The 60171-nt window shown below is 41.2% G+C and overlaps 2 protein-coding genes across 4 annotated transcripts; one reads left to right on the forward strand and one right to left on the reverse strand.

Annotated features, from left to right (window-relative positions):
* The first annotated feature begins 20275 nt into the window (after nt 1–20275).
* On the forward strand, nt 20276–34428 carry LOC136541464 (valine--tRNA ligase, chloroplastic/mitochondrial 2-like). Of its 2 annotated transcripts, XM_066533361.1 has the most exons (28): nt 20276–20566; nt 20661–20745; nt 21373–21499; nt 22326–22409; nt 22506–22600; nt 22979–23070; nt 23954–24007; nt 25759–25811; nt 25991–26058; nt 26318–26393; nt 26521–26604; nt 27271–27419; nt 27885–28002; nt 28090–28206; nt 28354–28574; nt 29902–29991; nt 30100–30211; nt 30958–31068; nt 31155–31292; nt 31389–31439; nt 31511–31623; nt 32394–32507; nt 32562–32595; nt 32690–32794; nt 32886–32987; nt 33476–33548; nt 33627–33793; nt 33889–34428. In XM_066533361.1, the coding sequence occupies exons 1-28, from the start codon at nt 20422–20424 to the stop codon at nt 34009–34011; spliced, it is 2901 nt and encodes a 966-aa protein (XP_066389458.1). In that variant the 5' UTR covers nt 20276–20421; the 3' UTR covers nt 34012–34428. The 2 variants fall into 2 exon arrangements, with proteins under 2 accessions (XP_066389458.1, XP_066389457.1); XM_066533360.1 differs by lacking the exons at nt 32886–32987; nt 33476–33548; nt 33627–33793; nt 33889–34428 and having other exon boundaries at nt 32394–32595; nt 32704–32790.
* Nucleotides 34429–35109: 681 nt separating this feature from the next.
* Nucleotides 35110–49511, reverse strand: LOC136541465 (ubiquitin C-terminal hydrolase 12-like). Of its 2 annotated transcripts, XM_066533362.1 has the most exons (32): nt 49280–49511; nt 48892–48970; nt 47985–48132; nt 47726–47883; nt 47349–47614; nt 47046–47264; nt 46837–46945; nt 46638–46753; nt 45668–45766; nt 43621–43730; nt 42994–43068; nt 42818–42896; nt 42593–42739; nt 42439–42519; nt 42223–42342; nt 41584–41706; nt 40966–41043; nt 40499–40587; nt 40295–40403; nt 40074–40142; nt 39877–39987; nt 39216–39271; nt 38951–39128; nt 38766–38867; nt 38612–38683; nt 38453–38518; nt 38050–38115; nt 37873–37956; nt 36684–36800; nt 35872–35946; nt 35677–35760; nt 35110–35578 (listed from the first exon to the last, which is right to left on the reverse strand). In XM_066533362.1, the coding sequence occupies exons 1-32, from the start codon at nt 49304–49306 to the stop codon at nt 35537–35539; spliced, it is 3354 nt and encodes a 1117-aa protein (XP_066389459.1). In that variant the 5' UTR covers nt 49307–49511; the 3' UTR covers nt 35110–35536. The 2 variants fall into 2 exon arrangements, with proteins under 2 accessions (XP_066389459.1, XP_066389460.1); XM_066533363.1 differs by lacking the exon at nt 48892–48970 and having other exon boundaries at nt 49280–49509.
* Between the last annotated feature and the right edge of the window lie 10660 nt (nt 49512–60171).

Consider the following 60171-nt stretch of genomic DNA (forward strand, 5'->3'; position numbering starts at 1 on the left):
TGTTCACATACTCTATCACAGTCACGTTTCCTTGCTTCTGCTCTAGAAACTTGGACATTTTTTGTTCAGCAAACTAATAGGAATATAGTACTGACAGAAAGCTATGGTAAGCTCCCACCAAGTCACATGGTGGTCCACATGATGCATGGCATTGAAAGTGTCCCACCAAGCACTAGCAGATCCCAGAAGCTACTGTGTGGCAAAGCGCACCTTCTGCTCATCAATCACATTGAGCAGCTGAAATTTCTACTCTAGAATATGAAGCCAATGCTCCACGTCTAGAGGCTCAGCAGTCAGCGTGAATGTGGATGGGTGTGTCCCCAAAAAGTCCTGATAGGAGCAGGGCCTCTCAGGACCGCGAGCACCACCCCTGTTCCCGCCATTGCCACCGGGGCCTCCACAAGCGAAGCCACCAATAGCCTATGCCAGCATCTCCAGGGCATAGGCCGACTCATGACGAGCAGCCATCATCTTGGCATGGGTCATCGGAGGTGGTGGTGGCGGCGGAGGAGGAGGAGGAGGACCAAGGAATGGGGCCTCATGGCTCTCCCTGTTGGCATTGCCATGATCATCGCCACAACCATTTTTGCCCTGGTCTTCACCAAGACCACGGCCAGTCCTAGCACTGGTGCTCCCGCGACCAGACCTCAGGTTCATCTGTAAATAGATAAGAACCCACCATTAGAGACAAGGCCTCCCTATTTAGAAACAAAAGATTAAAGAGAGATGATAAGACCCAATAAATAGTTACTAGCGAGACTTTTCCTTAAGAGTTAAAGCATTTTCTTTATTATCCTATCAATTCACTACCCAAAAATTATACGTGGGGAGTTTAGTTTAAGCAAGATTTTCTTTTTATGATGCATGGATCGACCTATTCGTTCGCTCAGGCCGAAATATAGCGGCATTCATATATAAGGTCGTGTTTGGCATGGCTCCCAGGGGCTCCAGCTCCTCAAAATCACTGCAGCGACACTATAGCATGGAGCCATTTTGGATTTTAAGGTAAAAATGAACTGAGAAGAGGAGAAGCCAGTGGAGCCACGATTTGGAGCTTCTCTGGCTCCTCACTACAGTACACCTACAGTGCATGAGTCGGAGCCCCTAAGAGCTGTGCCAAACACGCTCTAAATTTTGGCATAGCGCACACTCACTTTCCGTAAGCTAAACGATTCTTACGCAGCGTAAGTTAGTGTACCTGCAGAAGATTGATTAGATAAAACTAGTGTCACTATCCTAGATAGACCATATTACTAGGGCTTATACTTATTTACATAATTTATCGCATCCTACTTTTTGCAAAGCTTTTGTTGGTCAAATTTTTAGGTTTTGAAAAGAGTTTTTAAACTCGTAGACTTATTATTGGCTCTGATACCACCTGTGGTAGAACCACCCAAAATAACACGCTTTTGGAGACGCTCGTCTTCCACTAGACACTAAATACCTCAAAAATGAGCTACATCTGATAGTTCCATCGAGCACACCCCAAGGGAGAACTTGAAACAATCCACGTTTTACCTCTAGAATCTAATAATGAATACGAGCTTACAATACTTAGTCTATTTCATACAACAAGAGTTCTTGGAAATTATTTATTACAATACCATAGTTAAGAGTGCGATAGTTAAATAGCAGAATAAAAATAAACATCTAGCGGAAACGATATAAGGATCCATCTGTGCCCACCAGAAAAATCCTCCACACAAGAGCTACTCCTCAAGCTGCACCTACAATAGGGGTAAAATAAACCCTGAGTACACAATGTACTCGTAAAACTTACCCGACTAGTGGGAATAGTTTCCCAACTCCAAGGAGTATAATAGGCAATATGGGTTTGCTATTTTGTTTTTGTTTGCGAAAAGTATTACTAGGAGTACGTCCTGAATTTTGGAGATACTCAGAGCAAAAGAGTTTGGTCAGAGATGGATTGATTGGGTGCAGGCAATTCTAGACTCTGGGACTTCCTCAGTTTTGCTGAATGGTTCCCCTAGAAAGGTGTTTCATTGTAGGAGAGGGGTAAGCCAAGGGGGGCCCTATCCCCATTGCTCTTTGTATTAGCAGCTGACCTCTTATAGTCTATATGATAAATAAAGCAAAGCTCCAAGGACTGCTCAATTTGCCAATTCCTCTGAGATACACTAATGATTTCCCAAGAATTCAATATGTCGATGACACACTTATAGTAATGGAAGCTTGCAGTCGGTAGCTTTGGACACTTAAAGCACTGTTGCACACTTTTGGGGAGTCCACTAGTCTAAAAGTAAACTACAGCAAGTCAATTATGGTGCCCATCAACACTAGTCAGGACAAACTGGTCCATCTAGCAAGAACTTTCAATTGTACCACTAGAAGTTTTCCTTTCACTTACCTAGGGTTACCATTGAGTCTCGCAAAACCAAAGGTGATTGACTTCTCACCCTTGGTTAGCAGATGTGAGAGGAGATTAGCTACAACTTCTATTTTTTTGAATCAAGCAGGTAGACTTGAAGTCACAAATTCAATCTTTTCAGCTTTGCCAACCTTTTGCATGAGTACCTTCCTTCTTCATCAAACTATTATTGATCAAATAGACAAGTTTAGAATGTTATGCTTATGGAGAGGAGCTGATGTGAATGCTAAGCAAAAACCAAAGGATGCCTAGTCAATGGTTTGCAGGGAAAAAAATGAAGGGGGGCTTGGAGTTATTGACATCAAGACTGTGGCGGAATTGCCCAAAATAACACGCTTTTGGAGGCGCTTGTCTTCCACTAGACACTAAGCACCTCGAAAATGAGCTACATCGGTCAGTTTCATCAAGCACACCCTAAGGGAGAACTCGAAATAATACATGTTTTACATCCAGAATCCAATAATGAGTACGAGCTTACAATACTTAGTCTATTTCATACAACAAGAGTTCTTGGAAATTATTTATTACAATACCGGAGTTCAGAGTGCGATAATTAAACAACGGAATGAAAATAAACATCTAGCGGAAACGATACAAGGATCCATTTGTGCCCACTAGAAGAATCCTCCACATAAGAGCTACTCCTCAAGCTACACCTGCAACAGGGGTAAAATAAACCGTGAGTACATAATATACTCGCAAGACTTACCTGACTAGTGAGAATAGATTCCTGACTCTCAAGGATATGATAGGCAATATGGGTTTGTTGTTTTCTTTTTGTTTACGAAAAGCATTACTAATAGTTCATCCTTACGGTCAAGTTTTATTAGCAGTCATGATTACTTCATTAGCTAACCATTCTAGGTAAGCACATGTTCTACTTTCAAGCGAGGATTGAGCAATCAGAACCATTTCACTATCTTTCATCTTCCAGTTCCTACTACGGTGCTAGACCATAGCCAAATCGTACTGTCTCATGAAAACAGCGATTTATGAACCATTGTATCCCAGCTGGGTACTCCAAAACACATGCCCCGTTTATACCCCAGGCACAAACAAGACCAACCCATTCCACTCCTGTCACAGGATCCAGGTCCCCATCCAAACTTAGACTCCAAGCCCCCACACTTGAGACCCGATCTCAGTATGGTGCTTAGACCTCCACCTTTCCCCACCTCCAATTAGTCAGTCCGAAAAGAGTTAAAACCCACGATAAGAGCGTAACGAGCTTTCCCGCTCCCATAAGCAAGTATGTGCTCAGGATAATAAGTCTGTGACCTGACCACCATCCACAGCAATGGACGGTCCTTAATAGACACAAACAGGGAAAACAGTGTAACCAAGCTAAGCCCCATTGGCCATGGGACACAACCTGTTACACCCACCAATACCCATACCATATCCCTGCCTTGTCTCCATTTTTCCTTTCATCATTTTATCATGAGAGTAATTATAATAATCACCTATTATGAGTAACGGTAGGTTACTCACGCTAACGAAAACCTAAGCATAGCAGCTACTCGAACCTATACTAGTAGGACTCATAGGACAGTTATATTTATGCATGTGGTTTTCATAAAATTCCTATAACATAAATGCACATCACATATATATATTCAGTGATTATAAAAAATAAGGGTTATGCACCGAGGCTTGCCTTGGGCAGGCGCGGTGTCAGCTAAGTCAGTCAGTGGCGGTTCTAGGACCTCCTTCTGCATGAGAATCTCCTCCTCGTACTTCTTGACGATCTCCTCGAACTTGTGATCACCGGTGGTCACGATCTCCGCCAACTCGTTCTCTACATGCATGCGATGATGATGCAACACTTAGCATTTAAACAATAGCAACTCCTAAACTAAGAATACGCATACTAAGCTACTAAGCTAGCCCTAATGACTAAGATACTAAGCTAACTATCATCTTCATCAAGCAAAGTGTTGGGTTCAATTAACAAACACCTAGCTTTACAAATGAAGAATATATCTTTATTTCTACTTACGATTTAATGTATATTGAAACAAAGAGCATTTAACTACACTAATGCTTAGTCTATTCTAAAGCTACAAAAATTACAGTGAGCACATAATAATACAATAAAGCTACTATAAAAATTTTAAGACTAAAGCTATCACCAATCTACCACAAAAATTCCTACAATATTTAACCTAATAATATCAAGCACTCTCAAATAATTTAATAGCTCCTAGTATCAACATGTATATATATGAACTAAACATACTAACAGATATAGCACAATTTTAGGAACCCAACAAAATTTGTTTCACAATTTTTGGACACCTACATGATTTTATATGATTTATCAAAGATCAGCTTAAAAATTAAATTAGAAAACTATTTCCAATTCCTTATGAAAAAGAAAAATGAATTCTCCAACGTGGCCCACACGCTCGGCCCACACGACGCAGCGCGCGCGTAGGCGTGAGCGTGTGGTGGCCCATGGTGTGGCCCACGCGAGGCCAGCCCACGCGGAGACGGCCCGCGCTGGGGAATCCCGTGAGTGCTGACGTTTTTGCAAAATAGACCTCGCACTTCTCCTGAATTACATCTAAGTACTAATACTATTTCCCCCTCTCTCAAACCTTCTCACTTAACCCCCTAACTTTTCCCTAATTCACCCGTGCGCACCCAGGGCAACTCAGTGCATGGTGGCGCGGTGAGGGCGGCACTAAGCGCCTACGTCGGCCACCTAGGACCTGCATAGGCCCACCTAACGGGTCGATCACCATCTCTGACCTGAGCGGCTATGCTAAGTGGCGGCGAGGGGTGACACGACCGGCTAGGGGAGGCTGCAGCGGCGTGCGGCCATCCACGGCGGCGGCACCACTATTTTGGTGAGCGGGGCTAGCTACAAGCCCAATTGGTTAGTGCGTGAGCATCAGGAGGCTACCATGGACTAGGCCGAGATGACGGTTGGGGCGAAGGAGGGCTGGCCATGTGCGGCCGAGCCGTGCAGCGGTGCACCGTGGTGGCATAGTCGCGTCAGTGATGATGGGGAGATGGTAGCAGTTTAGCTAAGGCGCATAGGGTGAAGAGGGAGGCGAGGCAAAGATGTTGGTGCAAGTGAATTGGCTTGGGATGGGCGGTCGAAGGGTTGCCCACATCCATGGGTGGACATGGCCTTATCGGCATGGCAGCGGGAGAAACTCCAAATTGAAGCTTGGTCGTGCTTGCTTCAAAGTTGGGTGGGGTCGGGAAGCGAGAGGACGTGATGGTGAAGACGTGGATGCGCTGAATTGAATGGAGGTGATCATTTCCTGGGTAAATTGGATGGCGTGGCTCATGGCGATGGTAGAGGGAGAAAGAGAGAAAGAGAGAGAGATGGGCACGGCAGGTGGACTCGGCTTGTCCTCGCCTTGGCAGGATGTGGTCGATGTGGATGTGGAGGCACACGCACAGATGCTATGGACAAGCACGCGCGTCCCTGACCAGCATGGCCCATGCGACCGCAATGTCTTAAATGACAAGGCGATGGCGAGCTTGGCCATGTGCGCGCGGCAGTGGTGGCCTCGAACTGGGCCAGCAGCATCATAGAGGGTACAGCGGATAGGCACGGACGCGACAACGATGCGATAGTAGCGGCAGCATCGTGGCGTGAGGCGGGTTGGTAGTGCAGTGAGGCAGTAGTGCGCAAACGCGGCGATAAGGTGATAGCATCGGTGGTGGCTTTATCATAGCGCGGGGCGAACGGCAGTAGCTCTGCGTGGTGGGGCCAGTGGCAGCCGACCATAGCCAGGCCAGAGGCAGCCACGGCCGACCACGCATGGTAGCATGCGCACGCACGACCAGTACGGTGATGTCGAGCGCCTGAGCATGGTGACCGCGCCCACATGGCCAACCAGCCCAAGACCGTGTCGTGCATGAATTTTAAAGCACACAAAACAACTAAATGATTGCTTCAGGAGCCAAACCATCTTCACAATGCTCAAGATGGCATATGAGACTACCAAATCGAACTATAACCCTACACCACCACTTAACCCAATCTCTCAAAATAATTTGCTAAACATAGCAATGTCTAGCTGTTGACAAACTTGGAAAATTTCTAAGTTTTTGAGCTAAACTTGATTTCAATTTGCAATTTTTAGGCTAGTAGAAATACTAGCTAGTAATATTATTTTTCAACAGCAAGTATTTCACTGTCATCTACAAAGTTTGTACTTCAAACTTTATTTAAGTATCACACACATGTTCTATAGTATTTTCGCTCAATAAAAATTAGTTTTAAACCCTACTTGATATACATGAACCATTGAATCAACTTTCGTTTAACATTTTTATTAGTCATTTTAAGTTACAAGAAATTTATCTACACATTCTATCACATGCATTAACACATAAACATGATGCTCATGACATGTTTTAGTAAATGATTTAGGGTGTAACACCGAGGGTGTTATAGTTGTTTACTTCATCATCACTAGAGTCTATGTCGGATTCATCACTAGAGGGAGGAGAGGGTTTAGGCTTGGATTTAGGTTTTACCTTTTCTCCTTTGCCCATGAGACAAAAGAGTGTAGACCTCTCTTCATCATCGGTCAAGTTGGTGAAGAGCTTTGGTGAAGAAGAATGCTTCTTGATAGCAATTGTTGCAACTTTCTTTGTTTCTTCTTCACTTGAGCTATCATCATTTGAATCCCATTCATGACCAATATGAGCTTGACCCAAATAGTTCTTCTTTTTGTGTTGGATCTTGCCATCTTTCTTGTAGTGCTTTTTCTTCTTGTCTTTCTTGTCCTCTTTATTCTCATAAGGACAATCGGCAATGAAACACTCCGTGCTTCCACAATTATAGCATTTTCTCTTTTGCTTGTTGGGAAATCTCTTCACAAACTTGTACCCTTCTCTTTTCAACCCCTTCTTGTACTTCCTCATGAACAAAGCAACATCACCAATCTCACCGGAAGACACTTCATCATCTTCATCACGACTTGAGTAACTTGATGAATCAACCGTCTCAACCTTGCTTGATCTTCATCTTGGTGGCTTGTTGAGGTGAAGGCCTTGTTTGATTTGTTTTCCTTGAGAGCTACCTCCTTGACCTTGAAGTTCTCCATCTTTGCTTCTAGCTCTCCAAACTTCTTCCTTTGTTGTATCTCCATCTCCATGAGCTCATGAGTGAGTATTCTTCCAAGGACATCACTAGGGTGAACTCTTCAAACCTCTTCTTCTCTCTAATTAATGTCACAAGAGTTGGGTTTCTTGGTGCAAATGCTTCCAACATCACTTTTACAACATGATGATCATCTAAGTCATCCCCACCCAAGCCTCTAATCTTTCCAACTATCACCATCAATATATCAAACATCTCTTGAGGGCCTTCTCCATCCTTGATAACAAACCTATTGAGTTGAGCCATCAATAGATCAATCTTGGACTTCTTTACCTTACTAACTCCTTCATGTGCAAGGTGAAGGATGTCCCAAATCTCCTTAGGAATCTCCAAACCAATCACTTTGTTGTACTCTTTTGGGCTTAATGCACTTAGAAGAGCACTAATAGCTTGATCATTGCGATGTATCATGCGGATCTCTCTTGGTGTGGGATTTTTGGGATCAACGGGGTCTTCAAAACCTACACACACAATATTCCACATCTCCGGATGGAGTCCAATAAGATAAGCCTTCATCATATGCTTCCACTTGGCAAAGTTAGTCCCATCAAATTGGGGTAACTTGCCCGCAGGTATGTTGGTGTGAGTGTTAGTAGGCAAATTTATGAAATCATAATTAAAGGATACACTCGAATATGATCTCTTGGTGTTAGACTTGAATGTCCTCTTTGGTAGCCTTTGAGCATAGTACTCATCATCATCATCTCTATTCTCCGACTCACTGCTTGGTTGTGGACTTGATTGCACCTTTCTTCTTGCTTTGTGTTTCTTCTTCTCCTTGTTCTTGTTCTTGTTCCTTTGCTTGTCTCCCTTAGAGGATCCCTTAGCACCAAGCTTAAGCTTTGGAAGTCGCTCAAGCGCTGCTGTGGGATCATCCTCAAGAGCTTTGAGTTCCTCTTCACTAGGAACATCCTCAAAGCAGTCCTCTCCATCTTCCTCCGGTACCCTTTCTCTAGGACTTGCAATTTCCTCACACGGTTAAGTGCTATCACGAGAAAACTAGCTCTGATACCAATTGAAAGGATCTAGCAAGTGGCCTAGAGGGGGTGAATAGGCCTTTTTCTAAAATTTAATCAACTTATGAAAACAGTCAGAACATGGAACCTCTGGGTTTGAGCGCGGAGGTTTCGGGGCATGGAGGTTTAGGGACTGAGCGTGGAACCTCCGAGGGATCAGAGTATGAAATCGATCTATTATGGAATTTAATGAATGAAAAATAGATCGAATACCAACCTTCATAGGGAGTATGTTGAGCTATCCAAAAGTCGGTTGCACCTAGAAGATGAGGAATTCATAGATCGGATGCAAACCCTAAAAATCAATCCAAATCACAAGTAATAGCAACAACAACAGCAATCACAGTGAACATAAGGATTTATCCCATGGTTCAACTCGACACAAAGGCTTGTCTACATCCACGTTGTTGAGGTTAGCCACAAAGGCTATGGAGTCTCTTTCAACTCTCTCCTCTTCTCCAACCTATCACTAAGGCAATAGGTTAGAGGGTTCCACTAAGTCACAAAAGGGTAATACAAACTTTCCGGTGCTCAACCATAGTGGATTCGAAGCTACCGGGCGACCGCTAGCTGTCTAAGAGCCAAGCTCCAAGAGTAACGAACACACCAAGTGGCTAGGGCTTCACCAAGTGCACAAGAACGGAGGAGAAGGATCTTCTCGAGCTTTCTCACACTCTCTAGAGCCAAATCCCTCAAGGAATCACAAATATTTGAGCAAGGGAGTTGGGAGCATTGAGCTTTGAGAGAGAAAGAGCTTCTGTTGCGAGTACAAGTGGATGAGGAAGAAGATAACCGTTGGGGACTAAGGGGTATGGTATAAATACCACCCACGTCACCCACAAAATGATCGGGTTTGTTAGACCCCGGAGCCTCCGCGTTAGGACGCAGAGGTTCCGCGCAGGCTAGAGCAGATAAGAATTCAGCTCGGCTGGCCATTTTGTGGCTAGGATTATTTGAGATGTAGATGTAGTTTTGAGCACTTAGTTCCACCCAGCACACCATTAGTATCCCCCTTGATAGTACGGCTTGTCCTATGACTTAGTTTCAAAATATAAAATGAATTAAACTAGCTCTTGGAGCCATGGCAAGCCATCCATTTGAGTTGGGGGTCTCCTCCTTTGTTTTTTTGCATCCACAATTAAAGATATGCTGTCAAACACTTGTCAAAGCCATTAGTCCTTTAATTATGTGGTCAACATCACCAAAACCCACTTAGAGCTTGATTGCACTTACAATGTGCAATCCCTAAAATCGTCTCAAGGTGTTATTGAGGTTCTTGAACTCTTAAAATGTACTTTTAGGTTCATGAACTTGTCTTTGTGTTTTATCTAGATCCTAAACTTTCAAAATACTTATTTTAGATCTCTGAGCTTGACTTATTGTGTAATCTAGGTCCTTGAACTTGTCATTGTAAGTCACTTAGGTCCAAAAAAACTCGATATAATTTACATCACAACACATGCCATAATGGTTGGATGCACACCTCATTCTTAATCCCCTGTAGGAACTTAATGGCATAGCAATCATTCTTAACCCACTAACTTTGGCCTTGTCATCACCATTGCTGATGATGTCATGGCCTTTGATGTGGATGAAGCCATGGGTTAGGGATAACGAGTTGATGGCACATGATATCACATTAGCTTGAAAGTGGAGGGAGTGAGTATGGAAATGGAGTTAGAGAAAAGCTAAAGCATGGAGATGGAACACTAGAGACGAACATGTGAATTGGCTGGAGCTCATTTGGACCTATATTAATGAAAATTTTGGAACCTTAAAAATAAATTTTTGAAAGTTCTACACAAAGAAATGTATTTGAGTGACATCACGAGATAAGTTCAAGAACCGCTCCTACATTTTACTCTGTAATTTAAGCCAAACAAAAGGCACGAAAACAAACAAAAAGCGTGTGTCTCCGTCTCCATGGAGTCAAGAATACCCTTCGAGTCATGGTAGCATTTTTGTTTGGTAACGATATTCCACGTTCCCCGAGCGGGGAAGGAAAGCCACAAGACGACACAGGTGCACCATAGGGTGTGTTTGGTTGATGGGATATCTAGGGATGGTATGTGGATATTCCTAGATGAGGATTGTTTGGTTCTATGGATGAGCTAAGCATGGATATCTAGAACATGGTATATTCTTGTTAGATCCTATATACTGCGGCCACAAGAAAACGAGCGAACGAGGTTATCCATGGTCGGTGCGAACACGCGGGAAACAAGCGTGGGAGCACACACAGATATTTCTCACCTCCCATCTTTATCTTCACCATCACCGCTCTCCTCCAGACTCCACTCTCCACTCCTGCTCTCTACACAAGGAGGTGCTCCTCGCCTTGCCACATGTCGCACGCTCCACGCTGCACATCTTCGCCGCCGGTCACACGAGCAGCAACAGGGAGCAGTGGATGGGGTCCAGCACCACCACACATGGGCATCTCCGCCGCTCGCACAGTAGTAGCAGGTCCCGGTGACACACCTCTTCTGCTGGTCCGGGCGGCCATGGCACACCTCCCTCTCACAGCAGCAGCAGGGAGCAGGTCCTGACAACACCTCCTTTGCTTCGTCTTGCATAGCAGGGAGCAAGCAGGTGTGAAATATTCCCCTCCCTAATCCTTTGGTAAAAAGAAATTTAGTTAATCTGAGAATAGAAAATAGGATTGATAGTTGATTCAAGTGATGATGCATTCTTGCTTTTGGATATCCATAGATCTGGACTATAAATATTGTCCTTTTACGTTCAGATTTGATCTTTCCTTCATTTTAGCTGATGGACAAGGGAACCAAGATCTTGATTTATGTAGCTGCAACTCATATGTTGCTTTCCATGATGGCAATTGTTGTTAGCTCTATGAAAAGAAAAAGGAGTGAACGCAGACAGTACATTAGCTATGGTTCAATGGAAGAAAGAGATAGAATGAGAATTGATTATCTGAACAATAAAATTTAGAAGAATGACACAACCTGTGTTAACATGCTTAGGCTTAGAAGAGAGTCATTCTTCTGTTTTTGTCAACTGTTTAGAGATCGTGGCTTACTTGAAGACACTATACATATGTGTGTTGAACAACAAGTAGCAATGTTTTTTAATACAGTGGGACACAACCTTAGAAATAGATTAGTGGCCACTAATTTTGATAGATCTGGTGAAACTGTTAGTCGTTATTTTCACTTGGTCCTTCACGCGGTGGGTGAGTTAAGAGCAGAATATATAAGGCCACCTTCACTGGAGACCCAAACCAAAATAACATATGGTGGGATCCCTACTTTAAGGTGTGAATTTCATCCCTCAGTGAATTTTAGTTTGGTAATTTTTGTTGTCCTCTTTGTTTCATGTGTTGTATTGCTTAAAAAATAGGATTGCATTGGAGCTATCGATGGCACACATTTACGAGCTTCTGTTTCTAAGGATATGGAGCATTCCTTTCGTGGTAGGAAGGCCCATTATACCCAAAATGTAATGGTAGCCGTAGATTTTGATCTTTGGTTTACATATGTTTTGGCGGGTTGGGAGGGGACTGCACATGATGCTCTTGTGTTGAGAGATGCTTTAGAACGAGAAAATGACCTTCGCGTACCTGAAGGTATTCAACCCATAATTTTTGACCCTCAATTTGACATGCCATATTTTGTTAGTAGCACTATCACCCACATTTTCCTCTTATGTTAGGTAAATTCTATCTTGTTGATGCGGGATATGGAGCCAAATCTGGTTTTTTTACCAACTTTTCGGGCTGTGAGGTATCACTTGAATCAGTGGGGGAACAATCCTGTGTAAAATGAGAAGGAATTATTTAACCTTAGACACTCGGCTCTTCGTGTGACGATAGAACGAGCATTTGGGTTCCTCAAGAGGAGATTCAAAATACTTGATGATGTCACCCCATTCTTTCCATTTTGAACACAAGTAGATATTGTGGTGGCTTGCTGCATTATGCACAACTGGGTTCTACAAGATGGGCTTGATGATTTTATCATACAAGAGACAAATTACATACCAAACCATAACTATGTTGATTCATCAAGTGGGCACGCTAGTGAGCATCAATATATGATTAATTTTAGGTAAGGAATTGCCAATGCTATGTGGCAAGACCACCAAAATTATTGATAAGAATAATTTGTATTATTTATGTTTTGCTGAATTTTCATTATATTGTAATAAAGACATGTGTGGCTTGTTGAATTTTCACTTTATTGTAATAAGGACATATGTATGGCTTGCTAAATTTTCCTTTACTATAACGAAGACATGTGTACGGATTGCTATTTTTTTCGTGCTAGACATATGCATATGGCTTGCTATTTTTTTCATGCTGGACATATGTATGGCTTGCTATTTTTTTTTGCAAACTGATGTTTAAATTTGAATGACATTGTGCTAGGGAAATGGAATTTGAGGCTACTAGGAGCAGGCTGAGGGTGGTGGTCATGTCACTTGGCCTTCTGCAATGTCTTCTTTCGTGCTTACTTACCTTGCCAATGTTGTGACTAATGGCAAAACATCATCAGGTTTCAAAAAGACCCATTTGAACTCTTATGCCAAAGCTTTGAATGACCATTTTAAGTGCAAGAGGACTGAGGAGCAGATTAGTAACAATCTTAGAACAAAGAAGATGAAGTATGTGAGGATCAACAAACTCAAGAGTTTAAGTGGTGCTCTTTGGGATGATGTCAACTATATCATTTCTCTTGATCATGAGCATTATACAAGCTATATTTCAGTACCTTTGCTGTCATAATTTTTATTTCAATATTGTCTTTCAATTTTCATTCTAGTTGGTCTAATAGTTTGTTCATGTATTGCAAGGATCATAAATCTGATGTGGAATTCTTCAACAAGCCTGTTGAGCGCTATGGTGAGATGGCCACTATCTTTGGTGCTACTGTTGCCGCAGGGAAGCATGCAAAGGGATCAAATGAGCCTCTAGCTACTGGAATTGGTGAAAATGAACAAGGTGAAGATGGTGGGGATGGTGAAACCGTTGCTGCTGCTGCTGCTGATGGAGCGATGTCTTCAGTTACCAGGCCTAACAAAAGAGCAAAGACAGTTGAAATGGAGAGGGAAGTTGATAGAATAATACAGGCAATGAAAGAAGTTGAGGAAAGAATTGCTTGTGTATAGAGAAGGGTGGAATGCCCGAAGAACTTCCTGAAGGTCTGTATTATGCTATTTGTAGTCTTTCAGGCTTGGATGACACCCATTTGTCATTTTACCATGAGCATCTTATTGACCAAAGCTAGAGCCTTTTGTTCTTTATGGTTATCTCATAAGCTGAACTGGGCTGCAAAGTTATTACCGAGCACTTCCCTAGAAACTGAAGATATGGCTATTATGTCTTGTTGCACATGAGCTCTTTTGTTAGTACCCTATAGACAATGCACTGCGGGTTAATCTATATATTTGTAGCAAACGTGCTTGTAACCTATCAAACATTGCACTCTTGGGTTATTATATATTTTATATGTAATGTGAGGAAGTTCTAAAACCTACTAATTATCTACATGTGTAATTTCTGTTCGGACAATGCATGTGCTTATCAAGATGTCATGTGTTTTGTACATGTCTTGCAGCTGTTGTGCATGTTTGAAAGGGTAATCACTAGTTTGGATAGATAATGATTGCAACTCCCTTGTTCATCTAATAAATAAAAAAATAGCTCATTTTGTTCAACACATATCCATCAAATCAAACAAAAATAACTTTGTCGTCCACCAACCCCGAATTTTTTACTATTTGGCCCTTTTTTCGAAAGTTTCTCTCAAATAGACCCCTGGTGGAAACAATTCTAGAAATGGACCCTTGGCTCGGCGCCAGAGTGACTAGCGCCGAGGTCCTGGGCACGAGAAATTGGCCTGCTAGGGGCTCGGCGCCAGAGTGACTGGCGCCGAGCCACCTGCATTTAACCCATCCTGCACTTCTTCCCCGAGCATTCTTCCTCTTATTTCTCCTCGGGTTTTTTCTCGCCACTTCACCCTACCTCACGAATCGACATATTGGACCTTAAAAACCTTGATTTGATCCATAGATCTTCAAGAGCAAGGTATACTCGCTCACCTCCTTGTTTTTCTCGCATCGATTCGGTACATATTAGTTGGATTTTTGAACCTAAGAATCGTCATCACTTAGGGTTTCATTGTATCCCTCAATATATGTATTATACAACCGTAGGTTTATTTCAAGGCATGGAAAAAGGTAGCAAACCAAGCCGCATGTAGTTATGTTATGGGTTTATTGTTGTGGATGAAATGAGAAACCCTAGGTTTAGGGTATAATTTTAAAAGCTTTTGGTTCTTAGAACGAAATTGATTGTATTGTAGTTATGGTTCTCATTGATATTTTGTTGTGCTGTTTTTATTTATGTTTGTTAAATTACATCCTATTTGTTAGATGCAAGAAATGTTTTGGGAGGAGTTTTGGTGAAAACGGGGTCGTCCTCGAGAATTATACCCCGACGCGTCTAGCAAAGATGCCTCCGTTCCTCCTGACCTTCCTGTCCCTAACTGTGACTGTGGTTTCCCGGCCCATGTTTTTCAATCGAAACATCCGGACACAGCCGCGCGTTGCTTCTACACATGTAGTCGGTTTAATGTAAGAAATTGTTTGTGCTATCCTTTTTCTTTATTTGTTTAAGTATGGTACTAATATTTTATTGGAATCTCGTTGTGTAGGACCATGAGAGGTGCTTTTTCTTTCAGTGGATCGATGGTGCAGACAAGTTTGATCCTAGGTACCTCTTTTTCGACGATTGGTTTAGAGGGAGACATCCACGTGAGCACTTCAAGCGGTGGGTTCCACCCCCCCTAACCATCCGGCAATGACGGCTAAGGAGAAGCACCTAGCCGCAGTTAGACGACTCGAGGAACCTCCTCTGTGCATTTGCGGAGATCGAGCTGTGATAAACCCTGAGAATACGTTGGAGTTTATGTGTCCAAACAAGTATGAGGTAAGTGCAAAGTGTATGTGTTAAAATCTTGAGCTATATGTGTTTATGTACTAATGTCTCATTATTTAGGTGTATTTAATGGTGAAGTGTCGTTTCAAGGAGTGGTTGTATGGTTCTAAGAACCAATGGCCGAAAGAACCGCGGAGGGTTAAGGAAAAGAAGAAAGAACGGGTAATCTACAAAGCACCTCCTGTCATGTGCGAATGTGGTGTAAAATCCAACTATGGCCTAGTCTCTTCGGAGCTTGGAATAGGTCATTATTGCGGCCATATGATTGAGTATGATGAGGTTCTTTATTTTTCTGGTAAACATGAAATCGTATTTTGTTTGTTTTCCTAATACATATATGATATAATATTTGTTTTGAACAGAGCACTAGGAAATGCAGTTGGGAATGTTATGATGGTCAAGCTAAGTTCTTGGATGAACTGAAGAAGAGGCAAGTAATTGCACGGAAGAGGGGATATGGACCTGACTACGTCAACCTATTCGTTAAACATCACAAAGAAAAGATGCGTGAGTTTGCTAGACAGCGCGGTATTTGTAACCCGATCGATGTTGAGCTTAACAAATGGGGGATTGGAGAGGCGGACGACGTTAGAGGAGGAGAGGGCAAGGAATGAGGCAAGGGAGGAGACAAGAGTATAGATGTAGGTCTTGAACAAGCATGTTGCTACATTATGTGCCAGTGAGTGCTTGAAAACCTTTTTTCGTTGCCTAGTTTTAAATGTAATATTATCGAGTTGCTAACTGATTGCATTTTATACATCAAGGGATTGGTTGCAGCGGGGAACATGCTGCAGAGGTGGCTCGTGTAAGGTATGAGGAGAAGAAGTTAGATGGCCATAGATCACGAGCTGGTCGCACCGTTCAATCACCGATTGTGCTGTGTGATGATGGAGACGAGGATGAGGACGACACTGGCAGACTGAGTGAGCTCATTGCTCTAGCAGAGGCGGGCATACAGGCGTAGGAGGCTGAGGACGACACTGGCAGACTGAGCGAGCTCATCTCTCTAGCAGAGGCGGGCATTCAGGCATAGGAGGCTGACGACGATACTGGCATACTGAGCGAGCTCATCGCTCTAGCAGAGGCGGGCTTACAGGCAGAGGAGGATGACGACACGTTCTTCACTCAGGCCGCAGCGCCCGCAGATGAAGCGGAGGCCGCTTACTACAAGCGACAGGCAGGTCAAAGCAACGCAGTTGAGCATAGCCACAGCAACAGGGTTGTAGTAGAGGACTGGTACTCGGATGATGAGTTGCTTACTCAGTACGTTTCAGATTGAGGATTTGGAAGTGCATTTGCCCCTTTGTCTACTGTCGGCACTTAGTTGTACTATTAATATGTTTTGTAATGTGACATAGTATCGAACTTTTTATTATGTGGTTGTTTTCATTATCAATGGTCTTAATATTCCGCTTAATGATATGGACTTATTTCCATTTGAACACGTGCTGCAAAAAACAGTTAACGACATACGATATTATAGAAATCAACACACGAAACACATTAAATGGCATGTGACTACATGTACCGAACCTGGGTACATAGTTTTCTTTGACTAAACCTAACATGCCTTAGGTAATTAAACCATACCTTCGGTAATTAAACCTAACATGCCTTAGGTAATTCAACCTGAGGTTCTCCACAAGAAAAAGATAAAGTCATCCTAGTAGTGTGGCCACATAGCAAATTGTGTTGCACCTTCTCTATAGTAGCCTCCCGTTGTTGGTGGTGGTGGTGGCAGGGGTGATGGGGGAGACCCCTTTTTCTTATGGTTAGGGCAGATGCAATATGGATCATTACAGAGTGCCTCCTGTGAATCAGCACCATTGTTGTTGTCGTCCTGTTCGTCATCCTTGTAACCGCTGCTAACTTCCCTTTCTAGATCGAAGATACGGTCTTGTAGGTAGTAGATGTACTCCGCATGCGGATAAATAGGTCGAGGATCGACTCACCTACTGAACCCACAGTTTTCTTCGGCTAAGGAAGACTACAAAAAGTATGTCGTGTAAGTGATATACAAGACAAACATATTAAAGAAACAAATAGTAATAGCAATTACCCATACTCGCGGGCATTTGAAAAAACGACGACCTCCATCTATTTCCTCGGTGAACATCTGCACTAGGCAGTCCTCACCATGCATGCATTTTGGCCACTCTTCTTTCCTTTCATCGTATCCTGTCAGTGATGCCTCTTTGGTGAAATCACTTTTGCTCTTAACTAGGAACCTCTCATAAAGAGCTTCCTCTAAGAAATCGAGACCAAGAGGACCCTCCCACCCCAGGTAGTTTTCTTCCCCTTTCCTCTCCCTCTGGACGACCCTCCAGACATTGGTACTAAAACAAAAGCAAATGCTGAGGAGTGTTCTTCTTCCTTATTGTTTGTGTGAATGAGAGGGAGTGAGTGGTTATTTATAGGTTGAGAGGAGGAATGGAGGCCTGTCAATGTGCCATGTTAGCGATCCGTGTGCTTCTTCACCTCAGCCCTTGGATCAAACAATCATAAGATGAATGGTGGAGATAGAGTTTAGTTGTGCTTTCTTGCATGTTGTCCTTGCATCTGAAAGGTCTATATCAGTGATGTGATAATTCGATGTTGTCCGTGTATCTGAAAAGTCTATGTTTATTGTTTGAAAAAGCATAGATTCGTTCACTGTTGCTTGGTAATCCTAGATTCTTGTACACAGCGTATGTACAAATATTCCTGGATTATAAACATAATAAATTTATAGTTAATCTGTGTACTATATTTATGCCTTTGTACAAGTATAGTATGATTAAAGGTTCACGCAAAAAGTTCGCAAGATACGGTCTTGTATTAGAAGCATCCACAGTTACAAACAGAGACATCAATATATATTCTAAACATTTAATTATCCAACAAGCATAATGCAACCACAACGATAGCATAATACAACCAACATAATATGTCATGCAAAGTCCAAATAGTCCACAATGTCCATACAGTTCCGAATAGTTAAAGAAAAGTAAATACAAAATTCACAATAGTTCATAGTAACACCTACCACGTCCCTCACTGTCTCCTACTCTTGCCCCTACCCTTGTGACCCAGAGCGCTGGTGCCTGGAGTGTAAGGGTCACGCGGACGGCGTCGCCTAGTGCCTAGAGGCGGTGTAGGATGAGTCGATGGAGCGTCATGGAGCTGAGAGGGCCCAAGCTCATCGTGCCTCTTGTCAATGTCATCGTCGTCGTCGGCCTCCTCGTCCTCCTCCTCGTCCCCTGTAGCTGCTTGACTAGAGGAACCCAAGGCTCCTCTTCCTGTGGAAGGATCGTACACGTCATGTGTCGTGTTTGTCCTGCAACCACAACGACCAGCCGCACGGCGTAGATGACGTGACAGCCTCTGTTGTATAAAACTATGTTAACTGAAAGAATATAACGTATTAATGATTTGTTTAAAAGAATATTTTTAATCTTACATCTAGGAAGCCAAGTATGTAGTCATCATTGACTCTAGGCCGAACGCGCTCGATCTCTTCAACTGAGCTTCTCAGTGTATTGCCCTGCAATAAAGTTTTCAATAATAAGACTTCTGAACAGATATCATTTAGTTTTGTTTTCTTATGTAACTAAACGTAACATAATAAGTCGATTGGTTTACCACTCTGTCCAAGATCGGTCCTGCCTCCACATGCCTTCCTGCACGAGTGGACCGGTCGTACGTCGTGTCCTCATCGTCGGAGGACTCGATGTCGGCGTAGTCAGTTTCGGTCCACTGTAGCCTGAGCCTGCACCTTGTCTAACTACAAACTAAGTAATCATGATAATAACTATGTATATATTTATAGTGTACTCACTAAATAGCAAGATCATATGTAGTTAACTACAAATATAACTACATATCTAAGTAGCTATCTAACTATATCTATTTACTAATGTATCTATGTTTCTATCTATCTACGTATATATCTTACTAAATCAACTAACTAAGTCATCACAGTATAACTAGTAAATAACAAACACCAACTAAATAGATACATTGCATATTCATATTTTTTACCTTTCCGGGTCGACGGACGATGGACGTAGGTCAAGGCGAGGATCCGGGCCTACGGTGGCGCGCGGCGGTCGCGGGGTGCCCGGCGCTCCGCGCGGCGAGACCGGCTCGACGGGCGCGGGAGGCGGGGCGAGGCGAGGGCGGCGGTGGACGTCGGCAAGGCGGGGCGAGGCCGGCGGTGGAGGGGGCAAGGCGGGGCGAGGCCGAGGCCGCCGGTGGAGACAAAGGCGAGGACGGCGGTGGAGGGAGTGGCGGCTCGACGCTGCAGCCAACCAACGGGCAACAACGCGAGGGCACGGCGGCGCGGTGTGGGCTCGGGCGAGGGAGCGGAGGCAGCGGCGCGGCGCGGGCTCGGCCGCCGGAGCAGCAGCGGCGCGGCGCGGGCGCGCGCGGGCGCGCGCGGCGCGGCGTGGCGCGCGCGGGCGCAGGCGGGCGCGGGCACGGGCGGGTGCGGGCGCGGCGGTGGAGCGGCGACGGCGCGGGCAGGGACGGCTAGGCCGAGATGGGGAAGAAGAAGGGTCGGCCGGTAGATATTTAGGGGGCAGGCCAATTTCCCGTGCCCAGGACCTCGGCGCCAGTGACTGTGGCGCCGAGCTCGGCGCCAGTCACTCTGGCGCCGAGCCAAGGGTCCATTTCTAAAATTGTTTCCGCCAGAGGTCTATTTGAGAGAAACTTAAAAAAAAAAAAAACCAAATAGTAAAAAATTCGATCCACCAACCAAACACACGGAGATCCATATCCCGATATCGAACCAAACACACCCATTCTGCCGGCAGCCCAGCTCTGCCCCAGCACCTCCCGCCGTCCCGCGTTATCCCGAATCCAAACCCCTCCCTCCCTGGCTTCCTCTCTCGGCATCCGATCCCCTCCTGCGCGCCCACTAGGGTTTATCTCCAGCGAGGCCGCGCCAATGGCGCTCGCGCGCCCGTCCTCCGCGCTCCTCTCCTGCTCCTCCTCCACCTGCCTCCGCCACCTCAACCCGCTCCTCCTCGCCGCCGCCGCCTGCCGCCGGCCGGCGTGGGCCCCGCGCTGCGCCGCCCGCAGGTTCTGCGCAGGTAGCGGCTGCTGGCTCGTCTAGCTTGTTAATTAATTCTGCGCCGAGAATGGCTCGTCAGCTGACTGGATTGCTTGGGGTCTGCTCCGTTGCAGCGATTGCCTCCGAGACGGATGTGTTCACCTCCCCGGAGGTCGCGAAGTCGTTCGACTTCACCAACGAGGAGCGGATTTACAAGTGGTAAGTCCGCGTGCCTCTGAGCAATTTTTGCTCACTCTTTCGTTTTTGGATTCGTTTGAGTACCTTGCAGAAGACTTGGTGCACGCCTGTCCATTTCTTATTGTGGGCTCATGAGCTGCGGTAGAAAGGGCAAGTTAGTAGGAATATGAATTTAATTGAAGTCCTGATGTGGCAGTGCATTGTCAGTTTTTCCCAGCTTTCAGCATAGTGGCTTTCGATTTTTTTTTTCATATTTGTGAATTGGCAATGGCATCTTGTTAGGTAACCAGTATTGGTACATTGATAGCTAATAGCTTGCTGGGAGCATTATATGCTTGAATCTTATTTCTGCTGCACTGCTATTAGCAGTATGTGTATGTCAAGTGTTAATTGGTACTTTGGAAACATGTCGCTAGTAGGATAGCAAGAAGTAAATCAATATACTTTGGATGGCAGTATAACCTATTTTTTTATTAGGAGTTAAGGAAAAGGAAATAGTACTTGAACATTGCTCCACAAACATTTATGAGTTTGATGCTTGCCAGTTGCCTATACTTTCTGTTTCAGTCAAGTATGAATTCATGTTGTAATACACTATAGTTGTTTCTGTGCTTCAACAAAGTTTCCTTATACATGATGCTCTATTAGGTGGGAATCTCAGGGATTCTTTAAGCCTAACTTCGACCGTGGAGGAGATCCATTTGTCATCCCGATGCCACCACCAAATGTTACCGGATCACTACATATGGGCCATGCTATGTTTGTCACCCTTGAGGTTGGATGATTACATTCTAATGCTATTGTACTTATTCTGTTGACTAAATATAATCTGATTTGGCTTAACAATTCATCTTAAGACTAGCGACATATCACCTTATCAGCAGATCACTCATTTGTTACACCTTTGATATACTCCCCCCATTTCAAATTATAAGCCATATAGCTTTCGCTGTTTCTCCACTTTCCTTTAGGGTATAAGCTATAAGGCTAACATATGAACCTACTGATGTTTTTATCTTTGTTCCCTTGATTACCTCCTCTCACCTGTGTGTACTCGCTAACTATTCTGATATTCACCCTCATGCTTTCCAAGGTATTAAATAGGGTTAGCTTGGTCGTTTTCTTCTTTTGTACTCTTTATTTCATACCCCTCCTTAATTCTTGTGCCACACCTTACTATTCTTGTAATTTCAAATGGGGGGATTCTACAAAGATGAGCATATATGTATGATCATTTGGGTGAATCTGTTGCTATGTTCAACTGCTCTGCAAACTGATTTCTTTCAATGGACCATGAAATGAGTGACAGGTACTAGATAATAATAAAGTGAACACTAGTCAATATTAGCTTTATTAAGCGTTAGCGATTTATGAAGTCAGTCTAATGCTAATCTCTACAAGTGCTGTGAACTGTCATATAATAGTCAACCTGTTTAAGTTCATTGATTTATTAGAATCCTATATAATCTGTGTATAAAAACATCCTTGTAGCATCATGTACTATGCAAACTGATAAACCTCAATTTTGCTTCCTTCCGTTTTTGTTTGGCTCTATGCTATTTTTCTTACTAAAAGAATGTGCATTTCTTTAAGTGACTCAGGATATAATGGTTAGATATTTCCGAATGAAAGGGAGACCTGCACTCTGGATACCTGGCACTGACCATGCTGGGATTGCGACTCAGGTCTGTAGATCTTGTCGCATGTTTGATAGAAACTCAATTTGCATTCAATGAATATTTGTGTATTTTCCCTTTTAACCTTTTGCATTTATGTTTCAGTTGGTTGTGGAAAAGATGCTGGCCGCTGAAGGTGTCAAGAGGACAGATATGACACGAGAGGAGTTCACCAAAAAAGTTTGGGAGTGGAAAGAGAAGTAAGTCTTTTTTCTTTTAATCTAGACCAATTTGTGACTTCTTTATTATGCAACATAAAACTACTGGCGCTGCTGATCTGGAGCAACCCTTACCTTCAATTACTTCTGGTTGTTTACTCGTCTCTCTCTCTCTCTCTCCCTATACCTCTCAAGTCTCAAATTATGTTGCGTTTCTTAAAATAATACATATCATCAGGATTTCCAGTTGTTCTGTTTTAGATCAGTTAACAACTATTTTTTAATTATTTTTAGACCAATTATTATGATTGTTTCATTAGTTTCATGAGAACTTTCATGGATAAGGGCTTTGACTATTTTTAAAGATGGATTGTCTACAAAACCAATGTGTTCTCATTCTAAAAACTGTTTCCCTTTCAGATATGGGGGCACTATCACTAATCAGATTAGGCGACTGGGTGCATCTTGTGATTGGAGTCGTGAACGTTTCACTCTTGATGAGCAATTGAGCCGTAAGTGTTGCTGGTGATGCTGTTTGTATTTAGTACTTCTCCATATTAATGTGTTATTAAGTTAGCTGAAAGCTACTAGCTTGTTTCATGATTTAAAGGATTGCATATCTATAGTTTTGTTGCCTATCTTCTACTCAAATTATCATAGTGATGAGGCAACTGGTTGCATGATGCATCCATTGTGTTGTTGTGTTACTTGCATATAGTCAGGACCATGATGGCGTGGGGTATTCCTTTACTCCCTACCATGCCTTTTCTTCTTTCTTTCATGAATGGGAACAAAGTACTCTGACCTTCTATTCTATCGGCTAGATCTGAAGTTTCCTTGTGTGATTATGGACATTGGGAACTGGTAGACTTTTTGCAGTGTTCTAAAAGAAGCTTTACTATGTTATACACAAGGAACAAGTACTTCCGCATGTAACTGTTTGATTGCTATTCGGGCTGCATAGTGGGGCTGGTTAGGCTGTATAATCAGTTAATCATTACCAGGTGGATGACCAAATGAACGCTGATCATCGATTTGTAGGACCTTGCTTTGACCTAGATTTTGCAGAAGAAGCATTGATAGGCTTTATTGTCATTGTATGATTTAAAAACTACAGTGTTGGTAGGTTGAGTGTTGGACCAAAAGAGTTAGGGATCCTTTGGCATACTTAGGTTTTCCTGGATTTGTTGTGTTTGCTCCTTTCTGTGGGGTGCTGTTAGTGGTCTGTTTCCTTTCCTCTCTTTTTTTCGCCCTTAGGGACATTGCACAGGACTGTCCTATCTATTAGTACAATGATACACAGCTCTTATACATATTTGACAAAAAAGCTGAGTGTTGGGGAGATGGTTATCTGTAGTTCTGTGCAATTAATGCATTGGTGGTTCTATTTTGCAGGTGCAGTTGTTGAAGCATTCGTTAGACTCCATGATAAAGGTCTTATATATCAAGGTAGAATAATTTATTATAGCTGTCCTACTACAAAAGAGTGTGTGTGTGCATGATCTTGAGCAGATATTTGTGTTGGGTGTAGTATACTTTTTTTTTCAATTACTATATTTTCCTCTTTTTTGAAAACCTAAGTATTGTCATCATTACTTATAATACTTTAATAAAGCACATTACAAGTGCTTGGGGCAACACATTCTCCATTGAACATCTTCCTGTGCCCTTTGCACCTTACATTGAGGATAGTGCACTAGCGTATCACAGGATTACAGACAAGGACTTGGAATGGTTTGCTTGTCTTGCCTGCTTAGCGAGTTTATCAGTGACTTTGTTTGTTTCGCTCCTAATATTGATGACTGAGTGTTGCATCTCTAGAGTGATTCCTGCAAATTTCAGCAAGGATTGTCATGAAGACCAATGTCCCTGGTTGTGGCGCAAAGACTTTTGTTGAGCAACTACAGCCACCATCTCATTGTCAGCGAGGAATTTGATCATCTGGTAGGCTCAGTGCAGCAGCCAACGTGGCTCCCAATAACAGTGTCTGGGCTTCTGCTTCCAATGGACACAAGGCATGTGGGATTGCAACCTGAAAAAAGGATGCACTAAATAGGCTATGCACAGTGAATTGAGAATGAATATGCCAATTCTAGTTTGAGTTGATGAGGAATCTGCTGTACAGCTACAGAAGCATCACAAAACATTGTTGGCCAATGATGTACCTGTAAAGGAGCATTCTGAAGATCATATCTTGTAGATTTTTTTTTTCATTTTTCAACTACTATTTTTCCGTTTTTTTTGAAAAGTTAAGGATTTAATTACATAATAGACGAGGCACAAGTTTCCACTTAGTGCTTGTTTGACTGCACTTCAATCCACCCCAATCCACATGGGTTGGAATGGATTGGAGTGCAGCCAAACAAGCCGTTACTGTTTTTTTTCTTATGTTCTTCTGTTGTACAACTATCGGGGTGTTTGAGGGTGTGTAGCACAGCAAGGAGATTAGTTTGATTATTTGGATTAGGCTTGCTAAGAGATTAGATTAAGTTAGGGATAAGGTCAGTTAGAGGTAGGGTTGAGTCTGTTAATCCCAGCCTCCACTATAACTACATAATTTCCTCGGTCATTATTTCTTCTTGTCTATATTAACATGCTCTGTACTACAGAGCATAAATATTCTTCTATTTCTCGTATTCAGAAGAAGTCGGAGCTACATCCAGATTCCCTGAAACTTGCATCCTAAAACGATTTGTTACTGCATATCACTAGCATTGGTGCTTTTTACAGAAAGTGGCTTATGTGTCATGTGTGAGGTCTTACAGCTATTTTGCACTTTACAGCATCCATATCCAGTCTAAACATTGTCACATGATGGTCATATTTGTTGACTGAAAGTTCAGAGCAACTATCTCCACCAAATGGAAACTCAATGGAAAGAAGGAACCATTTGTTCCTTGCAACGTAATAAACATGCATTAATCTGATAAAAGACATGCTATTGACAGTTTGTACTGTACCTGCGTTATCTTAAGTGTCACCTATGGTCCCTTATTTTATGCTTGGGTGTCATGTTGAGGATGGTCATGCTTATTATTCCTATTCTTCTTTTGGCAAGCAGGGCTCTTGTTGGATAGAAATTTGGGAATGCTTATTCTTTTGATTTGAATCCTATGATTTTATCTTGAGCGGTGCACTAGTCTTACCTTAAATCACTTATATAAATATTGGTTAATATATATATATTTTTTCATTCACAGGCTCTTATTTGGTCAACTGGTCTCCTAACCTGCAAACTGCAGTATCTGATTTAGTATGTGAAAATGTTTGCCTTCTTTTCAATTAGTTAAACATATCTGTGATATTTAGCGCAAACTCAAACAAAAGGAAATTCGATAACAGTACACAGAATGCTGCAAAGCCTCAGCACATCATCACGGTTCTGCATGTGGAAACTCAAGATTTGATTCTGACATGGTTTTTTCTAATCAGGAAGTAGAATACTCTGAAGAACCTGGAAATTTGTACTTCATCAAGTACCGTGTTGCTGGTGGAACCAGGTACTTTTCACTATACCGTCTATATTGCATTGAGACATTTCATTATTTGATTGTCAATGGACATTTCATTATTGAGTTTGTTTGCCACCAGATTCTTGTTTTCATCATGTTATATTCAAATTTTCATTTTCTGGAGAATGACTTTGCGTGATGTACAATTAACCTTTTATTATCTTGTAATATGAGAAATCAAGCAACATTATTGACACTGTATATTGATGAAAATTGTTTACAAATATCTCGTTTATACTTGGCGCAGGGATGATTTTATGACTATTGCGACCACAAGACCTGAAACTCTATTTGGTGATGTTGCAATTGCTGTTAACCCAGAGGTACGAGTTCTCCAGTGTTGTGCAGTCACGTTTTCTTCCATTCTGTTATAACTATGTCAAGTTTTTTATTTCTCAAACAGCTAGTTTAGTAGAAATCTTATCTCTAGTATGTCAATTGGCAATACAGGATAAGCGTTATGCCCAATATGTTGGCAAATTGGCTATTGTACCGTTGACTTGTGGGAGACATGTCCCTATTATTGCTGACCGGGTAAGCACGAAACTGAATGTCCTTTATGTTTGAAGCAATTTCACAAAGGGCATCGTGACATGAATCAAATATAGTAAAACAAGATGAATGTCCTTTATGTTTGAAGCAACAAAGGGCATCGCGACATGAATCAAATATAGTAAGACAAGATGCCAAAAATAACTCATTAACATGGTTCCATTGTTCTCTTATTTTATGCGATTGCTATTATTTGAAGTCAAGAAAGTGCTACTGATGCTTTCTACTTCACTGATTCTGTAGCTAAGTTTTGACTTATGCCGAATTGCCGATCATTCTTTTCCTAGTTTGGATGAAGTCTGTAACTCTGCATTAAGTCTATATTCTTTGCTTGGTCTGCTCGTTTGCATCTTCATATAAATGCTTCATCTTTATATGTTCTTGTTTAGTAATCTGCATGCTTTGTATAGTTCATGGCTTCATGCTTATATACTCTCATCTGTGTTGGAGTTCTGAATGCCCAATTCCAATGTTATGTTGGGAAATTCAGTCAAATAGATCTAGAGATAGAAAAGAGTGCTTAAGGGAGGTACTGTGGCCTTCCTCGGGCTTTAAAGAGATAAATAATTTCTTTAGAAGTGCCCTTTCGTGTCTTCTATGAGTTGCATGATTTCTGTTAAATGTAACTACTGATTCTATGATTTACAGTATGTTGATCCAGAATTTGGGACTGGGGTGCTGAAGATTAGCCCTGGACATGATCATAATGATTATCATATTGCTCGAAAGCTTGGGCTGCCAATTCTAAATGCTATGAACAAAGATGGTACGCTAAATGATGTTGCTGGAATATACAGGTATGTATTTTTCTCTCTCCAAACTCAGGTGAACAGAACTATAGTTTTTTTATCTGTGATTTTTTTGTTAGTTCGCAATTTTTCTGTGCAATTTTCTCTTTATATTCATTCATGCTGTCTCATTTACAAAGACACTGAATTTTGGCTACTTATATAGACCATATATGCTTTTTTTTAAGACCATATATGCTTCTCTGTCATATAGTTTTAATATGCCTTCTATTTAATGGCACTGAAACAACTAAATAAGGACCTGTTTAAATTAACCTACAGGACTTTGTATTCTAGAAAGTTTGAGAGAGAGTGAGGCACTCTATTTGTGGCTTTGACCTTTTGTACAAAAGCTGTTATTAGTTGATTCTGATGCATGTGGAAAAGGAAGTGCTATATTTTTGCAGAAATCCTTTCTATGGCTTTGCGTGCCACATGTTTTTGGTACTAACTTTCTTTCTTCTCCTTTTTCAGTGGTATGGATCGATTTGAGGCCCGAGAAAAGTTGTGGTCGGACCTTGTTGAGACTAACTTGGCAGTAAAGAAAGAACCTTATACACTTCGAGTCCCTAGGTCTCAACGGGGTGGTGAAGTGTGATCCCTTTCCTGTTCTTAGTGATATTTTTTGTTGTTGATATTTTCCATAGGGTTTGATGGACCTACTTCTGTTTGATCCTAGGTGATTGAGCCTTTGATTAGTAAGCAATGGTTTGTTACGATGGAGCCATTGGCTGAAAAGGCTCTCCATGCTGTTGAAAATGGGCAATTAACCATTCTTCCGGAGAGATTTGAGAAGGTACTGCATGAACGCACTTTACTCTTGAGAGAGAGAGAGAGAGAGAGTTATCTGCTTGTATGATTATGAACTGGCAAAATCAGGGCTGCTGAATGTATTTTTACAGAAACTATTGCCCTTTGTTTTTTTGGTGTGCTTCTTCTGCAGATCTATAATCATTGGCTAACAAACATAAAGGATTGGTGTATAAGTAGACAATTGTGGTGGGGTCATCGTATACCAGTTTGGTATATTGTTGGAAAGAAATGTGAAGAAGACTATATTGTTGCTAGAACCGAAGAGGAGGCACTTGCAAAAGCTCAGGAAAAATATGGAAAATCAGTTGAAATATATCAAGACCCTGATGTTCTTGATACTTGGTTCTCAAGGTCTGTCTTCCTCTGCGAAATTTGTGGTCCCAATTATTTTTCTGTGTTATGTATTAGTTTATTGCCTGATATATTTTTTATTTGTAAATGGGGGTTGGGGGTGCAAGAATTTTTACTTTGATTGGAAAAGGTGTTTGGATTCACTAAATAAAACTAGAAGTTCTATTTTTGGGATTAAGCATCAACTTTATAAACACATTTCTTGTAAATTTTTAAAGATTTGTTTTGGGTTTTCCTTGAATGACAGTAAATGTTTTATGACCCGCTTATGTTGAACTACTTGCACTGTGGAGCACGCCTTTTCTCCTTTCTCTGCAGTATGTAACTGATCGACATGGAGCTTATCTGTATGATTACTGATCTAAAAGGCGGGAGCCTCACCTGCTAGATGCTGGGTTCGTTTAGCCCTGCCTTGTATCAGGGCTGTCAACAAACCAAGCTCGAGTGATCCCAGGGTCGCAGGGTCGAGCTCATCACACTATGTAGTCAAGCTTGAGCAAGCCCATAGTGGCTGAGCTTATAGTCCAGCTTGAACTCGGCTTGAACAAAGCTCAAGCTCGGTTCACTGAAGCTGCGAGGAAGAGGAGTGAGGAGTTCTCAAAGGAATCATTAGAGTTTGAAAAGACAACAATCAAAATTCAAGATCTGCTCCAATGGACAGGGACAAGCCTAATCGAGCTACTCATTAAAAGCTTGTCAGCTTGGGAGAAGATCAAGGTTAGCTCATTTCTGAGTTGACCTGAGCTCGAAATGTGCATTTGACGAGTCGAGTTCAAGTAGCTTGTGAGCCTCGAGCTTCTTTGACAGCCCTACCTTGTAGGTTGGGCTCTAGGTCTTGACCAGCCTTGCACCTATCCCTTTTTAGAAATACTTCTTACATGAAGTACTAAAGTTCAATGATCTTAGATCCTCTGTGCCTCTGTGGCTTGCTCTTTTTGCTGGCCACTTGAACACTGTGTTTTGCCCCCTTTTCTCTGATTTTTTGCTTTTTGCTTGTATTTTGGTGGTTTGCCTGCCCCTTCTTTTCTGTTGAAATATATAGTATAAATACCATAGTTGGCTCCATGCTGATTCTTTTAAAAAAAAAGGGCGTACCCAGTGTAGAGAGCTCCCGCTCTGTGCGGGGTCTGGGGAAGGCTGTCAGTGGCAAGCCTTACCCTCGCCTGTGCAATGCGAGGAGACCGCGACTCAAACCCGGGACCTTCCGGTCACAGGTGGTAAGACTCTACCGCTTGCACCAGGCCTGCCCTTCATGCTGATTCTTTTACCTGTCAAAATAAAAACTACTATAGTTTCTGTTATTTCAGTTGTTGCTATTACCCTGCAGTGCTCTGTGGCCTTTCAGCACGCTTGGTTGGCCTGATCTTTCCAAGGAGGATTATAAGCATTTTTACCCTTCAACTGTTCTGGAGACAGGGTATGTTAGTTTTGGCAACAGTTTGATTTACCTTTTCTTCTTTCAGTGGATTAATACTTGTGCCAAGTTTCTGTTCTTTACATTGATGCCTGACTCTTTCCTTCACAGCCATGACATTTTGTTCTTCTGGGTTGCACGAATGGTCATGATGGGAATTGAGTTCACAGGATCAGTACCATTTTCTTATGTCTATCTTCATGGTCTTATCCGGGATGCTGAGGTGAGATGAGGCACAATGTATGTTTTGTTGTTTTCAGCAGCCAATAATCAAGGCTAACCTTTTCTTGTGGTGCAAAAGCAACATGATCAAACTTCTAAATCAATAAGATTATGAAAAAAGCATAGGTATTTTTTGGAACCATGTTAATGACATGTTTGATTTGAGGAATGAAGTGGTCCATCGTTTTCTCACTCACTTTTTTGTTTGGTTTGTGGAACGGAATGGATTGATCCACCACCACCTCACCTCTCGCAAGCTAATAATTAGTATAATCACAAGGAATGGAGTCATTCCACCAAATTTCATGGGATGAACTAATGATACACCACCTCATGTAGGATGGGTGGTTCCTCAAACTAAATACCTCCCTAAATGATATCATTACCCTATTACTAGGATCTAATATTTGCTGCAACCATTGCCTGTTTGCCACATGCTGCCCACCTCTTAGGATCTATCGAAAGGGTACAGCTTTACAAGGGATGCATTTTTGTTTGGGCCTCATGTTTTTTCTACTTGTAGGCTGTAGATGCTCCATAGCAGCTGGCCACTTGTTATACCTTCATCACTACAGATGTCAGGTCGTAAAGCAAAAAAAACTTTTACATGTTGGGGCAGCAAGGCTCGTTATCTAATTTGTCCTGATGAACATGTTAGATCAATTGGGTAGGCCCTTGTGAAATCTGTTTGATATGGTCCTAGCTTTAACATTCATCTGAGATGCTAAATTACAAGGTGCTTCCCAGGGTCGAAAAATGTCGAAGACATTGGGGAATGTCATTGATCCCCTAGATACCATCAAAGATTACGGGACAGATGCTTTGAGATTTACACTATCTTTGGGCACTGCAGGCCAGGTTTGTTTTTCCATACAGTATTTCTTATTTTGTTATTTGTTGCACAATTAAATTTGTCTGTTGTTAATACACCTTTTTTATTTCAGGACCTCAATCTCTCTACAGAAAGGTTGACATCAAATAAGGCTTTCACAAACAAGCTGTGGAACGCAGGCAAATTTTTGTTGCAGAATTTGCCTGATAAAAGTGATGTCTCGGCATGGGATGTCTTGTTAGCAAATAAGGTTGCTCACTGAACTTCAAATTGCACATGATACATTCACTAAATTTGTGTTTTAGGTTTTAAACTGTTGCTAATACATTTGCATCTCTTTGTCCAGTTCGACTCAGAAGCATCACTCCAGAAACTGCCATTGCCAGAATGCTGGGTGGTAAGTTGTTAATATGTTATATTATTTGGCCTTGTGTAGTTTGTTGATGACAAGAATAAACTATAATCCAGGTTACAGGACTACATGAACTCATTGATAAGGTCAGCAGAAGCTATGACAAGTTTTTCTTTGGAGATGCTGCTAGAGAAATATATGATTTCTTCTGGGGGGATTTTGCTGATTGGTAAGATTATGGAAAACCCTAGAATGAACTAGATTTCTTAGAACCATTCGATATATATGGCTTGATCTAATAGTGTAGTACTTTTAGCTCATTGACAATGATGAGGATAGAGGGATCTGGGAAAAAGAACGTCACTTCTCCTGTAAAAAAAAGGGCGCTTCATATTATTTCCATTGGTGTCCATTTCTTATTACATGGACATGCTCCAACAAGTTTTCTGGTTCCATCGGTGCCTATTGATGAGAACTATATACTCCTGTCGTACAAGTTTTGTCCCTAAGTTTATAGAAAAATGCATTAACGTATACAATATCAAATAAATGCACTATCAAAATATGTTCATGGTGTATCTAATGAATCTTGTTTGGCAATGATGAGGATAGAGGGAACTAAAATTTGCTAACTTTTGTCTGCATTACGCGGTAGAAACCAGGAGCTGATAGTAATCCATGAACTAAACCATATATGTGGTTTGATACAAGGGCCTCTGCCTGTCTCTGGATTCCTTTTTCCTAGTTATTAACATCGTTCATAGTCTTGGTCATTTTTGTGCATGTAGAATCCTTTCAGTGCTTTATGCATCTCATGTCGCTGCTCTTTAGGAATGAACAGAAAGAAGGTTTAGCTTTTGACTAGAATAACATAAAATCTGCCATGCCACTGTACTTGAATTGTTGTTTTCTTTGATAAATCTTGGATTTCAACTACAACCAAGGGAATTAAGCTTCATTTTTTGTATACTAAGAACTCTTCAATTATTTGCCATTCAGGTATATTGAAGCTAGTAAAACACGGCTTTACCACTCAAGTGACAAGTTCGCTGCTGCTACAGCCCAGAGCGTTCTGGTGTATGTGTTTGAAAACATACTGAAGCTGACAAGTTCGCTGCTGCTACAGCCCAGAGCGTTCTGGTGTATGTGTTTGAAAACATACTGAAGCTATATGCCATTCGTCACTGAAGAATTATGGCAGGTATCGGCACATAACTGTTGATTATTACTTCAATAAATCTATCATGCCCCTCATCAGCATCATCAGTAGAATATTATTATTGTTCTTATTTCAGGCATTTCCATACAGAAAACAAGCACTTATGGTTACTCCCTGGCCTACCACTGGCCTTCCTAAGGATTTGAGGTCCATCAAAAGGTTCCAGAATTTGCAATCATTGGTAAAACTTTGCACTTGAGTTTTACAATCTCACTTTGAGAGATGCTACAGTTCATGGTAGCCAATTTATTTGACTGCCAATATGATGACAGATAAGAGGAATCAGAAATGTTCGAGCAGAATATTCTGTTGAGCCAGCTAAACGGATATCAGCTTCTGTTGTTGCTACTGCAGATGTCCTGGAATATGTATCGGTAAGTTTGCATGTCCATTTTGTTTGACAGTTAATTGCATGATCTTTTTTATGGTGTGATTTTTCAAGGAGTTTGAAGCAGACGTATATTTTGATAGCAGGAACAATGAATATTTTTTTTATATACATCAATACCCAAATCAATGTTGCTAGAGAAAAAAAATTCCGTTTAGTTCTAAGTCTGGACAAGCTCACAATTTTGTCAGCTTCCCTGCATCTCGATAGTGTGGAAACCCTTCAAAGATGTAACTCCCTCCGTCCAGAAAAGGATGCAATAGCATAGTACCGAGTCAAACTATTTTAACTTTGACCAAGTTTATACAAAAATATCAATATTTGTCCAATAAGTGTCACTAGGTTCATCACAGAATGTATTTTCACAGTATACCTATTTTGTGTCATATACCTCTAGTCTCACGAAAAAACCTTTAATCATTCTTTTTAATGTTCCCTTCTTTTTCATAACAACTTGGAATTTTATGCATGCAGAAGGAGAAGCAGGTCCTAGCTTTACTTTCAAAGCTTGACGTTCAGAATGTAAATTTTACTGAATCAGTACCAGGTGCGTCCTTTGTGCGTGTTCAAACGTATCCTTTATTTCTGCAGTTTGCCAACAACTATCTGTATCCTAAATTGGCAGGTGATGCAAACCAGTCGGTTCACACTGTTGCTGATGAGGGTTTGGAGGCCTATCTACCTTTGGCTGATATGGTTGATGTGTCTGAAGAGGTTAAGCGGCTCTCCAAGCGCCTCTCTAAGATGCAATCGGAGTATGATGCTCTTGTAGCCCGCCTCAATTCCCCCAGTGTATGTGCCTAATTCTGCTTGGTTCACTGAGATATTTATACTGTTCAAGGTACATCTTTCCCCTTTTAATGATGTATACTTCTTTTGTGGTCCAGTTTGTAGAAAAGGCTCCTGAAGATATTGTTCGTGGAGTTCGTGAAAAATCGTCCGAGGCAGGCGAGAAGATCTCTCTAACTAAGAATCGTCTTGCTTTTCTGCAATCAACCATCTCCACTTAAATACAGCAATCCACGGGGATGCTACCGGGTTGCCATTTTGATCGATGATGGAACGTAGGATAAAACTGATTGTTGATAGTTTCTGGTTAAAAGGATCTCATAGATCGACTTCCTCAAAAAGGACGCGATAGTGCCAACGAAGTTCTGTCGTGTCCAGCAGCAACATGCATTGGCAAGGCGTATATTTCTGACTTATGGCTTTAGAGCCTTTTTGGAATGCCCTTATAGTTGAGATAAATTTTGCCTGGCTATAACATTTTTTTATGTTTGATTCTGAATTTTTTTCTCCACCTTGCATATATTTATCCACATTGTTTTTGCCAAAATTGTACGGATACATATTATATTATGATCCCTTCAAGATAGTTTTGTAAGATGGATGCACATTTATTATTGATATGATTATATATTTTGTAAGATGAGTGCCCGTTTATATTATGGTTATTATTAATAATAATAATGACTGTTAGTTTAGGCGTTAGTCTGTTTCTACTGATGCCATTGCTGTGCGGCAGTGAGCTTGACCCGTTGTGCTTATGCCCGTCTTTTTTGCAACAAAGTTTGTACCAAGACGTACGGCAAACAAGGGTATCAGGTTCATTGCGTGAAAGTGCTGCGGCACGACTAACTGCAACGTAACAGGCTTAATTTTACAAGTTACCCAAACCCACAAAAAGTAAATGTCTAGTGGTTAGAGCACCTGACTAGTATCTAGCTTATTCTAGACCTATTTAAATTCGCTCTCACTAGGTTCGACTCCCTGTGGGAACGAATAAAAAAAATAAAACAAAATAAGTTGAGGTTTCCCCTAATGACTTAGGTCAAAAAAAAGTTTTCGAAACCAATTGTCCTGCTATTTAATACTCCCCTCATTCCAAATTATAAGACTCCAAATTATAAAACGTTTGGTTTTTCTAAATACATAGATTTTGCTACGCACTTAGACAACATCTGGATACTTTTTCGAGCGATGTATCTAGAAAAAGCCAAAATGTCTTATAATTTGAAAGAGGGACTAACATCACTCAATTTTAATGCCAAACTGAAATCATCCGGTACGGAAAAACCTGGGAAACAACAAGCAGGCACGAAAGGATGTAGAAATATATCATTGAAATTACAAAACACCGTGTAATAATTGTCAACAACAGAGACTTGTACACTCCGCGTCAATAATATACAGCAGGACAAGTACCCTCAACAGCTCAAGGCTTCCTAGCACCAACTGAACAAAGTGATCGACTAAAACGTCGCCTATTCGACTGTATAAAGTCACCTAACGGGAAATACTGGCTTATCTACTGAAGACATTGTTCGGTGGGGTCATCTCTGCACAACTTTATATATCCGGGGCAAAGCAGGGAAAGATGAGAAGCCACCCCGATCATACTTAAAAAGTCTCCTGAACTAGCTCAACAGCTCCAGCGAAAAACCTGAGCAACATGCCCGGATTACGGCACACTTTATTTCAAGACAGCAATTTCGGCCCTTGCTTGGTAGCTCATCGCTCAAATTTCTAACATGCCTAGTTATAAATTTTTACAGGTCTCTCAAATGAATGCCGGTTCTGCACAATGAACACACAGTAGACATTACAGATCACAAAAAAGGATTTGTGAAATCAGTAGAAATGCAAAAGCAATGGAAACAATGTGTTAGCTCTACCTGATTAATTGTGTGCGCCTTCCTAGGAGCTGTGTCTGGATGTTCCAGTCCAAGATACTGCTCCCAAGCTCCATACATGTTTCTCTTAATAAGGTTAAATATGTCAAAAAGAGATATAAAGTTAAGATGCTGGCAACATAAAGAAGAAATAGACAATAAATGCTTCAGCAAACAGATATAAAAGCCTGATTGTACCTGAAATTTTACGGCTACAGTGTCTGAATCTTCAAAATAGTCTGGACGACCAAGTGAAATGTATGCAAACTTCCACTGTCCAAATAGCAAAGCTTGGTTACTTACAAGTAAACAGACAATGGAACCAACCAACGCTACTGTTCATGTAATTGAACAAGATCGAACCAGATTGTTCACAATAACTGCATATTACTTCATTAATTGTCAAAGCACAAGGTTGGACCAGAAAACCACAAACTCTGACCATCAAAAGACCGCTGAGGTTGCCGAAACTATGGTTTTCACATGCATATAATCACCAAGATAAGACCTCAAGTCCTGCACTCTTGTATAATACCAACATCTCTATTCATATTTTTCATGGCATAGAAATGATTTCTTAAGCTTGTTTCGCTAAAATGAAGACTATCATGTACAAAAGGCAGACTTCCATTTAGCACATTCTTAATGATGTTTCTTAAGTCTTACCAAATACCGGATCTTTTAATAGTCAGCATACTGAAAAGTATAAAATATTAAAAGAATAGAAATGCTAGGCGCTAGTGACTTAGGACAGTGGGGTGACACCTAACACCTAGGAGGCAATTATTGTGGGCGACTGCCAATGTGGCCCACCTTGGCTGCCATTATGCACTATGTGGGAGGTTGACACCTTCGAACACTAGAGGGCAAATTCAGTGCTAAAACTGGCCAGCATGCATGTTCCAACATCAGTTCTTAACAAGATCAACAAGCAAGACATCAAATGGTTTAAGAACAAAACATAACAGGAAGTCAGGAACCTACACAGATGGAAACATATAAAGAATTACCTTTGAGAAATCCTCATCTGGAACCTTAAGCTTTTTCTGTATACGTTCTTTGATAGAAGATAGGATCTCATCCTCACGGATAACCATAAAGAAAGGCTCTCCAAAGTTCTGAACTTGCTGTTGAGAACAATGCAAATATTCAGTATACATACGCTATTAAGATCGTTGACAGTTACTGAATAGCAGTATTGCTCTCCCATCATGTCATATACCCTTTTTTTTTCTCGAACAACGCAGGAGAACTATGTGTCATTTCATTAACATTCAGAAGAAAAATAGTACATAGGAGGGTCAAGAGTCCACTCCTAGTACAGGGGAGAGAGGCTCCCGGACACCACACACACCCACAGTACAATATTACCATGAACAAGGACTACTCAACCAGGGCCAAGAAAACACACAGAGGCTCCTAAAGTATTTTAAAGAAAACTGAGCAAGAATGAGCATTATAATGTCAAACGTACAGCATAACAAGGATACAAAATAGTAACTAGTATGTCCAAAAGTATCACTTCGGCAAATTTATCCTACTGTTACAGTATAGTTAGTGATTAAAGACACTTGTACTCAAGATGACATATACATACCCAAGGGAAAATTACTAGAAATATGTGAACAAGATGAGAAAGATACTGTTAGATAGCACTTATTTTCAACATATATCCAACAAATAATACTCAGATGAAAATAGAAAGAATTAGAGACGCGATAAAAAAAAACTCAACCAACTATGACTGGCTGTGGGGGTACAGCAACACCTCCCACAGTCCCACCAAGGTAGGATCAGTTCCTAGAACCTGCTTAACTCAGTGACCATGTATAGCGTGCACACCCTGACAGAGCACAACGAAATACAAATTTATCTAAAAGGATATTTGAAGGCACACCACTGAGGCAACAGTTAGGGGAAAAAATGTAACCACATCCTATTAGAGTAAATAGGAATAGTACCACATTGTCTACCCACGTGGGGTGTTAGTCCTATGTACCCTATATAATCAGCCCATGAGGCCCAATGCAATACATCCAATATTCCACCAATTCTATTCTCCTACACATCCAACACTACTTGAGACTAAGGGTGATATAATGAATTAATGACCAAAAGAATCGCACCACTAGATTCTAGAACTTAAGCTGTATTCTTTTTATATATACAGATGAACATTAGCCAAGTTTCCATCATTACCGTTTGGTTTTGAGTATCTTTTGTAAAATGATATACATGAATCAAACGATCAAAGGTACCAAGGTTTTTCTCCTCCTCTGGAACCTAGAAAGAGAAGGCAAAAGTAGCCATTGGTAAGTAAGAGACAAATAAGAACCTTTCAAAACCAACCTAGTTGTGAAGCATGAAATAACATACCTCCTCTGCACGCAGTGTCCAGTACTGATCATTAATGTTTTCAATCTTTTCATTTGGTGCAAATACCTGCAGGAATTATTACAGGTTAAATAACAAGCCTGTGAAGTTTGCTAGTATGCGTACTTAGCAAAATACATATATTCTTTTTGCCTACATGCCCCTAACTAAGTGCATACATAAAACATAAAAAAAAGGGTGTACCCAGTGCAGAGAGCTCCCGCTCTGTGCGGGGTCTGGGGAAGGGTGTTAGTGGCAAACCTTACCCTCGCCTGTGCAATGCGAGGAGACCGCGACTCGAACCCGGGACCTTCCGGTCATAGGCGGTAAGACTCTACCGCTTGCACCAAGCCCGCCCTTCTATACATAAAACATAAATGCAACATAATTAAATGCAACTTAGCACCTTGTATATCTTGTGATAAAAGACCTCAAGTAATCTTAGCTCAGCATTGGGATGAGACAACTCAACCTGATACGATACAAGACATAAGTTAACTTCACAAATGCAAAAGGCCCCATAAAAAGAGTGTCAAATAAAAAACAAGGAATAATAAATAGATACCTTTGTTTTAATATCATTTAGCACATCACCAACAGTGCTGTTTTTTGGCAATCTTATACTGTGAACTGACACCTGATGATTTACAAAACATATTTTAGGACAAACAGACATACAAAGATCAACAACCATGATTGAGAAAGTCCAGGAAAATAACCTCATCTTTTGTGGCATGATGATATGTAACTTTTAATGTCTTCAGCGCTTGTAATTCTGGAAGTGGTATGTCCAATACTTCATAGTACAGAATATCAGAAGTCTGATAGATGAAAAGATATGTTATTTTTCACTTCACTTGCATGGAAACCAATTGTAACATAGATCAAAATTGAGTGTAGTGACCTGGTTATAATGGATCAGCATGTCAAGTAGACGTTCAACGCCTCTGTACTTTATTGGTTGAGGCTTGGGCTGCTGCGAATAACAATTATGTGATGTAAGCCGAATTTTCGATGGGTCATCCACGCCAAGTTTTTCAGCTACTTTTTCCACGACTTGATCATATGTGAAAATCTTTGACCTATATACAAAAAAGGGGAAAAGAAAAGGTTTCATTAGCAGTACAGAATATCACAGTTTGCTAAGCACAACATGTCCAAATTCTTACATCTCGAGGCAAAAATCGTCCTCCTTGGGCTTCTCCAGCGAACGGAAGTGGACCACCTAAATATTACAGCAGAATGAATTATATGATAGCATTAAGATGTAAATCACAGACTAAATCTTTAGAGAACAGTAGTACGCAAAATGTAGCAAACGAGATTACAGGGAAAAATCATATATAATAATCACAGAGATGTTAAACAAAGTGTTTGTTTTCTTTTCTGGAGAAATGTTGTATTGTTCTTGTTCACACAGCTTTGTGTTGTAATTGATCATCAACCGGGAAATAGGCACCGAAAAAAAAACTTAGCACAAATGCTGTCTTTTAGATCCTCCATGTACAATGTTTGGGGGATTAAATCTCAAATAGCATCCAATTCAGAATTCTAGTACTCCTTCATTCCAAAATGCAAGTCATTTTAGTTTGTCCTAAGACAAACTTTTCTTATATTGACCAAATTCATAGAAAAATATATTAACATCAATAAAACCAAATAAATGCACTGTCAACACATATTTCATGGTTGATTTGATGAAACTAATTTTATGGTGTACTGTTGTGCATTTTTCTATAACTTGGTCAAAACTAGAGAAGGTCGACTTAGGACAAAACTAAAAGGACTTGCGCTTTAGAACGGAGTGAGTACATGGGACACTCTAGATACCTGTCGATTACGTATATACGTCAAAAAGGATGGGACGTCAGGAAATCGATATCGGTCAGCACTATCTGGCTTTGAAGATTTTTGAAAACAAATTATGTCCCCATCTTCAAGCTGCGAACATGAATAAGTGCAGGTAAGAAAGCATCACAAAAAATAAGTACGATATTAAGTAGAAACAACCTGACACTCAGCATTACCTGACAAGATCGAAACAGAAGCCTGTTATCAATGTATTCACACATCACATTGGGCTCAAACTTAATTTCCTAATGTTGAAAAAAAAATGCATTAAGATAATGAATGGAATAATTAGAAAACTACAAAAATATCATCACAGGCAAACAATAAGATAGAACCAGAACAATGTGCATACTATATAAGCATTGGCAATGTAACCTTTCCAAAAAACTAGACTAACCTCATACAGTTCAATATCATCATCTTGTGAAAAACCTGCCAGCATCCTTAACTTCGGCAGAATGTCCTGTGGTCTTCCTGAAGCCTTTACAAAGAGCCTACCAACGTACCTGAAAATTCCATCCAGTAGAGGAGTAAATATCCAACGAAAAATGAAGTATTGAGCGTAGACAGATAGTAGTGAGTTGGAATGTATGAAAAGTACCGCAGCTGTTCCTTTTCAGGTTCATAGAGTTTGAAGAAAAGAAATATATCTTCTCTAGTCTTGTCTGGAAGAGGAAGAGGTTTAAGGTCCTACATTGCTCGCAAAAGAATGAGAATAGATCTTATCAGTTTCAAATCGAACTATATTAATGTGTTGGTTATTAAATAAAAAGTGTGAAAATGTAGGTGCTTATGGTTCATCCAAAGATGCTCAAGTGAGGCAAACATGATTTCCTGCTTAACTTGCCAACAGTGCAGCAGAAAATAATTGGTGCCACAATTCTTTCTCCGTATTATGTGTGAGGCCAAGCTGGAAACAAGTTTTGCATGCCTAACTTATGAGTCAGCAAGCAAACACCTTACTAGTATGATCAAACTTGCCTAAGGGAGGAGTGGCAAGCTTTGGCTTGCAGCCAAACACCCTCCGCACCTCAAATAAATAAAAACTCACAGGAAAGAAGCTATTACCAGTCCAAGTTCAACTTCCAAGAACAATTTCAGTTCAGCGTTGTGGGCCTTGTTCACCAGTTCCTTTAGCTGCCCAACCTATATAAAATGCTTTCCTTTAGAACTGGCACGTTCCTTTACAGTGATGAAAAGGCATAGAGGTAGCAACTCAACAATAAATCCCACAGTAAAACTGAGTTCAAGAAAAGGCATACAGATTTTACAATGGCTAGAACAGCAACAAAGTATGTTATTGCTAATATAAATTATTAATGGTGTTGAACTAATTCATATACTGCATGTATGATACCATCGCTTAATAAGTACTAATCAAACTAAAGAAAATCAGGACCTTAACATCCAAAAGAAGCATACTTCACAGAACAGTATGAGAAACAGATGACTCAAATACACATTTGTAAAATTAGTGTGCATCATGCAGCTTTCCAAGCACGACACAGATGGCCTAAAAACAGGGTAACAGACTCTTTCTTTCTTTTGTGTTTGTGGTGGGTATTCTGTAAATTAAAATGCTCCCCTGAGAGTGCAGCACTACATAAAAAAAAAGCTAGAAAGGAATGATTGCCAAGGCATCCTTTTGTGTTTTGTCCAACTCAATGTGTAATGAAATCATCTTACAGTATGCGCTTCGTCTTGAGGAGACAATGGTCTGTTAGGTCGGTAAGTATGGTTTTGCCGCTTGGCCCACAGCCAAAATCGTTGAAATTGTGTAGGAATGCCAAACTCTTTTGCTACCTCCTCCTGTAAAGCACTTCATGGATGAGTAATCAGTATGGCAACTATGAAATTCTATCCTATATCCTATAAACAATGAAAATTTCTTATTAGATCAACCATCAAATGATTCCTTAAGGCCTTGTTTGGCTACACTCATATTCACCTCAATCCATGTGTCTTGGAGTGTATTGGGGTGGAAAATTAACTAATTTCCACTTCAATCCACTCCTACACGTGGATTGAGGTGAGTACGAGTGCAGCAAACAAACCCTAACTCCTAAGGTGTGAAAAGGGGCAACAAAACACATTACTTAAAGGTAATCTATTATTGCACCATTTAAAGCTTATGAGCACTTAAATTCTTTTAGTGAACTATGAACAGGCAGTTGGTCTGCCTGAGATAAACTCAAATGTGCTTTTAACAGTAACATGTGACACTGGTAAACCTACTTGAGTCCTTGAGTAACAGCCAGCAGATTGAAGATATATCATATTCCTTTGATAGACATGCTAAGATACACCCTCACATCATGTAATTACCTTGAACTGAGCAAAGGTCATCTGCTTTTGGATACGGAAGCTTGGGACTTTATCATGATCAACAAGATCAAAATATATGTCTTTCCCTATCTGAGTTTTTAAGTCATCATCCCTTGCAACCTATATAACAGGGGTGTAAGATAACAAAACAAAACAAAAAAAGATGCTGAAGCTATGACAATTCATGCTCTATGCACAGAAGGTTGACTGAGACACCTTGATTATGGTATAGAGGTGTGCCTCAGCCTTTTCCTTCTTCCGGCGTTCCTTCTCTTCACGGTCCTTTTCCAGTCTAATCTGAGAGCAGATTTAAGTATTAGAGCCAACAAAAGAAGACACAATGAAACTCAAATTGTAGGGGACAATTTACCCAAAGATGCTCTGCTATATCTTTCTCATCCACATTGCAGATAATTTTGTCCTTGTCACTTTCACGAATGTACACAAGCATGTATGCATTTGAATATTTAGTAAACTTGAAGGGAGTGTTGTTCAAGCCAGGATTTGTCTGAGGTAGCTGCAAAACGGAATTGATAAGTTCGATGTTTGTAAGATACCGAAGACAATAATTGTAGCCTTATAAATTGAAACATACCTCCTCCTCACCACCATATTGCTCTTCCAGTGCCCTCTTTGAATCTTCTTTTGTCACACGCTCATCATCAAACTTGAACCTGGGAATTTTTTGCTCCAGTGAATACTCAACATGATCAAATGAACTAGTCATCAAAGAAGTATGTGCAAGATGCTTCTAAGATGAAGTAGGCATACCATTGATCAGAAAGGGTAGGTCGTATGAAAGCATAATAATGTCCACCATGAACACCACCGCTATGGACAAGAACACTGTAAGAGTAATCGTTATGAGCTGCACTGATATAATTATTAACAGAATGCATCACCATAAATTGCATCCAGTTAACACCTTTTAAGTTTTAAGAAGACTGTTAAGCATGTCAAGGCCTGTATGGCCCATAAGGAATTCTATATATATGACAATTATCCCAAAGGGTCAGATTTAAACTCTAAAGCATTAAAGGTTAGAAACATGGTAACAGAGCAAGGTTTAGGGTTCGAATCCCTCCCCCCCCCCCCCCCCCCCCTCCCCTCCTCTCTAACCATGTCTGTTTATCTAATCAACAACACATTTTATTGCTTGAATAGCTAAAATATTAACATCTGACAAGATACATCCAAGCAACACATAATAATAACTATGTTCTATGTCAGCATCATCTCATTTGTGATTATCAGAGTCCAGGGACAGGTCATATCGTAAGGCCAGAAATTCACAAACATCACTTCTAGAAACAGATAGCCAGTATATCAATGCTTGGCATCTCTAACCACTGAGATTTGAAGTCTTAATGCATGTAAGTAAACAGAAAACTTACTAACCTGTGAAGGGTATAAAGATTACGCACATTCCTGTCAGCATCAGGAGATAAATATTTTCCATCATCTCTATCAAGATCCAATTGAAGTGGGAATTCATAGCGATCATTTATCTGTGGTTCACAACGGACGGTAAGTACCTTAACATGCTAAAAACTAAATAAAATATAGAAGGATAAACGTCACATGGTCACAATAAAGCAAAAAACTTTAGGAACTTTGTTGCATATAAACACATTTTGTTTATGCAAGCCCAAGATGAGTAATACTTTCACATGAAAAGAACAGAAGAAAGAAGAAAAATGTATATCTGGTGAGTGTAGGATATTACAAATTATATACGAGCATAAAACTTTTTTCGCACTGTAATCAGATTTTAGCATATACTTCTTTAACTTCCATGACCTGAAATTCTCTGCATATCATAAAGTTTCCGGGTCGATGGGGTCGAGGTACGGGGTCGCAGAACGTGGTACGCTACTTGCGAGAGATTTTTACACTGGGTCGAAAATGAACCCATGAATTTGGGTCGGGGTCGACGAACCCGGGTTGAGGGTCAAATGCCTTGGGAACCCGTTTTATGTGAATATGATTTTAAGAGCCTTTTATCCTCCTCTTTTAGTGTTTGCTCTTGTTGGGTCTAATCGAGCCTACTCAGCTTGCTTGTTGGGTCTAATCTCAAGTCTACTCAGCTTGCTTGTGACAAAAAGGCTTTACTGATGTTTGAAATGTGAAAAATGCACTTTGAAAACTTAATGCATATAAACATAAATTTGAAGATGCATTATCTAAAAAGGTCAGCATTCGAATGAAGTCATGTTATTGCAACTTCATTTTCAAGCGGCACACACTTGTTAATATAATCTAAACAGTGGTACACAGGACCAAAATGGGAGCATCTCCAAGAGTTTCCAAACCCACACCCAATCTTGATTTTTTTGGCAACAACACAACAACAACAACATAGCCTTTCAGTCCCAAGCAAGTTGGGGTAGGCTAGAGTTGAAAACCCACCAAGATCCCCAAGTCACGGTTCAGGCACTTCAATAGTTGCTTTCCAAGTACTCCTTTTCAAACATAGATCTCTAGGTATATCCCAAGCTTTCAAATCTCTTTTTTTTGGCAAGGTTGAAGAAAAAAACCTGCTCTCCAACAACTCCTTATCTCAACTCCCAATCTTTAAACTTGGAACAATCGATCCAATCACGTGGAAATATACACGTGCATGCCAATCAGCCAATCTAGAGGTGGAAGGACGTGGGGAAGAATAAGGAGTAGGACAGGGTTCCCAATGCAAAGGTACAAGGGAGATAGAAAGTATAAAAGTGGTTGGGGTGATTTGAAAATAGTCCGGGATTCCTGATGTAAAATTGCCTTCTATCTTTTAGGAGCGAGATTTTAGAAACGGTTGGAGGAACCCAACAAATGTGCTCCAAACTTTTTTATCCACTTGGAAAACTCATTGATTTACCAATTATTTTTTGGGAACTATTGGAGATGCTTTGACAAATCACCAAAATTATTATTTCAAAGGAAACAAAAGATAGAAATGCTAGGCTTTTCCGTATGGTTACTGTGAATTCCAAATGTAACAGCCAGATGCATGGGTTAGTATTTAATCAGCACAGATTTTCCAGCTAACATTTACTAAAATAATTTTTTTCCATCGCCCTAGAAGATATCATTGACCCATTTACCCAGGGTAGCAGTGCAACGCATTATCACAATAATTTATGGCAGCCTATATTTGACTTGACCAAAATAATTTAACATTGCTTCATCCAGTACATGGGAATCAAAGTAATCATCGAGAACTACCAACAAACGGTGCCAAGTCCAGATGACACCATTCACACCAGATAAACCAAAATAGAATGAACCCAATGCCCGCATTATGCAGTATTTCTGTTTATGTTAAGCACCTCTAAGATTTCTGCTTAAGCTATGAATACATAGTCATGTATTATCATGCCTAAAGAGCTTCTGAAATCCTGAAAAGCAAATTAATTGATGGAAGAAAAGGAAAACTATTTAGTGCACTGATACGAACCTTCACCATCGTGTCACGCATGAAATCATATTCAAAACGTTTTAGCTGAAGTTGCAGAACAGGAGGGAAGTCGATAAAAAGAACTCCTTTCTTCGCATCCTGAAACAACAGAATTTCTGTAAAAAAACATACAGTGAAATGATAAATCAGGTTTTTTGGTTGCCACTTGTCAGATATTTGTGGGATGCCATAAGCAGCAGCTCAATTTATTATATATTGATTTAAGCTGGTAGATAAGGGTGGATTACTTTAGGAACCGAGCCTAGGTCAGTTGGTGGAAGGTTCTAGGTGTACATAGCCACCACCAGGTTTGAGTCCACAGACTGAAATTTGGGTGTCTATTCATTCACAATGCCACCCAGTAACTCTTAGGTTGGTGAGTTTTTTACAGCACTGGATTTATTTGCTAATTCCTGGGTTCTTAAGGAGTTTGTGTGCATACACACAGTAAAATTATGGAAACAAGTGCTGAGACCTCAGAGGGCCCTAAGGTCCGATCAGTAACATCATAAAGTCTCAAATCAACAAGATGAGAAACAAGTACGAGCATGTGCTATGATTACACTACCCCACAAATCTACCCACTCTGGATAATGTTATATGTCATGTTATGATTGCCTTGAAATGTTAGAAAGTTCGAACTTCGAGGATGCACAATATGACCTTTACGCTTCACTTAACTGTTTGGTAAATAATTTAGCACTTTTAATGTACCCTTTTACACCTGAGATGCATCCTAGCACAAACTGTATAAACATCATTTGAATGAATTATTGTATTGAGTAGCATTCCCTGAGTTGCTTTAAGAAAAAAGTTTGTCCTCATCTCAGCGATTCTATTCAGGTACTAACTGTTAAATAAATGCGAGCTTGGTTAGATTCAGCTTGATATTTTTCAATGGCCCTGTGATTATACGGTCATGCTGCCTAAGAGAAAGAGGCTTAACTACCATAGGATCCATAATACTAACCTGCAGGCCATGCTTGTCGGCATGATACTTGTTGTCACCTTCCAGACGCTCCACTTCTACGTACTTATCAAATGAAGCGTAGACATCCTGACAACCTTTGACATCAAGCTGGAGATCTGCATTAGAATATATATACAACTAGGTTAAACAACAGTCCAGTTTAAACTTTGCTACATGTGGAAACAACATCATCACTTGCCATAGAAGGATTCCTTTCTTGTTGATTTGAAATCCACATTGATACACTCAATGTAGTTCATGTGGTGCCCTTCAAACAATTGTTGTATTGTGCCCTCCACAACAGTTCCCTTGAATCAACATTTTACAAGCATAATTCAGTCAGAGCTACAACGGTTCAGTAAACAACACCGGAGGACATAAAAAGGAAAGACCTTACAGACGTCAAACCTTCATCTTATCTTCCAACTTCTCAGAAAGAACTCTGTTCAATTCTTGAACATCATGTTGCATAAATGAATCGTGCATGTCCCACCCGAATGATTTTGTGAGCTCCTTTGTAGAGACACTGCTGTCATTATACTGCAACTTATAAAAGAGTGACTGAAGAGCTAACGGAATGCTTCCCGAGGGCATATCATTCTCGGTGGTGGGCATGTGATAAACAGCCTGGCAAGAGATATCTGTAGTTAGCTGTATCTATCCAAGCAGGTTGAGCAGAGGAGCAATGACATGTAATTTTCTCGTTTGTACCTTTCTGAAATACGGAATGTGGTACAGCGTCTGAAGAAGAGAATTCATATAGCAGGTAGCACCCTGATTTTTAAGACCAACATAGCCAGTTTCCTTTTTAGAGTCATAACTCCAATAGTCAACAACTTTACACACGGCAACTTCAGCTTCCACTATACAAGTATCATTTACAAGATAACCTCTACTGGGGTTGTAGAGTTCACCCAACGGCATAAATGAAGTGAAACCCCAATCACTTTCTCGAGCAGAGAACTGATGTTGTGTTTCTGCGAGAATTAAAAGTCAGACACCTAAGTTTGTTACTGAAACCTCATAGTATAGAATCCAATCAAGACATGTGCTACGTTGAAAAACAAGGGCATGATAAAAGGATGTACCTTTTCTTATTGTGAACTTGTTGTGAATCTGATTAACCACGGAGAGGCTGAATTGTGCATATCTAGTCCATCCATAGGGCAAGACTCCAGAATCAGCTACATCCAAATACATAGATAAGAATTCAACATTATTTCCCCGAGGGAAAATCAAAATTCGCCTGCAAAACAGAAAATACTACATCAATTACCAATACCAAAAAAAGGTAAAATTAAATAGAGATACTAATTAAGAGTAAAATGGAAAGCAATAGGCACTTACCACTTGTAGCCTCCAACAACAAAAATTTCGGAGTAGAGCTTCTTCGTGCTAACTCTTGATAGATTCTCAATGGTCCAAGTAAATCTCGAGATTGGTGGATCCTCTATCTGTTGGTTTTCCACAGTAGCAGCTGGCTCAGCAGGCACAACTGGCACGATCAAAAGAAGAAATCATAAATAGCTGATAAACTCAAATGCTAGGTCACATGACAAAAGCAGCAAAGAAAACAACAAAAGAGTCCAAGTCTATCTATGGTGCATAAATGCTCAAAATCGTTTTGTACAGAACAAGAAGATGCATCTCTAACCTACTGCAAATAGTAACCGAAAATGCACCCCCACGCTTAGAGAAGTTCTCATGTCAATGTCGTTTTGCATATGAAAACACAACTACGGTCAATCCTGCAATTACTGTATGACAGTTAAAAAAACTTCCATCAACATAAAGACATCAAATGAGTGGGCACGCACACTCTATCCAGCTTTAACCGAACTTAACACCTCGAAGTATAACAATAATAATCTAGTAACACCAACATATACAATATCTAATCTAAGCTACAAATGAATGCATAACAAAATGAACAGACTACATAAGAGGTGATAGCTCCATACAGAATAGCAATACCAAATCATAGAACAAGCAAATAAACAATCATGATGTGTGTTATACAGCGATAACTGCGGACACAGCACTTACAATGGCGCCATTTGCGCAAAAGAATAAAAAATAATCAACAGCAACACCACACACGGACATCAAGCTGATAAAATATCGTAGCAAATAGGAGAGAGCAAATGCAGCCTATCTAGGCAGCTGGTCTGAGTATCTACACACCACACATCACAGAACATCAACTAACATGAGCCCACTGAACTAATCGCTAGACAAGATGGGCCAACCAGACCTTCCATTGGCTGCGCTCCATTGGGCAGCTCCTGTTGCGGGCCGTGCGGCACCAGCACCTCCTCTTCCTCCTGCTGTTGCTTGCTAAGAAAAAAAACACGAGAGAGGCACAATCTCAGATCCATTGCTCCAACGTTTGGCGGAGCCATCAAAACCCCAAACCCTAGAATTCCGTACGCGCGCGCGGTGGCACGGCGAGCCCTACACGCCACGCCAGAACTCCGACCCGTAAACCGACCCCAGAGCCCTAGGGGCAAGGGCGCCCGCCCCGCCAGACGGCCGGGATGCGCGCGGCATCGCGGACCGATGCGGCGGGCAGGTCCCGCGGGAGGAGTCGGGAAATGAACGGAGGCCGAGGCGGGGGATATCTCCCCCTCGCACACGCTTACCTCGGCGGGCGGCGGCGAGGTCGTCATGTCCGGTGGGACGCGGGCGGCGCGGGGCGGCGAGGCGGGTAGCGAGGGAGGTAGGGAGGGAGGTGCGGGTCGCCGGCGGCGATGTTGGGGCCCACCCGGAAGTGGGTTACGGGGGTGGTGGGGGAGGGAAGGTGGAGATCGCGAGGGGGGAGGCGGAGGAGAGAGAAAGGGAGAGGAGAGGAGAGAGAGAGAGAGATTGAGGTTTTGGACCCGTCGAAAGTTCCAGTCCTCGTGCGGAGGCTTGCGGGGCAAGGACGGTGCGCTGGTGGACGGCTGGGATGAAGGGCAAGTGTGGGATAGGACGGCCACGATATTATGGGCTCGATGCGGCGGGGCGGCAGTAGAACAGAGAGGGACCCCGACAGTCTATTCCGCTTCTGGGTGAATCGGTATTGGGCACTGTAGCACTTTCGTATGTATTTGATAATTATTGTCCAATTATGGTTTAACTAGGCTTAAAAGATTCGTCTCGTAATTTACAATCAAATTGTATAATTAGTTATTTTTTTATCTATATTTAATACTCCATGTATATGTCCAAAGATTTAATGTGATTAAGAGAGAGTGAAAAAACTTGCAATCTAAACAAGTCTGAAGTTCTGACATGTGATTCACCGTTGCATTTGCCGAACTAGTTTTTCAGTTGGGCTTGTGTTCTCTCCTCCACTCTCAAGTCTCACCAATACGAGTAGTTATTAGTTTTAAGATAATGTTTTCGCTAATATTATTTTATTTTTTAATAACACATGTTTTTTAGCTCATAATAGGAATAGTCTCACGTAACAACTTCATATGCTTAGATGACGTGCACATGAGACTATCTCTTAATCAAGATAAATTTTCTGTCTTTTTTATTAAAATATACAATAATATACTCAGAGGTAGCACATACATCACCATTTGACTAATCGCATAATGTATGTTTTCTCTCTTAGGCCTTGTTTAGATGCCATTCAAATTCCAAGTTTTTTCACTCTCTCTCCATCACATCAATTTTTAGCCGCTTGCATGGAGTATTAAATGTAGGTAAAAAAATAACTAATTACACAGTTTAGTTGAAAATCACGAGATGAATCTTTTGAGCCTAGTTGGTCCACGATTGGACAATATTTGCCAAATAAGACGAAAGTGGTACTATTCATCGGGTTCACTTTTTTTTGCAAAGTGAACGAGGCCTTAAAAGGTGTTGCATTTGCCGAACTAGTTTTTCAATTGGGTTTGCGATTGTGTTCTCTCTTTAGTTTTTTTTTTCAATTCAATAATAGGAATAGTTATTCTACTAATATTAATTTTTAATGTATGTTTTGTAGCTTATAACGTGAATGCCTCAAATAACAACTTCCCATAATCTTAGAATGTGTGCGCATGAGACTAGCTCTTGATAAAAAAATAGATTTTTCTTTCTTCTATTAAAATATAAAATAATATACTTAGAGCTAGCTTACATGTAAGGATCGGAGATGCTACGTATTCTCTTCTCAACACTATATTTGGGGTGTGTTTGGCGGCTATAAATGTTTCAGATTCTCGATAGAATCACAAGAATCGTTGCCAAACACCACAAAAAAGACAAACGTTTTAGGGAGTCACTTGGACCCCGACATTTTTTTTCTTACTAGTCCAAAGAAACACCTAAAACCTGATTTTTCCTGATTCTAATTCTAGTTTCAAGAATCCAACGAGCTAGCTAAACATTTACACGAAGTAATTCCAATTCAGCAGAGAGAGATTTCTAGTAAGAATCTAGATCTAAAACATTATTAGAAAAATTGAATCCCTAACAAACGCACTCTTATTGTAGTGCTCTTGATTATGATAAAAGCTTGCACATGGTCTATCCATTTGGATTTTATAGAGTTCTAGGTCATATTAAGGGAGTTACAAAACTCAAGCGATACCACCGCATAAAAGGTTATCTTGGGCGAGAAAAAAGAAATTAAGTTTGCTTTATGCACCAGTAACCACTTGCCCATTAAGGTTATTGATAAATAGCTGAATACTTCAAGGGATTCAAATGATTACTTGCAAAGAAAGGTTCGTAATCTAGGGGTTTTGACTAGTGGCATGTCTAGCCTCAGGTTTCCACTCTACACATTTATTGTCGTACTGCCTTGCAAAAAATGGTTATTGATATGCCATGCACAATTTGTATGACAAAAGTTGGACAGGAGGACATAGTTTACTAGAAAATACTCCTAGATATTTCAAGTGGAGATGTGTATAAAAGGTACGTAGGATAACAATGTTGACATTAAACTACGAACTAGCCATTGATTAGTTAACTTTCTAAATTCTAGTGTGGCAATGGTTTTGTGATAGCTACCACTAGTAGAGAACAGACCTTTGATCCTCGGCCAAAATGGGCTCTAGTCCCGGAATTTTTTGCCCCCGGGACTAGAAATACCTTTAGTCCCGGTTGGTGGCTCCAACCGGGACTAAAGGTCCCTGCCCAACGGCTACTGCGCCAGACAGAGGTGGCAGGGACCTTTAGTCCCGGTTGGAGCCACCAACCGGGACTAAAGGTATACTTTTACTCCCGGTTGGTGGCTCCAACCGGGAGTAAAGGTCTACTCCCGGGCCGTGGCTGCGCCCGGGGTTGGAAAGTTACCTTTAGTCCCGGTTGTATCTATCAACCGGGACCAAATGTTCTTCCTTTATAAATCGGCCGTCTCCTCCTTCCTCCCCGAGCCCGAGCTCAGCACATTTTGAAGCTCACTGCAGTAGTGTTCTTGCTTCCTCCCTCCCTCCATTGTTCCTCCATCCATTATTCGATTCCTCCGTCGATTCTTCAGTTGTAAAGGTTACCAATCTCATACTCTCATTTTTTACCATTTTCTTATGCCATTTTATTCACTATATATATTTATGGTTCTTTATTGTGGTTTTTTTTTCATTTGTAAGCAATTTGAGCTCAAAATCACTTTAAGCTTGCATATTTACATGAAAGAAGGTTAAAGTATATATAAATATAAAGTTAGAAAATAGTTAGAAAATTATAGCAAATCCTTACTAGTTGAACCTGTGGACCGTGTTCAGGTCGGCGAGGATGTTCTCTACCGAGCGGTAACGGACGTCAAGGAGGAGCTTTGATTCTACGAGGGAGAGCGATAACGGTCGTGGAAGACCGTGTTCCCTTCCTCGTAGAATCGGAGCTCTTCCTTGACCAAGTACGGTGCCGTCCGGTGGAGAAATCCTCGCCGAGCTGATCACGTAAGCAAGGTCAACTAGTACGGATGGTTATTTATTCACATGTCCCGATATCGTCGTAGTAGTCTGTCAATCACCGTACCTAAACGTAGTATATATAAATAAAAACTTAGAAAATAGTTAGAAAATTATAGAAAATCCGTACTAGTTGAACTTGCGGACCGTGTTCAGCTCGGCAAGCATGTTCTCTGTCGAGCGGTAACGGACATCAAGGAGGAGCTTTGATTCTACGAGGGAGAGCGACAACGGTCGTGGGAGACCGTGTTCCCTTCCTCATAGAATCGGAGCTCTTCCTTGACCAAGTACGGTGCTGTCCGGTGGAGAAATGCTCGCCGAGATGATCACGTAAGCAAGGTCAACTAGTACGGATGGTTATTTATTCACACGTCCCGATATCGTCGTAGTAGTCTGTTATGTGTGTACATTCCCATTCTTCTGTTAATTTGCGGAAATATCATATGAATTACTTACCTGCCGCAGTAAAAGACGAGAACACAATGACCATTAAAAATATCATTGTTTAGAGATCTAGATAATTTTATAGTTTGTTAATTTTATTTGTTTATAAAAGAAGAAATTTATAGTGTATTAAAAAATGAGTATAGAGAGTAGATGGCAACTGCTTCCGGGTCCTCGGCCTCTCATGGGTTTCCAAAGCGACTTAGGCCGGGCCTTCCTCTCATTCCATGCGGCAAGTGTCGTGATGAGATGAAGATTGTGATGGAGTACCGAGTGAAGAAGGAGGGTCCCAACAAGGATCGTATCTTCTACAAGTGTCCGGATCGCAATGTGAGTTATTTTATCGTATTTAATGATTATGGTTAGTTTATACCTATTTTCATGATGGTTGTGATTAAAGTTCTAATTTTTTGTTTTAATTTCAGTGGGATGGCAGTGGACGATGTTCAGGCTTCTACTGGGAGGAAGAGTATGTTGAACTCGTGCAAAAATATCTTGCACAACAGGCAGATACGGCGGCTAATGAGGCAGTGATCCAGCCGAAGAAGCCCAAAGATGTTGCACAATCGGGGGATCTGTCTGTTTTAGTTGAGATTGGTCGCGAAATCCTTGTGCTCCTGAAATGTATTTTAGCTTTAGTTCTTTTAGTGGTAGTTGGGATTGTCTACATTGTAGCGATGCTTTCATAAATTTGTATCTTTTGTGGTGGCACGCATGTTGTATAAATAATTAATTATGATCTAGGTTTTAATATGATATTTATGTCATGTAATGCAGATGAGCCGTCATTGGATGTATAATGCTGATCGCCGCTCACAAGAGTTCATTGACGGCGTGCATTCTTTATTACGTGCAGCCGAGACAAACAAACGCGACGGTTTCATGTGCTGCCCATGTGCCATATGTAAGAATACGGTGGAATATCCTTGCTCAAGGACTCTTCATTCACACTTGTTCAAGTCGGGTTTCATGCCAAACTATATTTGTTGGACAAAGCACGGAGAAACCGGTGTTGTAATGGAAGAAGATGAAGAAGAACAATGGGACGACAATGATATTATTCCTGATGGTGCGTGCTTCAATGATACTGCAATGGGAGAAGCTGAAGAAGAGGTAGTCGCAGAAGATGAGCTGGCTGATGATCTTTGTCAGGTCATTCGTGATGCACAAAGAGAATGTGAAAGTGAAAAGGAGAAGATCAAGTTCGAGCGGATGCTAGAAGATCACAAGAAATTGTTGTACCCAACTTGTGATGCAGGGCAGAAAAAGTTGGGAACCACACTAGAATTGCTGCAATGGAAGGCAAAGAATGGTGTATCTGACAAGGGATTTGGAGAGTTACTAAAAATCCAAAAGAAGATGCTTCCGAAGTACAATGAATTGCCCGCCACTACCTACGAAGCAAAACAAGTTGTCTGTCCTATGGGGCTAGAAATAGAGAAGATACATGCATGTCCTAATGACTGCATCCTATACCGTGGCAAAGAGTACGAGAAATTGGATGCATGCCCGGTATGCCATGCGTCGCGGTATAAGATCAGGCGAGATGACCCTGGTGATGTTGAGGGCGAACGTCCACGTAAGAAAATCCCTGCCAAGGTTATGTGGTATGCTCCTATAATACCACGCTTGAAACGTCTGTTCAGAAACAAAGAACATGCAAAATTGTTACGATGGCACAAAGAAGACCGTAAGGTAGACAATATGTTGAGACACCCTGCTGATGGGTCCCAGTGGAGAGCAATCGACAGAGAATTCCCGGAGTTTGCAAATGACGCAAGAAACTTAAGGTTTGCTTTAAGTACAGATGGTATCAATCCTTTTGGAGAGCAGAACAGTAGTCATAGCACTTGGCCTGTTACTCTAAGTATCTACAACATTCCTCCTTGGTTATGCATGAAGCGGAAGTTCATTATGATGCCTGTGCTCATCCAAGGCCCGAAGCAACCTGGCAATGACATCGATGTGTACCTGAGACCACTTATTGATGAACTTCTCATTTTGTGGAATAAAGAAGGTGTACGTGTGTGGGATGAGTACAAACAGGAACACTTTGATCTGCGAGCATTGTTGTTCGTAACAATCAATGATTGGCCTGCTCTAAGTAATCTTTCAGGACAGTCAAACAAGGGATATAATGCATGCACACACTGCTTCGGTGATATTAGAGGTGTATTCTTGAAAAAATGTCGAAAGGTCGTGTACCTTGGCCATCGTCGATTTCTTCCTGCAAATCACCCCGTAAGAAAGAAAGGTAAGCATTTTAAAGGGAAATCAGACCACCTGACCAAGCCTCGCAACCGAACCGGTGAGGATGTACTCGATATGGTCAATGATGTGAAAGTCGTCTTTGGAAAAGGACATGGAAGCCAACCTATTCCGAAAGACGCTACCGGTCACGCACCCATGTGGAAGAAAAAGTCCATATTTTGGGACCTACCCTATTGGCAAGTCCTGGAGGTCCGTAGCTCGATCGACGTGATGCACCTGACGAAGAATCTTTGTGTGAACCTGCTAGGCTTTATGGGTGTGTATGGAAAGCCTAAGGACACATTTGAAGCACGACAGGACCTGCGTTGTTTGAGAGAAAGAGACAACCTACATCCAGAGAAGACAGATGATGGACGCCATTACTTACGTCCTGCTAGCTACACTCTAAGCAAAGAGGAGAAGGAAATCATGTTTGAATGCTTAAACAACATCAAGGTACCATCTGGATTCTCCTCGAATATAAAGGGTATTATAAATGTGCCAGAGAAGAAATTCTGTAACTTAAAGTCCCATGACTGTCACGTTCTCATGACGCAATTACTTCCAGTTGCATTAAGAGGAATTCTACCTCCAAATGTACGTCTAGCCACCGTAAAGCTATGTGCATTCCTCAATGCAATTTCTCAGAAGGCAATTGATCCAACTGATCTAGCTAAACTACAGAATGATGTGGTTCAATGTCTCGTCAGCTTTGAGTTAGTGTTCCCTCCTTCCTTCTTTGATATTATGACACACCTCCTAGTTCACCTAGTCAAGGAGATTTTCACTCTCGGTCCTGTGTTCCTACACAACATGTTCCCCTTAGAGAGATTCATGGGAGTCCTAAAGAAATATGTTCACAACCGTGCTCGCCCAGAAGGAAGCATCGCCAAGGGCTATGGAACAGAAGAGGTCATTGAGTTCTGTGTTGACTTTATTCCCGACCTTGACTCGATTGGTGTTCCTGAATCGAGACATGAGGGGAGACTAAGCGGAAAGGGGACACTAGGGAGGAAAACATATATTGGTACGGATGATGATTATTTCAATAAAGCGCACTACACAGTTCTACAGAACTCCTCTTTGGTAGATCCGTATATTGAGACACACAAGGATCTCTTACGATCCGAGTTTCCTGGGAAGACTGAAGCTTGGATTACGCATAAGCACATGGAAACTTTCGGCGGTTGGTTGCGAAAAAAATGTCAAGGTGATGAGAGCATCCATGAGCAACTGTATTTATTGGCTATGCAACCATCATGGCATATCGTCACATACAAAGGGTACGAGATAAATGGGAACATATTCTACACAGTAGCCCAAGATAAAAGGAGTACCAACCAAAACAGTGGTGTCCGCATAGATGCCACAGACCCGAATGGGAATAAGCAGACATATTATGGACGCATAGATGAAATATGGGAACTAGAATATGCACCTACTTTGAAGATCCCATTGTTCAAGTGCCAATGGGTCAAGGTGACCGGAGGCGGAGTAACAGTAGACAACGAGTATGGAATGACAACAGTAGACCTTAGTAATATTGGGTACAAAGACGAACCATTCGTCCTTGCCAAGGATGTGAATCAGGTGTTCTATGTCAATGATATGTCTACCAAACCAAAAAGAGGGAAAAATGATAATGACTCAACCAAAGAGCCAAAGCGCCACATAGTTCTTTCAGGGAAAAGAGTCATCGTGGGAATTGAGGACAAGTCGGACATGTCAGAAGAATATGAAAAGGATGACCGAATTCCGCCCTTCAAAGTGAACAAAGACCCTAGCATCTTGGTAAATGATGAGGACACTCCATGGTTACGAAGCGATCATAACCAAGGGACATACATAAAGAAGAAGTTCACTGCTGTGCCCACTTGATGATATAGTGATTTAATATAGTGTGTGTTTGAGATATTATGTAATAATTGTGAATTCAGATGTTTATTATGTCATGTTTTAAATTAAATCAATGTTTGATTTGGTGGGATTTCTCTCTCAAAAAGGTAAATTATTAGGATACTGAGTGATGAAAAATTAAAATATTAACGTTAAAATGATATGAAAACAAATTTCCTGTCCAAAACCAATAATTTTAATAATTTTAATTAAACACTACATTTTTGCATTAACGAAATAATAAATATTAGTTACATTATGTTTTATAATTCTAACAAAAAATAAAAAAAGTTAGGTTATCGATTTTTCCTATGTGCAATAAACAAAAATAAAATTCATATTTTTAACAAAATAATTTTATGCCTTTTATTTAATTTACTATGTATTTAATAAAAACTATTGCATTTCTATTGTATGTAACAAGACTATTGCTTAAAACAGGCGGGAAACGAAACTGCAGGCCACCTTTACTCCCGGGTGGGAAGCCCACCCGGGAGTAAAGGTGGGCTGCAGTTTCGCGGCCCGCCAAAAAAAATCCTTTACTCCCGGTGCGTGTTACCAACCGGGAGTAAAGGTATACCTTTACTCCCGGTTGGTAACACGCACCGGGAGTAAAGGTACCTTTACTCCCGGTTGGTAACACGCACCGGGAGTAAAGGGTTTTTACTCCCGGTTGGTGGATGGCACCGGGAGTAATTCTCCTCTGCTATATAACCTCCAGCGCCTGGCAGATCGATCCGCTCGTCTTCTTCCTCGTCGAACACCGCCGCCCTCTTCTTCCTCGCGCCGCGTCTGTTCGCCTTCCGTGACACCGGCGTCGCCGTCTTCTTCCTCGTGCGGCCTCCACCGCGCGCGCCCGTGCCCCTCCTCCGCGCTTGCCCGTGGCCCTCCACCGCGCCCTCCTCCGCGCCCGACACGCCCTCCACCGCGCGTTGCCCCACCGCGCCGGCCCGAGGCCCTCCAGTAGGTACACTGCCGATATTTGGAACTCTAAATGATTTTAAATAAAAACATATCTTAAGGCAAGTTTTGAATATTTGGAACTCTAAATGACAAGTATAATTAAGGATCACCAATAAAATTACTTTAGAAATTAATTGGATCGATATAAATCCATGGCTTGTATAATAAACACGCTATATATTATTCGGAAACAACGCTACGAACCATCCGCTTGCTGTTAAGATATGTTTGTTAATAAACACGCTATATATTATTCGGAAACAACGCTACATTAATAGAAGAATTTTTTCTATCTTCATAGATCAATGTTTGTTAACGAAATTTTATCCAAATATATTCATGTAGGGTCTTTTTTTTTGAAGGATTTGTTGTAGGATATATAATGGTCAAATAGGAACTCAATTTTGATACCCAGTTTGTAAACTAAGCGTTTTTTAGTTTATCAAAAATATCACATGTTTCTTCATTTGTGAACTTTGAATATACAGATATAATATATTAATGTTGCTAAAGTAATATGAGCATTACATATTTTTTCCGGGAAGACTATCTTCAAACTTTATATCATAGCATCAGAGATCGCCTGTAAAAGAAGAAAATAAATTCTTATCATTTCGGAAATAGTAATGGTTATATGAGCAATAAGACACATATACTTACATTTCATAATGACTTATACTTATATTATTAACATAGAATTTTCTCATATGATGAATGACTACATGGTTGATCACATGGTACATAGGATCACAACATCACGCACCGACACCGCCCCGGCCCGCCTCACGTCGTCGTCGTCGTCGTCAGCACGCCGGCCCGCCTCACGTCATCGTCGTCAGCACACCGGCCACCGCGCCGACACGTATATATACGTCATTTGTATTCATATGCATTTCGTCCATGCGTTTCTATGTATACGGCGGAGCACCGCCGCCCTCGTTCACCCATGTGTACAGACATATATACGGCGGAGTGGAGCACCGCCACTCTTGTCACACCGCCCTTTCTCGTGCCCTAATTCGCCCTAGTACCGACGTAGTTCGTCCTAGTGTGGCGAATTGCGTCCGTGATCGAGGGGCAAGATTTAATAATGCATATTGTTTGTAGATTTTACGCATGTAATAAGCAAAGATTTGACGTACTATATATTGGTTTTGTTTTTTGAAGCTAGATGGCCGACCCGAGAAATATGGATGAGGAGGAGTTGATGATGAATTTGATCAACACTGGCACTCAAGTTGCCGGCGATGATGGTGCTAAAAATAACATGCAAGAGGATGTAGATGACGGGAGTCAGTACTTAGCTCTTGAACAAAATGAGCAACAACATATTGGCCAAGTATATATTTTTTATTATTAGCTATATATATATATTATCATATGTCCTATGTGTGCTCATGACATTAAAAATAATGTTTATGTTTTGTAGCCCTCTGGATCGACATCAACAACTACAACGAAGAGTAAAAATGTTCGAGGTCCCAAAAAGCCATTGGAGGGTCGCTTCATCATCTCAGAGTTCAATGTGGATACAGGAGAACCGGGGGGGCCGAATAAAATGAAATTTGTGCACCACTGTGGTTACCTTGTACGGGACCAACTCCCGATTAGTACCCGTGAATGGAAGAAGAAGACCAATGCTCCTCATATCAGTTTTGTCTCCGATCGTGACAAGGCGTTAATTTGGAATGATGTCTTGGTACATTTCACGCTCCAAACAGATGATTATGATGATATAATAGATGGTGATGAATTGAAGGAGCGAGTTAGGGATTGGGCAATGAAGAAGATGGCCACCCAGTTTCAGACTTGGAAGAAACACCTATACACGACGTATGTCAAGAAGAACATAGCACCAGATTTTACTGTCCCAGGCCCGATCTCAAAGCAGAGGCCCTATTGGGATGAGTTTGTACAGTACAAGACTTCGGAAGAGGGTGTGAGTCGGGTGATAAAGAACCAACATAATGCCCAACAGAAGACATACCACCATACCTTGGGATCAGGTGGCTACCTGACTGCCATTAAGAAGTGGAACAAAATGGAAGCAGACCTTCTTGCCAAGGGTATCAGACCAGAATCACTCGAGT

Source organism: Miscanthus floridulus, chromosome 3, assembly GCF_019320115.1.
Source record: "Miscanthus floridulus cultivar M001 chromosome 3, ASM1932011v1, whole genome shotgun sequence".
NCBI classification, from domain to species: domain Eukaryota; kingdom Viridiplantae; phylum Streptophyta; class Magnoliopsida; order Poales; family Poaceae; genus Miscanthus; species Miscanthus floridulus.

What these genes read in the sequence shown, in the direction of transcription:
- LOC136541465 (XM_066533362.1), bottom strand. Translation starts at nt 49,306, where the DNA reads ATGACGACCTCGCCGCCGCCCGCCGAG. An exon ending in CCTACCCTTTCTGATCAATG is followed by an intron (nt 42,897 to 42,993) that starts GTATGCCTACTT and finishes AAAAATTCCCAG; the next exon opens with GTTCAAGTTTGATGATGAGC. An exon ending in ACCTCTATACCATAATCAAG is followed by an intron (nt 42,343 to 42,438) that starts GTGTCTCAGTCA and finishes CCTGTTATATAG; the next exon opens with GTTGCAAGGGATGATGACTT.
- LOC136541464 (XM_066533361.1), top strand. Translation starts at nt 20,422, where the DNA reads ATGGCGCTCGCGCGCCCGTCCTCCGCGCTCCTCTCCTGCTCCTCCTCC. An exon ending in TAAAGGTCTTATATATCAAG is followed by an intron (nt 24,008 to 25,758) that starts GTAGAATAATTT and finishes TTTCATTCACAG; the next exon opens with GCTCTTATTTGGTCAACTGG. An exon ending in ATACTGAAGCTGACAAGTTC is followed by an intron (nt 32,508 to 32,561) that starts GCTGCTGCTACA and finishes AACATACTGAAG; the next exon opens with CTATATGCCATTCGTCACTG.